Source organism: Acipenser ruthenus, chromosome 47, assembly GCF_902713425.1.
Source record: "Acipenser ruthenus chromosome 47, fAciRut3.2 maternal haplotype, whole genome shotgun sequence".
NCBI lineage: Eukaryota > Metazoa > Chordata > Actinopteri > Acipenseriformes > Acipenseridae > Acipenser > Acipenser ruthenus.
The window spans coordinates 7,539,519-7,600,864 of NC_081235.1; the positions used below are offsets into that span (position 1 = coordinate 7,539,519).

Genomic DNA, 61,346 nt, shown 5'->3' on the forward strand with positions numbered 1-61,346 from the left:
AGAGGGTAGTGGCTGCTCATGTTGGTACCAATGTTGCACAGACAGCTCTCGATCCCAGAAGGTTACAGAACCAGAAATCTGTTTTCATTACCCTATCCCTGCTGATGTAGTCTATCTCTCTCTCTCTCTCTCTCTCTCTCTCTCTCTCTCTCTCTCTCTCTCTCTCTCTCTCTCTCTCTCTCTCTCTCTCTCTCTCTTATCACTCCAGTATGAAACTCCCTGGTCTGAATGAATTCCCCAGCGCTGCGCCTTTACAAGGTCATATTTAACTATACATAAAAAAATAACTATTCAATAATTTACCTAAAAAGGGCATCTAAGTGCTAACCTTTACTTAACTGTAAATGTCTACAAATATTTCTAAAGTCTCTGTGTAGGCATTCTTGCTGGGTACAGTATGTAGGACCTGTGTCAGTGTTTCAGCACGAACTGTTGAAAGTTTCAGGTTTCAGTTGTTTTGTGGAGTCCGGATCCTGATTATCACGCTGTTTTGATGACTGCGAGCAGAGAAATGATTTAGGATTCGTAAACGTTCTTGAAGTGGCGCTCTGAGAGAGCCTTTAAAGGGCTGCCGGGCGATGCATCAACGCCTGGGAAGGGAATCAAACACACCGACTGCCTGTCAGGTGGTGAGATTTGCATTGCTGCTTTTCAGAGCCACTTCAGAGAGGCTGCAGATCACACTGAGCGACGCTGGGGATAGAAAATGCATTACAATTTCCAAGAGATCAGAAAACTTCTAGAAAGCTGTATATGGGAAAACACCATCCATCCTTCTCACTGAAGCATGACCGTCCCTAACCCTATCACAAGGCAATGTGGAGATGATGCTGTCTGTGCAAGGCAATGTGGAGATGATGCTGTCTGTGCAAGGCAATGTGGAGATGATGCTGTCTGTGCAAGGCAATGTGGAGATGATGCTGTCTGTGCAAGGCAATGTGGAGATGATGCTGTCTGTGCAAGGCAATGTGGAGATGATGCTGTCTGTGCAAGGCAATGTGGAGATGATGCTGTCTGTGCAAGGCAATGTGGAGATGATGCTGTCTGTGCAAGGCAATGTGGAGAACAAAGTATTGGAATAGAGGGTAGTGTGTTGACTACTCTCAGTCAAGTGTTGCTAGCAAGGGAGTGAAACTCAATTAGAAGTTTGCAGGAATGGTCGATTGTACAGGTATGGGAATATACTGAATTTCGGGAATGGGTTAGCGTACACCAAGGAATCATAGGATTTTAATTATCAAACTGTTTCACAGCGTGTGTGGGGGGACTGCAGCTCTAATAAATGAGCACTGAAATTGCTGCCTTAGAAAGAACAGTCATTTGTTTCCGTTCCCATAAATATCCAGCTAGTTTGCCGGGGTCCTGCCCTCATTTCAAAGAACATGTTATAAAAGAATTGAATTCTCATTTGCATATTTGTGTATTAGCGTGCAGTAATTAATCTGTGGCCGATGGAGGTACTTGGCATGGAATTAAATCAATCATCTCCCTTTTTTCTACTGCGACACGATCTGCCCCCCCCACCCCGCTTCTCGAACGTACCACAGCAACCCTGCCCTTTGTTACTGAAGGCTTGTTGTGTAATTTAATAAATTCCTGTCACCATCTCCAACAATTACCTCTCAGGGATTAAACAAGAAGCCTTGTTTACATGTGTAAACAGAGATGCCACCCCTCAGCTGCCATTTCCAATGATCCTGTAAACAGACACCAGAACTAGCTGGCTGCTCTGCGCGAGCCCGCTTTGAAAGAGAGTTAGAGAGGCAGGAATCGCACCCACAGGCTCATGAACGGGAGGTTCGGGAGCATCCTCCGATCTCACCGGACGCCCGGCAATCCCAAAGCAAGATCGACAACTCGGCACTACCAGGATGCAAACCTGCGCTTCCCTGACTGCATGACTCACCCTGCACACCCCACGGTCGTGTTTTTACCACTTCCCTTCTGATTCAGTAACTGTGGACAATATCAACTACCCATAAACAACTTTGAATACCCCTTTAAAGGGTTCACGAGAACCACAGTGGACACGGGTTCACAGGTGCTAAGCAGTGGGTGGGTCGTGGCATGTAAGGGGTTAACCTGCCCGCGGCGGAGTCTGATTGGCTGTTTGAAGTGGAGAAATTGTGAGGAAAGTGATCCGGTTTCATCTGCTGACGCGCTGAAATGGGCGAGTCGAGTGGATGCACTTATTGATTTGTACTCTCGGCCGTCCAAGCAGGCTTCGAAGAGTCGCATCACATACCTGGCACACAATCAAGCAACTGAAAAAAGGGCAACGGGCTTTGTGTTTTTGTGTTTCGTTTTTGTCTTTCTTTCTCTTGAATTATTGATGGGAGGCGATACTGAATTAACCCTCTCATTCCCAATCCTTCGTTGCCAATGGAACATCAGCCTGCTTGGTTAGGTAGATGGGTAACGCTCAATAATTCTACTTTATCCTTGAACTGGAGTCTGTATACTATTGGAAATTGAATTGCTCAAAATTTTATGCTGTTGTATTTTCAGAAATCATTAATCCTCTGGGTTGCTGTCCGCACTGCCTGTATCAAAATCTGTGCTGATTTGATCTAATTCTTTAGCAAACACGTTACTGTCGTTGTCAGATAATACCTGCTTGACTTCCACAAAGGGTGCATTTCTTGTTTTTAAACACTTTTTGTGATGTATTTTTTCTCAAAACCAAAAATATTTAATACGACATAAAATAACATGCTCCGAACGATCACTTCACCTGCACCAACCCAGTGATCATATAGCGATAGTTCTGCAATGCTGCTAAAGAGTAATTCTCAGCGATGTACATCACCCCTCCAAGGTCATTAAGGTTTATAATATACCAGGGTTTGCAACATGCCTGGAAGAATCCCTTTGGAAATATGTCCTTTTGGTTTCCTATAAGTGCTTTATTGATCGCTGAATGTTTAAAAGTACTGACAAATTGTTATACTGTCCAAATCCTTTTTTTTTTTTTTTTTTTTTTAAATCCTAATATTGTCTAGCCCGGGATAGATGATAAGGAAATGAAAAGGTTTCCTCTCTCTGTGTCTCTGCAGAGGGAACAGCCAGCGCAGGCTCGCTGGGGGTCCCCTTTCTTGTCTGTAAATGTTAGGCTTCAAAGATGTCTTGGGGGATCAAAAGCCAGTGGTTCTAGCGAGGCAGAAAAACCTTTTGGTGGAGCGGCAGGCCCCTGACAGCCTTGTCAGGAAAACAACTTTAGTATTTAACCAAAAAACAAACAAACAGCACCATCAAACTGGCACAGGGTACTGCAAAGCGTGGCCAGACAGTGCAGAAACCTTCCACTTCTACTGTAGCTGCACCGTCAAGCACATACTTAGAACTAGCAGTGTCATCACAAATTGCATGTCGATACCTTTACTGGAATTTAACATGGCTAGGGCTGAAATCTATCGAAATTAAAATTAAACTGCAATTTACAAATACGCAAAAAGGGTGCATAAGTAGCTTAATTTAAAACCCACTGATTGCATCATGCAGAACTAGAGTCTCTGTCTGAATGTCTGCAGTGCAGGTGCAGCAAAGGGAAGGGGTGAGGGCTGGCAACTGGTACAGCACAGGGCTTAGAGTCGTAGCAGCTAACACAAGTGTATAGCTACAACCACTTCAATGGGCTTTTCTGCTGCAGTACGAGCTGCAACAGAGCTACAGAGCTGCGCAGAAGGGACTCGCTTTCTGCTGTGTTAGGTTCAATGCTAATTCATTCAAATTACTCATGAGCAGAGCTATGCGTGGGTGGATTTATCTCAGCCAGGCTCACCATTTCAAAAAAGCCCATCGCCCATGGCTCCAGTTACACCTAGCCTGGCGCACCAAAACACCCATGAATCTCTCAGCAGCTCCAGTGCCGATCGCTGGTCTTGACTGGAGCGTTAATTCCCTTGCACGATTGTGGGTCAGCTTGGATATATTACAGCAGAGTGTGTGTTTTAAAGCAATCCCCAAACAAGGGAAAGTTTAGCTGGATTTTAGGAGGAAAACAAAATAAAATGAAACTTGAAGTGTGCTTCTCTCCAGCAGTGGAACTGGAAAAGGTTTGGAATGGATCGCCCTTCACTGCATAATTAAAAACAATATAGAGCCTGAATTTATTTCCTGAAAGAGAAGAAAGATTTATTGGTCTCATAAACACTGACACTTTACAAGTTTAGGATCAAAGGGGATTGAGATGACTGTTCTGTTTATAAGTCCTACATCAGTTAGCTGTTACATAGTTGGCCACAAAATCCAGGAAATCTGTATCCCAGACTGCACCTGCAACGTGGAACTCAAGAACCATCACGTCAAGCGTTCTTTAAGGAATGGCGGCCAAGAAAACAATTACTGTTCGTTCTAACAGCCGTTGAAAACGTGACTGATCAGGCAGAAGGATTGTAATCTAGTACTGAGGTTCAATAAGGGAATCTCAAATATTATCAGTGTTTGAAAATGTTGTTTTATGACATTTTTCAAGGGGAAAAAAAACCATTTTATAAGTTTCCTCTATACTGCGGTGTAAGAGGGTTTAGCGCGGTCTGTTTGTATGTTTGGTAATATCAGACAAGGATGCTGAACAGCCCCCTAATCCTACAGCTTGTGCTGGCAGCAGAAACCAGGGGATTGGAGACATAGAGAGAAGCCAAGCTCTATGACACTTTGATCTTTAGTGTTGACATCTCATCGCTGTCTGTACTTGAGCATCTGCTGGAACAACAATCAGAACTAAAAACTGCTTTAAAGAGGGTCCGATTCCAGTAAACCTTTTTAAAAGGAAAATTCCCGTTTTGTTTTTTCTTCCCTGTTTTGTAATATGAACAAAACTGTGTTATAAAGCAAAAAATTTTTAAAAAAAACCCCAAACAAACAACAAAACTGTCGTACCGGTACTGCAGTGGGTATGCTTTTGAACATCATTTCTTTATGCAGCCATTTCAAAAAGAATGCGAAAGTGAAGCAATATTTATGTGGGTTGAATTAAAGCATCATCGGTGACTGCTTGCTTAGCCCTCCCACTGGGAAATCGTTGACTGTCTGAAAAGCAAACAGAGAAGAGGAAGCAGTCAGGTACTGTAGTCGGTGGTGGCATTGATTGGAATAGAACCCCACTCTCTTCACTGATAGACTCCTGAAGTGGCTAATTGGGAGACGTCTGTAATCCCCACCCTGTTTCCACCCCGCAGTCTCTCGGTTTCTTGTCTGGGAGATTGCCTGTTTCCCTGTTTCCCCGCTGTGTGTGTGTGTGTCAGTGTGTGTGTACTATGTGTCAGTGTGTGTGTACTATGTGTCAGTGTGTGTGTACTATGTGTCAGTGTGTGTGCTGTGTGTCAGTGTGTGTGTGTGTGCTGTGTCTCAGTGTGTGTGTGTGTGTGTGTGTGTGTGTTAGTGTGTGTGCTGTGTCTCAGTGTGTGTGTGCGTGTGTGTGTGTGCTGTGTCTCGGTGTGTGTGTGTGTCAGTGTGTGTGCTGTGTCTCAGTGTGTGTGTGTGTGCTGTGTCTCAGTGTGTGTGTGTGTGTGTGTGTGTGTGTGTCAGTGTGTGTGCTGTGTCTCAGTGTGTGTGTGCGTGTGTGTGTGTGCTGTGTCTCGGTGTGTGTGTGTGTCAGTGTGTGTGCTGTGTCTCAGTGTGTGTGTGTGTGCTGTGTCTCAGTGTGTGTGTGTGTGTGTGTGTCAGTGTGTGCGCTGTGTCTCAGTGTGTGTGTGCGTGTGTGTGTGTGCTGTGTCTCGGTGCGTGTGTGCGTGTGTGTGTGTGTGCTGTGTCTCAGTGTGTGTATGTGTGTGTGTGTGTTGTGTCTCAGTATGTGTGTCTCAGTGTGTGCGTGTGTGTGTGTGTGTGCGTGTGTTTCGCTGCATGATTTTCTCAATGCACTGCTTTGTCACGACTCCCTCCACCCCCCTCCCCTCCGCACACACGTGCAGACTGAAGGAGCAGGACACCCCCTCTCTCTCCCTCTCAAACTCTCTATTATTACCATGTCTCTCTCAATTACTCTCATCCCTCTTGTTCTCTATTACTCTGTTTCTCACCTCTATTACCCACTCTCTCTCTCCAGCTCTTTTTTCTCTCCTTTCTTCTCATTCTCCTCTCGATAAATCCCCCCCTCTCCTTTTCTCTCTTTCCCTGTCAGGTATTAGACGGGGGTGTCCTACACAGGGGATTTTCCATTAGTTTCATTCTGGCACACACACAGACTCCCTGCACAGCTCAGAGTAATGATTAAAATAACATTTCTCTCCTCTCTCTCACTGCCTGTCCCCCCTCGTATTGTGTGTGTGGTGCAGTGGGGTACGGATATGGATTCCCCCCTCCTTCTCTCTCTCCCTCTCTGTATCTCACTCTTATTCTCCCTTGCTTTATTTCTTCCTCCCTCTCTCTCTCTCTCTCTCTCTCTCTCTCTCTGTATCTTGCACTATTAGTCTCCCATGCTTTATTTTTCCCTCTCTCTCTCTGTATGAGTGCTGTGGGGCAGGTTGATAGATTCCCCCCTCCTTCTCTCTCTCTCTCTCTGTATGAGTGCTGTGGGGCAGGTTGATAGATTCCCCCCTCCTTCTCTCTCTCTCTCTCTGTATGAGTGCTGTGGGGCAGGTTGATGGATGTGAGCAGTGCAGTTCTGCTGCAGAATGCGTGTACCATCTGCTCGCTCAGCGTGCCATGTGGTTACTGCGCGGTTATTGATGAGATCTGAACGCCTGTGCTGCCAAGGAGACACACTCTATGTGTAAGGGGGGCAGGGGAGTGGAGAAGCTGTGCCAACCGTGTAAGGAAGAAGAGACCAGCGTGTCCATATGAACAATTAAACTGTGAGTCTGCTGACTCTCATGGATTCCCATGTACTTTATGCTGTGTTGATTTTTCATGCTCTCTGAACTCACCGTGCCCAACCGATACATTTTCTATGCTGCATTGAATTTGTTGGCTCTCAGATCCCCCGGCACTGAATTCTCTGTACTGTTTTAAATTGGCTGGCTCCTATATCAACACTGCACTGGCTTGTCAACACTATATTAAATGTAATAGCTCTCTCTTTAATGGCTGGATGACTGGTGGTGTAGCGTCGCAGCTTCCCCCATGCTGCACGAGAACCTCAATGTTAATATTTTCACAAAGCAGTAAACAGCCCAGATACTGAGAAATAAAAGCAAGGCAACTGATCTTCATTCATTACAGTATTTTATTCCAGTGCTACTAGATATGCATAATGTGGCAGTGTATATAAAACAGTGATTATACATTTGATTTTATTTTTTATTTTTTATTTTGTTTAAAAAATTATAAATCATCTGATGTCACTACCGAGAAATAATACGGTCTAATAGATACTTACTTGCTTCTGTTATTTTACATTACTGTGACTTTTGGCTTTTAAAGGTCCCTGGATTCTGGTATCAGAATCCGAATGCAGGGGGCAATGCTGGGGAAGGGGCTTGTGGGGGGGCTGGGTTATTGGAGGTGGTGGAAGGGGCTCCTTCTGTTGGGCTGGATAGCTGGTGTTAGCGGGCGTTCGTTGTTGGTCTCTGCGTTTCCGAGCACTCCGCATCAGGGTCGTTCTCTAATCCACGAGTGTGTCTGGTGCTAGATAAAGGCTGCCCGTTTCTAGCCTTGAATTCTTGAATTCTGATACCCAGTCTTGTGTATCCACTGTGGCACCCTCATTGAGGGCATACCCACGTACAGTGCGTGCCAACCTTCCTCTCCACTTCGAGGCCCACATGGCGGTGCAGAACCGCTCTATTGCAATCGATGGCTTTGGTATGCCTATACTCTACACGAGTGATACAAATATTGTAATAAAAAAAAAAGTTAAACCAAAATCACGTGGCTTTTTTTAAGAGTGATCCGGAACTGAACATGCAAGAGTTGAGCCAAACTGACCCGATGCTAAACAGCAACAATATCTGCAGCATAAGAGATTATAAACATCTACTGCAGCACCAGTTATTAAGGTAAGCAGGTGATTTTTGCCATGCTCTGAAAGTGGTATACAATCATTGTAGCATGTAAATGAACCAGGCAGCCAACAAAGGCTGTTTCCTGTCTTTCTGAGGAAGTGCACCGCTGAACTATGGGAAGAATATAAGAAGTAATACACAATGGATTCATGTTTCATTAGAAAACAGAATATGACAGCGAGACACTGAAGCATTGAAATGTTTTTAGTTTTCCATGTTAGAAGACTAAATTATGTTAGACTAAATTGTTCTATATTACTGTACAATACATTCAGGTTTCAAATAGTCTATCACAGTTGCCAATCAGGGTGTTTACCTCTTTTCCCTGCTGTTTTGGGTCTGTTGGTGAACTCTTGCATGTTTGCGTGTATCTCTATGGTTAAAAGGTTAAAAATGATGTCGACCCACCAAAACCCAGCATCTTGACTGTTAACAAGGACGCTGACGCTTGAGCTGAAAAGGGATAGCATATTTTTATATTCTTTGGGAGATATTTGAGGAATAGATCAGGATCGCGGCGGTATTAGGAGATGAAATGAAAATGGACAGCTCACCCCTTGTTCTCACGTTAGATTGTATGGTATGGGGTATTATCTCAGAGTACTGATGAAAAACCTCACAGCTGCAGCTTTCCAGTCCCCTTATGCTAACTTAGAATGCATAGCGTATCAGAGTCCTGCACTAACTACTGGCATGGACTTACACAAGGACGATCCAAAGCTTACTGACTTACACATGCCCTATTTGTAGCCTGGTTTATAAGAGTGCTTCCCTTTTTGTAAATATTTTGTTTATTGGGGATAATCAGCGCTCCAGATAAGCTGCGTACTGGGTGTTTTACACGATGTTTAAATTGTGAATATACTGCGTGGGGTAGCTAGATAAGCGACAGACCAGCTTGTAGCCTGCCTGGGAATTGCCAGAAACACAAGACCAATAAGTCAAGAGATTTCACTTGTAGTGCGTGCTTGTGACTGGTGAATAGGCGTCTGGAGCTTTGATCTTCAGGATTTCTCAGCCTGACCGACCAATTTACCTCTCTGTCAACAGAATTTTTGGAAGGTAAATCTATATATATATATATATATAATATTCTCTGTTTGGAGCAGGACTAAAGGAGGAATCAATAAGACCACGTTTTTGTACAGTAGTTGAAATTAACATTACAGTTAAAATGTAAGGCTTTAGTTAATGGTAATGCATACCCCATAAGTTAGGGTTAAATTAGGTACTGTATTTATTGGAAGTACACACCCAAAATACAGTTTACGCACATCGGGTTTAAACTGGAGAATACATTACTCAACGACCCAAAACCTTATCTGGAGCGCTGGGTATTATTATTATTATTATTATTATTATTATTATTATTATTATTATTATTATTATTATCTTTTTGTTACTTATTGAGCACATGTCTGCATAAGGGTTCTTACTAAAATAAGAACACATATTTTGATTTATTTAAAAAAAAGGGACATTTGTGTTTATTTTTTTGCCACTTAGATTGGAAAGAGAAGTTCCTAGCCCCTCCCTTCTTTCTTCGTGTGAATAAGCCACACCCTTTGAACAAGTGGGAGGGGTCTGTTGATAATTTCTGTAAGGAAACTCCTCCCCGTTTGTTATTAGTAAACCCCTCCCACTTCCACTGAAATGCGTGGGGATTGGGCCATTTTTTTGTTCCTGGGCTGGACTTAATATGTATGCCTTATTTAAGGGAGACAGTTTAAAAATAATACTTTACATATCCCCAAAATAAAGATTTCAGTAGGACAGTATACCATGTTCACTAGCTTGGATATCCGTAGCAGCTACTTGTCAATAAACTTTGTCACTCTTTCCTACCAGGTGCTGTGTGTAGTTGGGCTACAGGGCCACCATTGATAATGTTAGTGTTAACTGGTTTTATTCTTATATTAGAGAAGTGTGGGTTTTTTTTATATAGTCACTGCTTTCTGCTGTCGGGACCCTGTTAAAAAAGAGATGTATGTAAATTCTATTTTCTTTTATCCTCGTTAAATGGATACAAAATTGCACTGAAATTCTGTAAATAGAAAAGGCTGCCCGCACCCCCACCCTCTCCCCCCAATGGACAAAGCTTTGTATGGGTAAACCCCGCCCCCAGGTGCACTGAAACATGCAAGGGGGCGGGGTCTGTTTCTCAATTCTGTAGGAAAAGCACGTCCTCCATGGGTGTGGCTTGCTGCCTCCTTCCTGCGTAGAAAGGAACCCTGACAGGGAGGAGCAGGGAGGAAGGAAGTCTGTAGCAGCTGGATCCAGGTTCATATCCCATCTCTGTGCTCTCTGCTTCCTGTGCCAGCCAAGGAGCTCCCCCTATGTGGGGCAGCCTCAGCGCCTAGCCTTGGCATTGTACAGCTTTTCATTTATTTTAGGGTTCATCCGGTGTGATAGCCAGCTCCACCCCAGCACCCTGAACTCAGTCAGTAACTATACAAGGGCTTTACAAAAAAGCTAACTTGAACAGCCATACAATGGCTAAACATAAACCATATTCTTCACTGTTTTTTTTTTCTTCCTGTTTTTCGGTCGCCGCTGTCATTCCGGTGGTGGTTACCCGCTGTCGGAGGAGGTGTGTGGCGCGGTGGAGGGCGAGCGCCGGTGCCTAGTGGGAGTCCAGGACCGCTCGGACCCCAGCGAAGCCGGCCTGAAGCGCTGCGCAAAGCCGTCTAGGAAGTCCCGCTGCTGCTGTGTTATGGCTTGGCTGAGGAGGCCAGGCAGGGCCTGGAGGCTGCCCGTGATGGAGTCCAGCTTGTCCTCCATCGTCCCGATGCGCTTGTCCAGGTCCTCGCTGCGCTCCTGCAGCTCCGACACCAGGTCGTACATCACGTTCTGCGTCTGCACGGAGAAAACAAGCGCCACGTCACCCAGCGCTAGCAGTACAGGAATCACAGCTCATTTTTTAAAACGAGGGCTATATGTCTACTAAGGTTTTGCTCAGGTGTTTGTACATTCATTTGAAAAGTACAACTTTTTACAAAGCTAGAAAATAAACTATTTAGGCGCATGTACCTTAAAATTCTAACCTGTTGACGGCTAGGTTTGAAATCTTGACCAATTTGCATTCCTTTTAGAAAGCAATTACTTTGCTGGGGAGCAAAACTGTTCATCAGCATTTTAGAGCTTGCAACTTTTTGTTTTCTCTCTAAGGACGTTTGATTGACGCATTCACAAATGTCTGAGTGGTTTGTATAGACTGTGTTTGCAACTCTTGCTACTGAAAAAAAAACACAAGATGAGTGTTAAGAGCCATCAGGGGCTACCTTTTTAGAAACACCTTGGAAAGTAAATAAGAGAATATCCCATTGACCTCCCTGGCTCCCCTTCTGAAAGATAAGGAATCTACATGCCTCAAACCATGTCTATCCACAGACTAAGTATCTGAAAAAACAAATCACACCAGCCTGACATTATTGAGACGGGGGAATATGGAGAAAAAGTCACCCTTGCATTATCATCACACCTCTCCAAACTCGCTTTATTAAAAGATGAACATCTTGCATACCCACCTTCGCCAAGTCCACCAAACTGTTTGCCTGGTCGTTCAGCTTCCTCTGTTCCATTTTCACACTGCGCAGTCTAAGGGGAGGGGTTGGGGGGTGGGGATAGGGAGGGGAGAGTAACACACCACTGTCAGGAGAGCCTTGGCCAGACACTCATGCATTAGTCCACATGCAAACATTCCCAGTCCAGATTTGCCATACCAAGCATGCAACTGCAACAAGAGGCAAACCTTTTCAGAGCATTCAAACATCTTGTTGCTTCCATCCATTCCCATTCCCACACAGCCTCACTCGTGGGCATTGTGTTAAGCCATGGCATCGGGCATGCCCACAGTTCAATCAGAATGATGTCAGAGGGTGCAATGACACACAAGCGCTGGCGAGCTGGAGGGTAGGCACGTGGCACTGGAGTGATAGCTTGGGGTGTGGTGGCGCGGGCTCAGGTTTGAAGAGCAAAGCAGGGCCAAAATGCTTTTAGCCTCTTTCTACACCCTTTGAAAAGTTGACCAGTGTAACTGTGCGCCCTATACTATGCAGTTAATCATAGTTTGCCATCATTTTCAGACTGCTTTGCCATACTTCTCTTTTGTTTACCATGCTTGCCTATGCTTTACCACGATTCTACCATGCTCTACACCTGAAGTTCAATTCAAATAATCAAGTTCTAAGGGTGGTCATGTTAAAAATAAACACCAGGGACTTGGCCCCATCTGCACTGCTTCTGTGTCAGTCTAAGAATTTTTAGGAACACCCCTTGATATACTGCAGTGCTGACGTTACTACAGGGGTTTTGAGGAATCAGCAATGGGCTGGACCCCATAGGATTTGAACTAAGCTTCTGTAAGGTGACCTCGGACTCTGTGCCTTGGTTTAACTGGGGAGTCCAGCCACCAGTGTGCCAGCCCACCTCTCTCAGACTCAGGGATAGCAATGGAAAAGACAACAGCATATAGGCAGAGGAGATGTCTGATGATCTTTTGAAGTCATTATGTTTTTACAGTTGCGTTAAAAGGGAGCAAAGAAACAGAACCTGGACAACACTTTGCAAAGACATTATTCTAGTATAACAGTGATTATTACGTTTACTGCACTATTTCTATACATGTGCATGTCTGTACAGTACTATACTGTATAAACACCTACAGAATTACAACTGTCAGGCTTACTAGATCTTCACTTCTTTATACTGTAGCATCTAAAGTCTTGTTATATACATATCAGTATATATTACTATCTCCAATCCTGTATCATGGAAATACATTAAAATGTTTTTAATACATTATATTTGAACTGCATGCACAGCTTCTGATTGAATGCATAATCATCATTACCTTCAAGCACATACAGATGTTCTTGATAATCACATACTGTACTTCTGTGACTTTTCATTATGACTGTGGCCATGCAAAAAAAGGAGGAATCAGCTAAGCATTGCAATCACATTGAACGGATGCTGAATGAAGTGGGGTATTGTTACTGAGTAATTAACAAACCCACAGCTTCACCCTCGATGAAGTACATAATTACCATGCAGTTCTTTCTCAACAGTGCTAAATTGCCTGTTCATTTACTGTGGAATGAGCTCAAGAAAGTGTTGCCCATAAAGGTCCCCAATGCAAGCCATTACTCCCCAGTAGCACTAGGCTGTGATGATGAACACCCCAAGCCCCTGTGCTGAGTTTGGAAGGGTCCCTGCTGGACTGCATCTTCTCCATCCAGAACTCCATAACATCTCACACCCAGCCCAGGCTCTTCATAGCTCCATGGATCTGGGCAGTATATCTTACAAATAGGTACTCAGTACCGCTAAGTTACATTACTACTTAGTAGTAGCACGGTACTTCTAAGTACAGCTGCATTTACTGCTGTACTTGAAGTTGTCTAACAATCTGGAGCCAAGTAATACATCACTTATAAGCAGTATTAGACCAGTGGTCATTGAGTAGTAGTTAATGATTTTGTAATTGGAATAGTATGCGATTCACTACAATTGCAGGGTACGGCTACGTACGTACTTCTGAATGGCAAGGTGACAAAGAAGCAATTTAGTTGTACTCTTTCATATGGTAGAAAACTGCGTGGACATGTGGAGGTTGAGTACGGTATGTGATTGTGTTGATTGGGGGCTTTGTATAAATGTGGGGAGATGAAGCTGATTGATTATTTAGTGATTATAAGATTGAGTATTGCATGGATCGGAGGAGGTGATTGCGGAATGTATTTGAGTAGTAGATTATCTGGATCTGGGCAGGTTGAGGGCTCTATGCATCAGGGCAGGCTTATTGATGTATGGATCTGGTCAGGCTGGGTATTTTGAGCCTGAAAGATGCTGAACGCAGGCTCTGCAACCAAAACCTCATTCTTTTCTTTTTTTATTTAAAAAAAAAAGATCAGCGTTCCCAAGTTTCACAGCTCCAAACCTCATGCATGTCAACCATGCTCAGAAACAGCAAAAGACAAAACACGGAAGACGCGACTTACTTCTGAGCTCTGCAGTGATTGAGCAAAACAAAGACAAAAACACAACACAAGTTTAAAAAACACAACTTACACAAACAGATTAACTGTTAGAGCTCTCTCACTCTCAGCAGGGGGTGTGGAGGGGAGGGGGGCCTTAACATTAGGGTTTGGGTGGAAGATGAGTTTTCAGGGGGAGGGGGTGGGTTATAAAAGATTTGGATAAAACAAAACAAAACAACAACAACAACAAAAAAAAAACATCCAGAACAAAAGGGTTACTGTGAAACTCCAAATAAAGAACAAATTCATTAAATGCAGCAGAGTGAAACCTGACTGCACTGTAACTGCAGTCTGATTGAACTATTGTAACATGGCAATTCTTCTGATTTTATTGATCAATGTAACAGATGATCCGCAGTTAAAATGCACTCATTAACAATTGTCTGTGATTTCACTGCAGTCTATGCGCAACATATTGGGGCAACTGCACTAGGATTCCTAATCGCTGAGCACAAGCCAATTCTTTCTGGGCTGTAGGCTTGTGTGGTCTGTGAGAGGGATCAACAGCACATATCACTATGGCAAAAAAAAGCAAGGCACCTCCACACATGAACTAAACCCTCGTTTTATGTCAAACTGAACTTGACCCCCCCCCCCTCCCCCCTCGTGGAGACAGCCTGCATGGGGGGGTGTTTGGGGTTTCAGAAGCAGAATCAACATTATCTAGGGTCATGTAACATTCTGCAAAGGGAGTTCTTTCAAAGGACGTGATTGGAGCCCCTTCTCTAAACTACAGATGACACAAGACTTATTTTAAATGTGGAAGACTGGGATTGGTGATTTCCCAAGACAAATTAACATTTTCTTCTTGCACTCAGCTCATTGCTGTCTGGAAGGAGCACATTCTCTGCAACCCAGAAACGGAACCGAGTGAAGTGGTCCAAGTACTTTTTTTTTTTAAGGATTTTTTTAAACACATATCCACCAAACAAAATTAAAAAAAAAATCTGCCACATTAACTAAAGGCTGTGCTCCAGTAAAATTTTTATTTTCTAAAATGGAAAAAAATACCTGTTATTTTGTTTCATAAAAAGAAATAAGCAAACATTTAAAAATGGTCTAACCCACTTTCTCCCTGAACCCTCCACTTTCTTAATCCTGTCTGTCTGTTTGACATATCTGACATAAAGTATTATGGATTTTCTTGTTGTTACTGCATCTTGTAAAGCGCTTTGTGATGGTGCTCCACTATGAAAGGCGCTATATAAAATAAAGATTGATTGAAAGATTGATATCTCTCATCGTTTCCACTGCCTGGCGCTCCCGGCTACAGCTGCCCACGTCAACAAAACCGAGTGTTTCCACGGCTCGCCCGAGTGGCTGAGCGGCTCTCTGGTCAGGTTGTGTATGTCATACTCAATGGAGCCAAACTGGCTACAAAGGAAGTGTGTCATCACGTATCCAGGAGGTGTTCAAGCTCTTTGTTGATTGATTAAACATGTGAGCAGGTTGTCCAGGACTGGAAAAAAGCTCTGAACTCTTCTGATTTCGGTGGCTAGCCGTGGGCAGCTGGACCCTGTAGCGCCAGGCAGTTGAAACGAGGCATTAGTCCACTATTTGTGTCTTTCTGTCTCGGCAATCTGTTCATTCTCTGCCCACCTTCAATTAAGTGGACCATATTTAGGTTTGTAATCTTCACAAATAATATGCAAACCATCTCTACTATAAGCCAAAATGTGTTATTGGAGTTTATTCGTAATGACCCTGTGTATGAGAGTGTGAGGGTTAGCACTAGCCAATCTAATTCAATTCTGGTTGTCAATCTAATTCAACAGCTCTCCTTCAATTTACAAGATTAACAATTTCATGTTAGCTGCAAGGAACATTTTGCACTTGTCATTATTTTCACACTGTGCTGCAATAAATGGTCCTAACTGCCAAAACGTTTCTCCTGCAGTGCTTAGTTTTTTTTCTGCTGATCTTTTGAGACTCATTAGCTGGCTGTGGTTGCTCTTCCCTTTGACCCTCCACCCCCCCCTGCGCTGCTCTTTCCCTCTGCTCCCCCCCACCGTGCTGCTCAGCCCGGCACACTTACTGGTGGATTGCTTGTAGGAACTTGCGCTGGTGTTTGCGCACCCTGGCGTGGTCAATCTTCTTCACCAGTTTTGTGTATTTGTAGATGAGCCACGTTTCCCTGAGTACATTTGCAGCCGTGTTTTTTACCTTTTAAAGAAAAAAAAAAAAGAAAAAAACGTAACGCGTGGCATGTGAGTTATACAGCGGTAATAGTAGAATAGTGTAGACATCGTATTTCAGCATTGCTGTAGTTAACACGTTGCTATGCTTTTACAATAAGGCAGGGGTTCATTTGTGCCGGACCGCACCGGACCCCAGATCTGGGACCTTTTTGTCTGACAGGCGAGAATTTGATTTAATGATAAACCATATATAAAAAAAAAAGGGTTATTGTGTTTGCAAAAAAGAACGGTGTACATAACATATACATTAAAAAAAACAGCTTTCCTCTTCATTAATTATACCTTTTTGTTCCCAAATTAACCCCTTCAATAAGGTATAGCAAACTATATGAAAGCATTGTAAAACACTGTGTAGGCCTGGCCAAGCACCGGATATTACAGAGAAGAAAGGTGTCAACATGGTAAAAACATAGTCGAGTACAGTGCAAAGCCATGGCTGCCAATCATTACAGTGTTAAAGCAAGGCATGGTGAAGCTGTCAGGGGTGAGCACTCACCCGCTTGCAGAGCTGCGTGTCCATCATGAAGTTGTGGACGTGTTTCTCGGCCTTGGTCAACTCCAGCTTCCTGGCAACCACGGCAACCACGAGCGCTGTGCAGCCGGCCCCCTGGGGAGACAGCCATGGCTTGTAGAGTCTCTTATTCACCTCAGCATCATGAACAACACAGCCCCAGCGCAAGGTCAGTTCAGAAGGAATGCTACTTGAGATAAACTAATATAGAGGAAGGACCTGCTCTGATTCAACAGCGTGCCATGCCTGAGGCAACTATTTATAAGCAGTTTGACTTGAGAAACACAGCAATCCATTCCTGCCGAGTTGCACGGTAGCAATATGCCTACGTTGTGTATTTTAAAGTGTGAGTTTCCTGAAATATGAGACTTATTAAGTCTAGAATACACACAATGAGGAATGAAAGACCGCAAATGGCTTTTCACAGGAGGTTATAATACATTACTATTGTGTGTTGTTGGTTTCTTTTTTTTTTTTTGTTACTTCACACAAGGTATGAGACTAAACAGGTTACGATAAAAATCATTTGAATTGAACTGAGCATAAAAATATTTGAAAGGCCTGACAGATGAGAAGCGGGTATTGCTTTTCTTTGTACTGGCACTTTTCTTCCAGCCTGTCTGTCACCCTCTCACTCCCTGGGAGTTTCCTTCAGGGCACTTTCTCAATTAGCTCCCTTTCCTCTCCCTAATTCCTGCACAGCCTAGATGCCATCTGGATTACACTGCTTTTAATTATTCATAGCGTCTTATCAGATTTTAAAAAGGGGGGTATATAACATGCCTTTAGATCACTTTACAGGAGAAGACAAAAAACAAGCCATTGCTTTTATTTCTTTTTAATTATTTTGAAGCATCTATCAAGCGCTGATTACTGTAATTCCAAATGCCTCCGATCAAGAGTTTGGGATCCTGCACATTTGTAAGTAAAACATTACCGCATAGCAAATATGTTGAGCCAAACGCAGTTCACAAATTATACGGATCAAAAAAAAAAAAAAGGTTTTAAAACAAAGACAAACAACCCTGAAGAAATAAAACTGTGTGCGCGTAATGAATAAGGAGGACGCTGAATCAAAAGGGTTACGATCTAGAAGAAGGTCAAGCTCTCAGCTGTCTGTGGATCTAACTGCACTGTAACTAAAGATGTTTGTCCCATGCAAATACCATATTTTGTATTTCTGCCACTAAAGACACACCTGTTCAGACAGCATCTGTAGACATCAAACTATACTGGACTATATGGCACCCAACTGTACCAGTACTTGCATCAGCTTGTACTTGCACTGAACTGCTCCATAGCTTACCGCATTCAACTACTGCTCCTAACTATAATGACTTACTGCATCTTGTATTTGATTTTACTCTTATAGGTAACCGTACTCATGTTTTTTGTAATTGCTCTTATTTGAAATCATTCTCATCCATTTATCATACTATGTGTTCTTACTGGACTTTACTCATATAGGCAAATATTTACTAATATGTTTGAACTGCTTTTAGTCAAACTCGCTCTTATAATTTATTTTGCTCTTTGCTCTTATTGTGCTTTCATGACTGCTCTTATCTGTACTATGCCATTCTGTAATGTGATATTTTATAATGTGATAACTTGTAGTGTGATATTTTACAAGAAGCTTTACCTACCATGATCCCTGTCAGCAGACACACACCCTTCCCACAGTAAGTGTGAGGCACCATGTCTCCGTAGCCAATCGAGAGGAAGGTTATTGAAATTAGCCACATGGCTCCCAGGAAGTTACTAGTCACTTCCTGTTTGTCATGATACCTGGGCAATGAAGGACAAAAACACTCAGTCAGTAAAACTAAACATTTATTTAAATTTCTATCTATCTATCTATCTATCTATCTATCTATCTATCTATCTATCTATCTATCTAACCCCCCACCCCCACCCCACAACCCCCCCCCCCCCCCCCGAAACTTTGCATGTAATGCTTTTGGGATCAGGACTGAGACCCTGTTGAGCACATTGGATAATTGGGCTTAATGAAGGATTTATTTACGGGAGGAGATTATGTCGAACAGCCACAGTGAAAATGCAAAGTTGATATTTCTTTTCTTGCCTGGTTAACATCCAAATGTTTTCAGTTGATTTAATTTCAAGAACCAATAATTTCTCACAATATTTCCCTCCTACAGTGAACTGAAACCTTAAATGTGTTCTGAATAATTATCTGTCTACTATTATTCGTGATGCAACCCTTAACTTTTCGTTATTAAAAACTGCTGCACAGTCCTGTAATCATGCGCTTCAAAGGAGACCAAGCGATCACAACAGGAGATACGTTTCCTAAAACTCTCCTCCATCAGCACAACCAGGAATTTAAAGCTATCTACTAATATAAAAGGAAAACTGTTCCTCAAAAACAAATGTCCCTATCTTAAACAAGAATCAACTAGAGACGAGCTAAATCCATGAGCGCTATTAGCGTTTCTTAGTGTACAGAAGTTCCCATCTGAACATGGATCTCAATTCATGCAACTCTAGATGTTAAGATGAAGAGTTTGATTGGTTGTGCTGATAACCTTTTCTTATACTTGATTGTGCCTCATGAGGACTCAGAATACACAGCAGGATGCTAACCAGGCTGCATGTGTACTGTTTTCTGAATCATTGTGCAGCTGAATTGGATTGTATTATTAAAATCTCTGTCCTGGGTTACACTGTCTCTCGCTCAAGGAGACGGTACAGTAAAAGATCCTCTCAACGCTACTCCAGTTGCAGCAGCATGCTTCCTCAGTAAGAAACAATAGACTGCCTAACCATCAGAATCTTCAACCACACGGCCGGAAAATGGAACTAAATGAAGAAGGTAATCAAAGGAAATAGGAATGAATGAAAAGGCGAAATGATCAAATGCATAACTAAACAAGCGCAATGAAGGAAAATAAAAAAAGGAAATAAGGTTGCTGTTTTACAAAAGTTTTCAGCATTGTTTTCTTTCTCAAGGAACATTTAAAAGGTGTGCAGGGGAAGAGTGTGATTGAAACATTGAACATTTGAAAAGCTCACATCTAAAAGCAAAACCACTCTTGTTTAAGGAGTTTCCAGTGTCCTGTGGTCACCTCACTGTCTGCTTGATTGAAGGATGTCCATTAGGGACTCTTAATATACCGTTCTAGAAGCCCAGACATTTCCATCTCGCCCACTAGGCACATCCAAGATACGATCCGAAAATGTCAGAATTTGCAAAGTTCATGAATAATGGCAATGAAACCGCAAATATGATGAAGAGCATTTAGTTACTGACTGGAGTACAGCTGACTCAGCTTTGCTCTAAATTGTCAAACAAACCTGAGCAATAATGGGGCTGAAATCTGTAAAATGTGCAAATGCTGGCATTTTACGCATCTCTGGTCTGCCCAGTGAAAGAAACAAAAAGCTTCCAGAACAGAAACCACAGCATCCTTTATGAGCATCTGTCAATCAGGCAGACAAAGAGGAACTGTTTGCATACATGTAAAAAAAACCCTATCAAGACTAGGGAATACACTCCTGCAGGCATTGAGAAAGACTGCTCGTCAAATTGTCATTAAATTTATCAGCTGCTTTTAGTCTTCCAAAAAAACAAAAAGGCAATTGATAACAAACTTATAAAGCGACTCCCTTTTCAGCACCAAAGAAAACTTGCTGAAAATGTGTTTCTAACAGTAATATCTAAATTAAAAAAAAAAAATCTGCAAAGACATTGATGATGGTGATGGATTGACCCAATATTAATGCAGTGCTGCTCTCGTTCTCTCCAGTCGAGCACTAAAGTTGGCCCAGTTAAAGGGAATCTGCTGCTTGACTAATTAAGCCCAGCTAGAAGGAGGCAGAGATGAAGATGAATTTGAACAGGCATCCTTGCACAGTGGGCCCTCACATCTACAATCGAGCCTCTGAATGGACACCATTTAGCAGGACACTGGTTTTGACATTAATTATAGCATCAGCAATACTTCATTGTAGCAGCTGTGAGGGCAGGCAAGCCCAGGCCGGGACAGTCAGCCTAAACGAAAAAACAAACAAACATCTGGAGCCTTGAGGGCCCGTCTGTCTGTCTGTGTGTCTGCCTGTCTGTCTGTCTGTGTGTCTGCCTGTCTGTCTGCCTGATTCTTTCCTTCATTTGGATAATTTTTTTTCATGAGCGATAACGGGAAAAGGAAAATGCCGGACGGAGGTGGACAAAGGTATGTATTTTTTTTTTTCCATACTGCGTGAATTTCAAAAGCTGCTTCAAAAATGTATTTCAATATGTGTTTTGCAGGTGTGCAGTATGAAGTGTTTCTGAAAGAAAATTATCGAAAATGAAAATGATATACAGTAAGTATAGTCTAGCTTTTTGTTCAGTTTAATTTTCAATATATTTTAGTAGTCAACTAGGGATGTGGTAAAAAAAAAAAAAAAAAAAAATATATATATATATATATATATATATATATATATATAGACTGTATATATATATAGTTGAACTCCCTTCCCCTTTATATCGCTAAGCTTGTAGTTAACTTCTAATGGATAGCAACATACAGAGGATGAATTTAGCAACTCTGGTTTCTTTGAATCGGATTTTCAGTGACTTGGTGGGTGAATGTCAGAAAGTCCAAGTGGACTTTTCTTATTTACCTGTAAGTGATGTGATTCAGTGTGAACGCATGTATTTGCCATCACTGTGTGTCAAGATGCCTACGTGAGAATGATGTGTGCGCCGCTTGGTTTTGTACCATTTTGTATGCCCAGCTTAGAAATATAGACATAGGCTTGCATTTTATTGACTGTAAGTTTACACTTGCTTAGACTGCCTGAATGCACATCAACCTGCATAGCTCTAGAACTCAGCTGTTAATTCATCCTTTAGACCCCATGCTCCTAGGCAGAGCCAGTCTCATATCTGTGCCCCGCCCCTCCACAGTGTCGCCCTCCCAAGGTTGTGGATCCAGACAGGTAGAGGGAGCTAGGCTGTCCATTGACTTTGAAACGGTCTGATTCTCAGCTTTTGCATTCATGCTCAGTTCTCAACAAATCAGTGCTTGCAAGTTATTTAAGTGTTAATGACACATCCCTTACATGCAGAAGTAGCAGGTATCATGCTTGCATAAAAAACACACATTCTGCATGCTAAGAAAGACAGTATATTGAGAGCCAGGAGGGAAAGAATAATAGAAAGGGAATAGAGCAAGTTTTCAGTAGCTGGTAGTTATATTCAAAAAGCTTCAGCCAGTGTTTTATGAACTGCATGACTGAATTATTAAGAAAGACCTTGACTTGCTCGGTGGCAGGTGTTGGTAACGTGCTGGCTGGAACTATCTGTGGAATTGCTCCCAGGAGGTGGCCCATACAGATTTAAAAAACCATCAAGCACGTTTGAAGATATTTATAAACCAGCCCTTAGAACTAAATGTTTTTTTTTGTTTTTACCAAAGAAGTGCTGTCCCCATTCTGGGCGTCTGAATGTGACACAGAGCAGTCTAGTTCTTTCAAGTCTTAAACGCCCAGTTTAGATGATCTAAATAATCTGCACAGTCGCGTCTGATCAAACTATATAAACTGACAATGACAATGCAGAATAAACCATCTCTATCCCCATATTTAAACTTCAGAACAGTTGCATTTTAGAGGTACATGTTAAGTTTTATCTCACAATGCAAACTAATTTGAAAGATAAGTCTATGCCCTGATGAGTGAATTAACCAAACTTGTCCAAACCCTGATAAATGTAGCCTGAAGAAAGCTCTTCTATGTATATACCTACCCCCCCCCCCCCCAAACATTCATAGGTCTTCCAGGTTATCCCTAAACAGTATAGCGCACCACACATGGTGCTACCTATGGAGCACTGAGATTTCTCTATGAATTGGTCCATCGCAGTTGTATGTTAATATCAGTCAGTAACTGCCTCAATACTGAACTACATGGAGTGCTCTGGGGTGACAAAGAGCAGATGTATTAAAAGCTCTCAATATACTGAGCACAGGCATGGAATGTGATAGAGCTGGCACCACCTTCAACTAGAAGCAACCACTAGGGGTGTGTGACGTTAAAAACTCTCCAAATGCATTCAGTTGCAGAGGACTAATATGGTTCAAATCCTTTAGTCCACTCTGCGTTTTTGGAACAAACTCCCATAAGCACATTAAAATATATATATTTTTGATGGGTTCACCTTTCTCCATATTTCTTTTCTCAGCCGATGCCCTCCAGGCAACAATACCTCATATTTTGCCAACAAAATGTGCAAGTTTATGAAAAAAATGAAAAAAGTCTTAAACTCACGCTTCTCGTTTTAAAAACAAACTGAATGAATTATTAACGGTGCTAGCCTCAGGAGAAAGCTTGTTTTTAATTTGGTATCAAGTATCTATTTCATGTTGTATCTGAAAAAAAAGGCAAAATATGATATAGTCTTACCTAGAGGGTTTTAATGGTTTCACTGATCCACTGGCTGGGTTTCCTATGCCTGCCCCCGCCCCTAGAGGCGGAGTCTCCCAGCCCAGCCCCGCCCAGCCCTGGCCGTTCCCCCAAGCAGCCTGTACTGAAGCAGTGACTGCCCCCACACTCCCCTGCTGTGTCATATAAATGAAGCAATTAGACCCCAATCAGTTACTAACCTACCTGACTTGTGGGTCTCACTATTTTGGGTGGAGGAAGATGCAAAACGTATTTCTCTCCCGTTTAAATGGCTGTACTGAGACATTACTAATGGGGTTTCGGGCCAATTGACTTATATTGTAACACTTGAATGTATTTGTATTTGCTTGCGATTGTAAGTCGCCCTGGATAAGGGCGTCTGCTAAGAAATAAATAATAATAATAATAATAATAATAATTGCCTCATCAACGTTTTCCAGATTCAAACAGAATATGCATTGACTCTAAATGGTAAACTGCCTCCCTGAATAGCTTCAGATATTTATGACATCCTGCTTGCCCTTCTGAATGACCTGATCCGTAGCCAGTCACCCGCAGATATTTCTATTCAGTGGGGCTGCTGTTTCTGTTTTCTAACCTGGATGCAATTGACCCCAGGAACCACAAGCTGTGAGATATCGTAGGCTTATGTTTACAAACCGATTTTGAAAATACATGCCAGAGCGTGTGTTTCTTTCTTTCAAATGGCAGATTGTGAACTCTTCATTGTGAATGGCAATGCACTACAGACACGATTAATAGAATTGCTTAATTAGAGTTCGGATTTTGTACGGATTTACTGCGCGGCTGTCCCTTTTTTTTTTTTTTTTACAAAGCTCTCCCTTTTCTTTCTTTATCATCCGCTTCTCTCTTTCCTCTTGTCTTCTCTCCCTGCTGCTGAAAAGCGTTGAACTTCAATGTGCAAGCTAAGTGTTACCCTGTTCAATAGCCATCTCATTTATTCTAGCAAGAAATTCAATCGTAAAACCATAGCTCCAATGCTGCCTTTTAGCTGACAACATTCATTTAAGTTTGATTGCAGATTCCACTTATTCTACATAGCGTAGCAGGATTAATGAAATCTACATGCAATACAACCCCTACGCGTTGCAATAGGGTATATCTTTAATAGGATTCCTATACACTGCAGTATATATATATATATATATATATATATATATATATATATATATATATATATATATATTCAATATATCCCTGCTATAGCTGAACCTTGCAGCTTTTTCATGTAGTGCTGTCTTCATGGTATGCCTTCATCAAGTGCACATTCTTAACAGTAAAGCAATGCGCAAGGCCATATCAATGCAATTAGGATATAGGGATGTGCCAAAAACCGAAATACTGGAGGGCTAGATTTCTCTTGCTTGCTTGAGCGACTGGCTCTTAACCAAACTATATATATATATCCGTTTTTATATAGGGAAAGTCCATTTGGAAATGTCACTATTTTAACATGATAAAAAAAAATAGCTATTGCATGATTTCCACATATAAATCTATGAGTGCTTTTACAACATGTATCTGTTCAATGTAGTTTAAAGGCAGTGCAGGCTTTCCCCAGGGTACCACAGCTCTAAACTTACAAGAGGGAAATGTATGATAAGAGGCATTTTTGTAGCATGTCAGCATTGTGCAGTGTATAAGATAGGATATATCGTGAGTTCTTTTATATATATATATATATATATATATATATATATATATATATATATATATATATACTACAGGGTGCTGCTTCAATGACGTTGACCTTTGAGATACCTGAAGGCCATACAGGTGGATTGACTTTCAATTCTAAATCATCGATCCGATTCTTTCGAACCTAATGTGCCCCAGCCAAGTATCCCAAGGGAATGCAGTGTAATTTCAAGTTAGGGTTGTGAGGGAAGCTACAAACGTACAAATCCATTAGAAATTAAATGTTCATAGGGAAATGATTTCAACCATGACTTTTTTTTTTTTTTTTAGCACATCCCTCTCATCAGTGCTCTGCCTGGCTATACTGAAGAGTAAAAAAAAAAGAGAGATCAAGACTCGATAACTTTATAGCAAGAAAACCTCATGTTGTTTTTTTTTTCCAGCAGCTCCAGATGTATCCTGATCTGCTATGTCACAAGTGCATTTGAGAGGAGAATGTTGTGTCCAGAGGATTTAGTCCATCACAGTAAATGTTTTTTTTTTTTTTTTTACAGTTGAAGCAGGGAACATTAGGAAATATGTTAAGGAGTGTGCTGGTATGGTCTATGAACTAGAGTTTGTATATTTCACTTACTGAGGGCAAGAACATTGCAACTACAAAATCCACCCCCCCAACAAAAAGTGTATAATAAAATCTCAAAGGTATGTTTTTTGTTAGTTAACATCAAACATCAAAATAAAAAATAAAAAGTTATCTTGGACTAATTGTTATTTTTCTTTTAGACTTTTATCATACGAATGAGCATTTGAAATCATGGATGGTATTTGTGTTAGTGGGTAAGGTATGATAAGTCTTCAGTTGTGTTTAAAAGATCTGAACTTGTTAGTCTTAGGAACGAAATTCACGCAAATATGTGCTGAATAACCAGTGAGAAATTTGCTGGAACACAGGTCCAAGGAGTCTGCAACCTGAGACAGTGCTCATCAGACTTTGCAGCAGTTCCTCTCTGACTCTCTCTAAGCCTTGAGAGTATCTGTTGCCTCCTGTCTGGAGTCTTCTATCAAACCCAGAGCACCTTTTATTTTCCCACCCGCTGGACGAATAGGATTCCAAAGACCCTTTGTTCTCCAAGCTTCTGGATCTTTACATTAAAATCATAATCTTCTGCAAGATATTTGTCACGAGTCCCAAAACTGGATGGCACTTTACTACAAGGGCCTCTTCACTGACTAGCTTTGGAGGTAAACGTGGACGACATGTGCTGTCACAGTGCGTAGCGGGAGTGATCCACAGCAGTCCACAGACAACCCTAAACCTTAACAGTAACTGAGGGAGTGTGCTAGAATGGAGCGTCCCCACTATGGGTACAAAAGATTGGTCCAAATTTCATTGTTAAAGCATGTAATGCTGTTACCCTGATGGTACACAAAGAAGATTTCCTAGCATTTCCTGAATAAAAGTGGTTGTTTCTGTTGGTTGCACCATTTTAGCACAAACTGCCTCAGCTGAAGATAAAGAAATGCTCGTTGTTGTCAAAATTTGGACTCCACAGCCTGCAAAAACCCTTTTCTTACAGAATCAGGGCGATCACTCCTAAATTCACACTGCTTTGGGGGAAGGAGCCCAAGTCCTGAAATTCATTTTAAGACTAGTCTAAACGCATTGTGGTTTTTTGATGGGATAACCCCTTTTTCCTCCTACCCCACCCCACCCCCAGAGCTGCAGTGGCGCCAGCTTGGTGCACAATGATAGCTTTCCACAGCTAAGAACGAGGACTCACATGGTATCCCTATGGAGCAGCATTGTGGGGGAATAAAAAGCACAACAGAGAGTTACAGACACACAGGTTAGTATGAGACGTGGCTGGGTCAGGCCAAAAAGGGGCTACCAGAGGCCTGGCCCAGCATGCACTGCGGTAGAGGAGGGGGGGTGGTAGGTGGCATCTGGCAGACTCAGGAAAGTCTCAACAGTCCTGTCAAGCTTCAAGAGCTTGAAGATGAGATGCAAAGAACCCCCCACTCTGCCCCTCAGGTGCAGTCTTACAATCTAACTGCTAAATTGGGTCCCATGTACCCCCAAGTCTTTCTCCGAGCCATTTTTGCTGTCTGCCCTCTTAGAACTGTGGGTGATCTGAGCTTAGATGAACAACGGTTCCGCCAAACCGAACAGATCTTTTGAAAGATTTTATTAGCTAAATAAAATGACCTAGAACATAGAAAAAGCTGTGCTGTTCTTGGCTGGAAATTCTAATGAGGATAAGTGGTGTTCTACTGCACTAATAAACCCCTGACAAATTCACGCACACACACACAAGTTCTGCAGTTTGGGATCTGTTTGGTTTGACAGATGTGTTCTTGTACAGGCTTGAAGCTCGGCTGTTTCTCACTCCGTCCTGCTCAAAACTACCATTTGTTACCTCTGCTCAGTCTTTGTCCTGGCATACAGTTGGTGGGAGTGTTGGAAAAGGAGGATGAGGGGTGCCAAAAGCACAGAAAAAGCAGAGAGAGCACAGCAGGGGCAAACCAGGCAGGGACTATTTTCCTTTTTAATTTCTGGCACACAGTCCAGCTTCAGGGGTATTTGGGAGGCCCAGAGTCCTGAAATAGAATGCATGAAAAAACTACCACATCTCTCCAACCTGCCTGCTCACCATGGGCCAGACACCTCTAAAGGTCAAATTTACGTAGAGGAGACATATTCTAGCAAAGTGGTTAAATATATAGTTGACAGAACCAAATAGGGGAAAACGTTATAAAAGTAGGATGGCAAAAAATGAGTAGTTTCTAAAAAACTGAAAGTTTAAGAACAGTGGCACCTGGTTAAAATGCAGCAGTGCAAGAGTGAGAAGCACAATCATAAAAGGGGTAATAAACTTTTACTCCAGCGCACAACAGTGATGCAATCAAGACTGACAATCCAAGCCCAAGCCTAATGATTCAAATTTTCTTGACCAGCATAAATCTGGACATGGAGCACCAGGACTCGGACTTGCCTAAAAAAACATGGCAGGTGGAAGTTATTCAACCTTTTATGTACGATATAACTGTTATATACGGTTCTGTAGAAAGCAAAAAAAGGTGAAACAAATGTCTGAGATCTGTTCGGTTTGAGCTCAGAACACCACAAAGGAGAACCAGCCTTGTAACTGCCGAAACCACTGCTTGCCTTTCAAAACTGTGCGTTCATGTGAGGGACCACTGCTGTGTGAGCCTGACCTGGCTACTGGGGAGAGGTGGGGGGTGGGCGTGGGGTGCTGAGGGGGGCACAGGCTGGAAGACCATGCTGCTGCAGAAGCTCTCTTGGACTGATCGCTAACCCTGAGAGAGTGGAAGTTGGGCCCTACCTCTCGCAGACGCGCACCGTCCAGGCAGCGATGATCCAGGAGGAGATGCTGAACACCAGCAGCACGGTCCCGGGGCAGATGGTCATGAGGGTCTTCATGACGAAGCGCGTGTTGAAGTTGATCTTATTGAGCGCGCCGATGCTCCGTGACGAGGCGTCCGTGAAGAGCTTGCTGTGCAGCAGCATGACTCGCCCAATCAGGTAGAGGCGCATGAACATGGGGATGGAGAGAATAATGTCCACGTCAGCGTCCGCCACCGAGGGCGTGTAGGTGAAGGCCAGGCGCGCCGTCCACGTGAAAACGTACTGCCCCGGGATTGGGTGGATGGCGCACACCAGAAGCTCCAGAACGATGAAAAATATCCGCTCGTACGTCATGGCTATTCTCCAGTCGTCCGCCCCATTGTCCACCATGAAGAGCTAGGACACAAAGAAGAGGAGATATATTTTTTATACTGACAAACTACACATTTATTTTTCAAGCATCAAGGCAAGTTGGTTAGTCTTGAAAATGATCTCTTTTCGTGTAAATAAATAAGCCACTAGGGGGTGGTGCTGATACTCATCATTGTAATTGCCTTTAAGAAGTGGTTATCGGCAGTTATTAAATAAATCCATTCATTAATGTGTAACTTAGTTTCATGACCTTGGTATGGCAGTACGCCGCAGAAATGCCAGCGCCCCGGATGAGAGGGAAAATGAGCTTCCAAGCGGTTTTTAAAACACTCAATGTGAAAGTTAATTGCCATTGATTGGAACTCGTTTGTAAAGGCGACGGAAGGATAGCTGTTCTTGTGTTGAAAGCAATACATTAATGAATGGATTTATTTAATACCTGCTGATAAATACTTCTTAAAGGCAATTATGAGTATGAGTGCGAGTATCAGCACACCCCTAGTAGCCATGTGGCCACAATACTAATGAAAGGATTGCACTGTCGGGAGTCAACAAGGCAGCAGCATTTGTATGCTCAGCAACATCCTGTCCTTTAATGACTTTGTGAGGTTTGCTTTTGTATCTCGCTGCCAGTGATTATGTTTTTAGGGGGGCACAGTCTATTCAGAGACAAAAAAATCTGTTTGCTTTCGATGCTTTCCAGAGAAAACACTAGAGGAGTGTTTTAATCGACGAGTGCAGTGCTTTCCTATCCCCCTGAAGCTTTTAAGGAGTGTGAAACCGTGCAGGGACTCTGATCTCATAGCCCGACACACTGTCAGAGAAGGTCATGTTATTCACTGCAGCAAGTCATGGTTGACGTGATGGAAAGTCATCTAAGTCACATTTTAGCATTGGATTTGTGACAGCCCTTAAGTGGCACATCAGTTTTATTGCAATGCATTATTGGGATTGATTATCCAAAAACGCTCTACAGCGCTGGCCAAAGGCTTGGCATCACCCTATAGAATGAACTCATTTTGCTTCAGAAAGTCGAATGAAACCTGCTGAATAATGTTACGTTAACTTATTGAATTACATACCGCTTTGTAGTTTTCCAGAGTACTTAAAAATGTAACATTTTGAAATCCAACATGAAATACTGTACTACTATCATGGCTTCCGGTGGACTTTTGCGATATCATTTTGTTTCTTTGATTACATGATGTTAAATAAAAGATCCAAATTATGTTCATATAGAATCCAGAATCCTACAATTCTAGGCGATGCCAAACTTTTGGCCATAGCTGTACATGCGAAAGCAGAACCAGTTCTCAAGCCAAGCGCCATGGGTGAAGACCAGGTTGGACATTTGCACTACCCCACCCTGGCACAGTTCCAGTGCCCCAGATCCCCCTCCTCTACATTGATAACGATGGCATAGTCCTTACCTGGATCTCTCGAGTGTGGTACATTATAATGAGACCAAGCAATATAACAGTGGAAAGGCTGATAAGGCATTTCAGTGCAAATGAATATGAGGATTCCTGTGGGGAGAAAGAACAAGAGTTAGAGCTGAGGGAGAAGGGAGGCAATGCCAGCACAGAAGCTTGTGATCCTGCACTTTCCAATGAGACCGATCGTAGTCAGGATGGGCACCTTTTGAATACAGACTCAGATATTATGTGAATTCCAATGACGTAGCCATTTATTTATCATTGCATGATCAGCCCTATTCCCTTCCATTCTCATTTGACATCAAAGGGACCTACAATATATGAACGGAAAAATACTGTGAATGAGGTACTGCAGATTTTGAATTTATAGCAAAAAACGAAACTTTCAGTAAACAGGTGTCCTGCGTTTGACTGCAGTTCTCTTTTTTCACAGGACAGGACAGCACAGCACAGCTGCTCTTACTGCAGCCTGTAAAACACATACTGTTAATGCCTTAAAGACCCACATTTATCTTCTACACACCTCGCCTCTTGGGACCTGTTTCAGCTCTCATTTCCATTACGAGGAGCCTACTGTTCTCAGGCATGATAAAGTGGCACACAGGACGCCAGCCCTGAAGTGTGAACCCCAGTTATGTATCATCTTAAATCTGCAGCCCAGACAGTAATGGGGTGCACAGCAGTACATAGGGATGCTGGGGGAGACACATAAGAGGCTGTTTTTACACATACTAAGCCGTGTGCCTTTTGATGTGCTTGTATGCACTGTGTGCTGTATATTATTCCCAAGAAAACAAACCGTTTACAGCTGAAGTAAATCCCAAAACTTTTTACTGTCTTATCGTTTTGCAAAAAAAGAGACCTTGATAAACCTGGATTATGGTGTACCGCCAGGAGGTTAATTTGTTAATTTGTGCCAGTCTAATTAATTTGTGCCAGGGGTTAATTTGTGGGGTATTTTTGCCATCCTTACATTGTAGCAGAAAAGTAGATCCCCAACTTCAACAAAAATAAACTTAAAAGAAAGTTTTAAAAATGATATTTCGATCTGCTGGTGGGCAGGGGTTCACTTTTCAAAGTCCCAGTGCTAGTAAGGGCACCCAGGTCTGTGGCATGACCCGGACTGGCCCAGTTCTGGTCCTTAATGTTCAAAAATCAGAATCCAGTGGAAGAAACCAAACACGTTCCCCTCCAGAAAACAGCAACAACAGACCCCTCACCCCCCGTACATCTCCGGCTGTTTATTATTTGAGCAGCGCGGCCAGTAATTCATTTCTCATCTGGCTGTACAATTACAGCAACAGCGTTCGGTAGGCTGTGACATGTCCCAGACAAAGCTGTAATTGCCTTTGCAGTGTTCCAGCTGCAGAGATCCTAATGGGGGATGGAAAGTGTGTACATGGGCTGGTTGTTGGGCTGAGAATGTTATTATGAGGAGGCTATTAAATTAACCCTAAGCCTGGTCTCTTGTGTGGGGGTTGCAGCATCAAGCAGAACAAAATATCTCTTCTCTGTTCAAGTAACAAATAACTTGTTTTTAATGAACTGTCTGTGCATCATCGCCGTTCTATTTATATACAACAGTACAGGCGATTTATTAGGGGTTTGGCAAAACGTCACATTTTGAAGGGCGAATCTGTCTTCATCTGACAAACAATACGCAGGGATTGCGTTGTAGTGAAAGGGGCAATATTGGGATTGGTATTGAGCTACAGCTGCGATGCACCAAATTAAGATGTGTACACTAATGGAAAAATAATTCTCTCATGAGCGAATACTTACAGTATTTAAAAGCAGCAGCTGTGTATGTGAAAACATACAAAGTGAGCAAGTGATACTTTACAGTGCATATATTGTAGGCGGGCCGATGGTTAATATTTTCATTGTACTTACAGGGTGTCAGGTTCTGCAGACTCTTTCAAGTAGCACAATGTGAAGAATTAAAACTATCACAGATGGTAAGGTGGGAGCCATCGATTCATTTGCTGTTAACTGAAACTAGACATTAGACTGCATCAGTAAATAAAGTCCGGTATTGTTTTGAAATGTAATGCATTCACTGGTGGTGCTCTTCATGAGACCAATGCCCTTCCATTGACATTTTATTAGATGAATGCAAGCCGTAATCACACAAGATCAGCTGAACGCAGACTTACAAGAACCTTATCAAGAACAGTATATTCAGCCTTTTTTTTTTTTTGCAAAACCAATTTAAGGATGTACTATAGAATATTGATTTCTAAAGATAAAACATGCATTTTTAATAAGGATTGTGGTTAATCAGTTCAGGAGTTTGACAGGTATATTGAATTCAACGATTACATGCAGATTTGCACATTGAAATTCCAATAACAAAATACATAGTGATATTGCTAGGTTTCTTCATAAGAAAAGATTCATTTGAATACAATAATACTTTGAAGAGCCTCAAGGACAAAAGGAACATTTATTTAAGAACAGCCTTTTACTGTTTTTTGAAACAATGACATATTGCATTAAATAGAAACATTTTAAGAAATTGCTCGGTCAGAATTGCCCTAACAACATCTTATTATCTGTTTGTTTTTTTTTTAACAATGAGCAAATAACAAAATCAATGTACCTCTGATGGACGTCCTCCTATCAGTACTGCAATGATAGTGATCAGTGAGATAGGATATAGTCAAGGCCATAGCCAGCTATGACGCACGAGGCATGTGCCTCGGTTAAAATCATACTAATCATTATTTATTTAGCCCCTTGTACACGTTGCTTTGCCGCAGATAAAAATGCATTTCATTCCTTTTTGCATTTGAAGTAAGTGGGAGACTTGAAGGTTTATTTCAGACAGTGAGTGATTGACACTGCTAGTTGTGGGGTTGTGTCGAGTTCATAGGGCTGCGGTTTGCAAGATGACTCGCAGCCAATCACATTAATAGAAGTCTAATGCATATTCATGAGTATAAATTAAAACACAGCCAAACAGCCAATCAAATCGACTGGTCAGCCGAAAAACCCGAGCTGCAAGCCTCATTGGTTATGATGTGCTCTCTCTGTCTTGTCAACCCGCTTAAGCTAATTTTATTGCTGAATGTGATATTATACTTAATATCACACAAATGCAAGCACTCTTGTCTTCTCGGTATTTGGATAATGATATCACTGAACCCTCATAAAAAGCAGCAATGCACACACTGTTTGACACGCAATGTATCCCTGCATTTACAGACTCTACAGAGCCCTTACCTTGGTGTAAACCCCCCAGGAAAGTTCCGTCTCGGTCACCATGACGACGATCCCAAACATCCCGAAGATCAAAGCGTAGTCGCTGAGCCGTTTGCGCTTCTCGAACAGCGCCCTGCGGTGGCCCAGCTTTTGCCCGATGTCCTTGTTCTTCTTCTGCGGCGCGCCCCCTCCGTCGCGGGACAGGCTGTCACTGGACACCTTGCCGGGGTCCTCGCCATTGCCCTTGGAGACCACCACCTCCAGGCCGGAGCTGTGTAGCGTCTGCAGGGGCTGCGTCTCCGAGTCCAGCTCGGCGAGGTTGCGCCGTGACGAGCCCAGGCTGCCCAGGGGTCTCACCACGCCCCCATTGTACTTGCAGCTGTTCATGGCTATCTCGGGGAATGGGTTACTACTGTCGCAGACGGAGGGCTTGGATCCAGCATGGCTTAGCTTCTTGGGCTCAGCATTTACCTGCAACAGGAATCTGGATTAAAATGATATGCAATAATGATGAAACAGAGAAATGGATTAAATAAAACTGGAGCAAAAAAGGGGTGGCGGAGATTTTAAACTGATTTTACAGTAAAATGTGGGATGAAATAAGAATAAAGGGAACTTCTTCTCAAGCTGAAGCTGCAACATCAAAATTCAGATTGACATGTTGGAGATATCTGTGGATGCGTTCAATTGATCCCAACAGAAGCAGATCTAAATACTGCCACTTTTTTAGACCATACTTTATACTAACAACATATGCAATACGAGACTCAATTGCGAATGCAGGGACGGCAAAACAGTGCTTGCTTGTGTGCAATTCTGTGCATCAGCTCAGAAGAAGTGCACTTACACAAAACAAGCAGGATGTTTTCTTGCTTGGTCTCAGCTTTGTGAAGTGCGAAACTCATAAAGGTAATACTAAAGGCAGCAGCTGCTGGAATGGAAAGAAGCCTTCATTTCCTTGCCTGCTGAAACACTCGCTTTATCTTTTAACAGATCAACAACACACGTGCTGCTGGAATTATCAGCCGAGACAGAACCAACCTTAACCCTCATAGATCACAGTAGTGATTTAGGAGAATGGGGAAGTAGATGCATGGGTGACGGAATTTCATTAATTTTCTATTTAAATTTCCTTTGATGCCATTAGAGCGTCCCCGTTTATTTAGGGTTGTGGGCGTCAAGTCGTTTTATGTAAGAACTGAAAAAGCAAGGAGCAGGAAAAATGTGGAAGTAGTTGCACATTTGCCTCACCACATTTCAAACATAATCCACCTAGCGTTGTCCAAAATGAGCAGGGCAGGCAGACAGAAGACTGAACAGTAGTAAAGGATGACGATAACCACAGTGCAGGTATGCAACAGAGAATGATACAGATATACATGCATACCATACAGCAAAAGATTTCACAGCACAGTAGTTCTTTATACCATTACAGGAAAACAGTTCCATTCGATCTGAAGCAACAGCTATTACTATTACTGATCAAATGAGCTGCACTGTTTGGACTAGCACCAGGTGTTACGTCATCAGAACACAGTGCAGGCAACATCATGAAATCAAACCAGCCCCATGGCTGTTAGCCCCTGCACCAGTTTCACTTTTAACACTGCACCACCACCACCACACCTCACTACAGGTAACAAGCAAGCTCTGATTTGAAGGCAATTCCGCAGCTACCTGCTATATTAACCCCACCCCCCCCCGTGATTGAATTCAACGCTTATAACAGGCTAAGCCTGTCCTCCTGCCAGCCGCTGCTTTGATTCTGAATGAAACGCTGCATCTAACTGCCAAGAGCAAAACCCCTTGCTCAAACTGAAAAGCCACGGTGCAGAACAGTTTGTTTAGATGAAGCACTGCAGCACGGTTGGTTGTCTGATAGTTTGCTAGACTGCAGCATGCCTTAACGTACAGAAACTTCATAATAAACTTACTGTGATGGCAGCTCCGGCCAGCATTTATCCTGATCGAGAGAGAGGAGATAGGAAGGGCATCCGGCTCCCAATTCTTTGAACCCCAAAAGCAGGAGAGAAGAGCGCAGAAAGGCTACCGGTAGGATCACTAAGGGGCAACCAAAGCTGAGCACAAGCTTTCTTCCCACCTCTTTTCGTAAAGACCCCCACCCCCCCCCCACACACAGAAAATGCCAGGATCTTTAAAGAGCTGAAGGTTTGACTTGGCTTCTGCTTGTGGTTCTCCCTCCCAAGTAAATCTTTTTTTTTTCTGAATAAACCTTGTGTCTGCCGCCTGCAGCAGACTGCACTAACAGAGAGAGAGAGAGAGAGAGAGAGCGAGAGAGAGAGAGCGAGAGAGAGAGAGCGAGAGCGTGAGAGAGAGACCCTGAAGGCAGAGAAACAGGCAGCCACTGCAGAGAGAGCTGCAAGCTGTACCACTTTGTCACACTGCAGCGACGCTGCCAGCTTCTAGGGGCAGCCCATACAGCTCAGGAGTCCAGCAGCCAAAAAAACCCCAACTATATCAGCGATGGGAGAACATATAAAGAATAATATATAAAGAGCAAATATTAAAACGTAGCAGCGAACGACTCTCGAGTCTCAAACAGTATGCTGTTCATTTTCAACAGGCCTACCCAGAATGAATCTGCAGCCCTGCTCTCGTATACCTGTTCTTATACTGTGCATCACACACACTGCACGCTGCACCCGAGAGAAAAAAAAGAAGACTTTATTATGAGATAAAAGGACATTGATTTCACCAAATAGAAAACTGGGAACCTCCTGTGCAGTCGAGGAAACACAGCATTTTAAAGAAATTAAAATTGTTCGAAATACAAGAGCAGTCCTATGTCAAGTGTAGAAAAATACAAAATACATGGAATTAATTTTGTGAGGCACTGTTGTTGTATGCATGAAAAATATGATAAATGCATATATATATATAGAGAGAGAGAGAGTGAGAGAGAGAGAGAGGTTTGAAAGACGGTACAACTGCAGTGTACAAAAATGAAAAATAAATGTTTTTTTGGGATGTTCACAAAATGTTTAAATGACCATTTTTTTTTGTTTTGGGACGTTTCTGACAAAAGCCCTTCTTCAGCTGTGTAGAAAGCAAAGTAAACGCAATAAACGTGTTATTTTTCAACAATTTGTCTTTCTACACAAAGAATGGCTTTTGTCAGAAACGTCCTGAAATCAATGATTTTGTAATCGCTTAAACCTTTTGTGTACATCCAAAAGAACATACATTTCATACATAGACAATAAAGCCTAGATCTCTTTCAGATTTTTGATTAAGTGAACAATGGGAATTAACATTGTGTTCATATTTGTGTTGTAAACTAGCCAAATCCACAGTTAGAAATTGTACATGGACATATTAAACCATGCTACTTATAGATATATTCTGAAGCATAATCTGCTGTTGTATAATTACCTATTTTTCATTCTTTTTAATTATGGCTGCAGGCCAAGGGTGAAATAGTTTCATTAATGGTGTTATTGTCACAGGCTATTTTTGCAGTTGTATTTTTAGTTAGTTACTTGATAATGAATCGTTTTAATGTTATAGTTGTCATATTTTACGTGATGCTCAACATTGGTGGTTCGTTTACAGTTTTAATTTGTGTGAATCTGCTTCTAAGCTAACTGCAGTGGCTCTGATAATGTGGTGTACTGTTTTCAATGTGTTTTAAAAGGATTATTTGAAGCATTATTGAAAGTGTAATGCAATTGCAGTCTGATACAGGGTGCCACAAAATCCTGCTTGTTAGTCCTTATCCTATATCCTGTTACAAAATAAATCCTTTTCAGTAAGCTCTAATAACAGGCTATAACATGTGCTACACGTTACTGTGTCTTAAAGGTACATTTACATTTTTTCTTTGATTGGAGAAAAAATACAATAAAAACATATACGATCGTGTCAGGTTTATAAGGATGCTCAGCCCATAATAATAATAATAATAATAATAATAATAATAATAATAATAATAATAATAATAATTCTAAATATTGATCCAACTGTTGGTGTTTTTTTTTTTTTACATATTACTGAATATTTTTTGTTATAGATAGTTATTCCATAGCTGTTTTAAATATTCAAACTGATATCTTTCAATGGATTTCGTTCAGCTAGTAATTATTCAGTACTTCAAGCCGCAAGAATTAAATAACCAACCATAAGAACGGCAAGCTATCCACACAGGAAGATTTGGAAATCACGTGTGATAAGATCATAGTGTAGCTTTCCAGACTTGTTAAATGTACCGTCCCCAGGTTCTCCTGTTTGACTTTCTATCTGTCTGTGTGTCTGCCTTCAAGACTGCTTTCATAGTCGTTCATCACGCTACACAATGCAAATCCAGTTCATGCAATCCATTCAGAAATACATTGCACTAATTGTCATATCGTCTGTGACAATTTCCTTTCTTTCTTTCTTTCTTTCTTTCTTTCTTTCTTTCTTTCTTTCATCCTTCCTTCCTTCCTTCCATTCTCATTTCCAGAAGTTATATAAAAAATGGTGACTTGAAAAACAGGATAGAGATTATTTCAGGAATTTGACTGAGAAACATTGAGGACCCTGTTAAATGCATTTCACAGATATATTAAGAGTTGTAAACCTCAGGAGTTTACAGCCTCATTATTTACAGTTGTACGATATTAAGACTGCACGTGCCACCTAGCAGCTGATAAAAACAAACACACTCACTGCCTTCTCCTGAGACCAGCAATACAAACCAGCCAGCAACATCAGATCAACATGACATCCAGATTCATGAAAAAAAAATCAAATTCAAGAAAATGCTGCAGCAATGAAAAAACATACAACAATATACACTAACGAAAATCATCAAATCATTTACAACTAATTAGAACAAATAGTTCGTCCTACTGTACAAACCATATGGCACCAAAAAACCATCACAGGAATTCCAGCCCTGCTATGCACAGTTGAGTCCTTATGTAATCTGTAATATATACACTCCCCCATCCCCAAAACATGCTTACTCCTGCTGTATGCCCTTCTGTGCACTACCTGCATGACAATGCGTTTAGCAGGCTTTGTTATAAAACATTTCGAAAAAATGTAATGCAGATTCCCCCCATCTGCTCTCACTTGATAATGTTCTACAAAGGAATACCAACACCTATGACATTTTCACCTTGGACTCATAACTTAAACAACTGTCTGAAATAAGTGCAATCTATTTTTAAAACCACCTTCCATGGCAGTTTCGTGCAAGGACGCTGTCAGGTGGGTTTTTGGGATGGTCCCTTTTCCAAACTGCTGAATGCAGGACTTATTCGTTTGTAGGAGCGTTGCACAATGAACTTTTCTTTTAAAGAATTGGATTTCTTGACACAGTGTTATGGCCAAAAGTTTTTAGAAAAAAAATGACATGAACATAATTTAGATCTTTTATTTAACATTGTGTAATAAAAGAAACTACAAAATGATATCGCAAAAGTTTACCGAAAGCCATAAAGAGTAGTACAGTATTTCATGTTAGATTTCAAAATGCCACAGTTTTTTCTAAGTATACGTAATTCAATATGTTAACGTAACATTATTTAGCAGGTTTCAATCGACTTTATGAAGCACAATTAATTCATTTTACAGGGTGGTGCAAAACTATGGGTCAGGGCTGCATATCAGCCAAAGGATTTCATTCAAGAGATAGGCCTTACAATGCAAAATGCAATTATTTTGAATAATATAATGGGCTAATGCCTTTACTCTCTGTATAAGCATTTCATTTAAAAAACAATACAATATTTTATTCACAAAAAACGATGCTCACTCCACAATGCATTTTAAATAGTAATATAGTTTATTCATTTTTCTAAAATGAAATTTGATATCATCAGCATGAACTGATTTGGTTCACCTAGCAATCAATTCAATTATCTCATTAGAGCACTTCAACCCACCAGCATGAAATAAGCTCTGATACAAACCACAGTCTATTCAATCAGTATCTACCAATGCACCACTAAGAGACAGACAAGCAGTCGTGAAATGTGCAAGATGATACAATGTCATAACATGGTCATTTCTGTTTCCTTGCATGGGTTCCCTCTCACAGAGCTGTATTATAGACAGCTAAAACCTGATCTGTTTAAAATCTGCAAGCTGTGTATGCCATCCCCAGTGGAAAATGTCTGCGGCGACCGCAAACAAAAGTGTTTTCTCATTTTTATGGTATGCTGACACTTAATCCCTTTTACAGAATGCAGGGGGTGTTTTACTCAACTTTGCCATCTGTACTCAAGTCTAGGCAAACCCTTCTGGATATTGAACCTTAGGTTTTTGGTAACACTTTAGCATAGGTATATCAGGGTTAAGGTTAGTGTAATGGGCTGCACTGTGTGACACATTGCAGATACGGATTCGGTCCCCTGTCGTTGAGATGAAGGTTAAAAGCTCTGGAACCACGAATGCCGACGAGCCCGGCTCTTTTCCATTGCGGTTAAGATGCTAGCTTGTGGTGCGCAGGGTTACAGGCAGAAAAGCATAAGCTGAGCATGATATTCAAGTTAGACTACAGACACATAGTGTTATCCTGTGCCGGCCAATTCCCATCTCAACCCATGTGAGACCCAATGGGATGAACTTCACTCATGCCTAAGTGTGTCCGAGCTGCATAGGGTGGTCACTAATAATCAACGTGATGACCGGCACGCACTGCTGGCATCTCATGGGCTTTCATCTAACTAAGAAAAAGAATTGCATGCCACTAAACAACCTGCAACCAAAATGACTGAGCAATACATAAGAGCAAGTTGCTTAACCTCCTTGTGCTCCGTCCTGCGGATGAGATGTTAAATCAACGTCCTATAGTAAGTGACTCTGCATATAATGCACAGTTCACAGTTCACCTCTGTAAAATGCTTTGTGATGGTGGTCCACCATATAAATATATTATTATTATTATTATAACCAACAGTTTAGCATGTGAATTAATCAATGTTTGAAAAAGCCTGGTTATATAATCCATTGATGATTTGGGTACGCAACACTACATTTAGGAATCAGGACACAGATGGTACCTGTTATTTTCCACAATGAATGAAAGCAGCTACCGTATGTTGCCTTCCAGTTATTCCATTACAGTTATAGCAGGATTTCCAAGAACTGCACCAAAGATCACATGGCATGCCACACATCACACATATTCCTCAGTCAAAACTCCTGCTCTGTTTCTCTCTCTGCACACCCATGGCAACGTGTTCTTATCATTTATCTAAGACCCTCCTGGCACAAGGGAGATCTCAAATGCAGTTCAGTGAAGAAACAGGATAAATAATTAGTCTGGGAGCACATAACCAAAATAGCATTTGAATAAGTGCCCCAATACTTTGGAGGGTAGTGTTGATAGTCTTAATCAAAAAACTAAATCATAACAGTTAACAATAAATAAATAGATGTGCAATACAGGTGCTTGTGTATCTACTGTTAGACTGCTCTGGCAATGCTATGCTACTAGTCCATATGTACAAGCATGTTGCATGTTATAAGACAAATGCAAAATAAAGCGTTACCAGAAATGTTTGTGTGTTTTTTATGCATTCAATATTTGTGTAAATGCATTAAGCCCAATGCACCACGATGTTGTCGCTGATCATCATGAAAATGCTTTGCAGGTGGAAATGTGTCGCCCCGTGGGGGGGGGACTTTAGTTCATTAAGAATATCAGGTCTGGTATACAAACCTGTTGCATGTAAGGACCAATCATACTTTGTAAACCAGCATGTAACTCCCAGCGCAGCATTAACAGCATCTTAAGCTGGGTATCTGAGGGATTATTACACTTTAGGTAGATAAATGGATAGATAAAGAACAGAAGTGACTAAAAACATAATGCTAATACTGATATAATGCATATAATGCAGCACTCACACCTGGCCAGCTGTTTGCTGCAATAATTGCTTAGAGCTTAGCTGGCAGGTCTCCTTGTGCTTGCCTCAGTCCATATAAATTAAATATTTAAATAAGCATTGTTGTGCCTGACTAGAAGGGAAAACCAGGACACATTTTACCTCTTTGAATGATGAAAAGAAGAAAACAGTCAACCCAAATATTTTTTTTTAGATTTATTTTTTATCATGCTCTTCCTGGAGGCTAGCACTGCACCCTGGCAATGCAAATAAAGCTATTTTAAACTGGGAGACTGGAGACTGATTCCTATTGATTCAAAGAGCAGGTATAGCATGAACAGCGACAAAGTCAGCCCCCCCCCCCCAAACTGCTCCCCCAACATGCACCAACTGCCCTGCCCTGGTGATAGTCACCTTCGCAGAGGGCACTCTCCATTGCTTCTCAAAGGATTGCAGAAGGGCCATTAATTTTTGTAAATAACTTTAAAGAGAGACAGAGAGAAACAAGGGCAAGCTTGATCACTCTAGACTGGATTAGAAAGAAGGCTGGCAAGACTTTCCACTGGAACCTTGTGTTTTCCAGTTTAAGGAAATAAATAAGATCCTTGATGCAGTGAACACATGAAGACGGGACAGCCTGATTGACCATTAAGCGTATGGCTAATATCGCTGCAAATGCTAGAGTGCCTGGCTGCCGGTTAGACGAAGCAATGCCACTGAGAGTCAATCAATCCATGTAAGACATGCTATGAATATAAATAATAATAATATATTAAAATTAAAACTGTGGAATGTGCTTGGAATAGATATTTGCGTCCTACCGTATGAATTCAATAGTTTTGTCACACACAATTACATTTGAATTACTCGCTCGTGTTATAAAGCTCTCCTGGTACCTGAACATTTAACAGATCCCTGCAATGGGCTGGAGTTCATTTTAAAACAAATTAGGAGCAGGTGGGTCTGTGTTCAGGCCCAATTTACCATCTTGACCGTCAGCAGAAATTACATCTGAAGAAAATCTTAATAATCCCATCTATCTCGGTGGATTGCTGAGAATATATATATATATATATATATATATATATATATATATATATATATATATATATATATATATATATATATATATTAAATGTTACCAGTCCACACGCAATCATAATTCATAAAAAAATATAGAAACTGGTTAACCAACTAGATGCAACCAGCCCTGGCTACAACTGTGCTGGTAGGAAAGGGGTTCATTTTAATAGTCTTTGATGCCAATCCATTCTTAATTCAGTCCTGCGTGAGGGGTTCCTAACTGCAGTGGCACTGGCTGGCAGAGTCCTCATACCATCCCATCAGCAGCCATGAGAGATGGGCTAGTGCACCTGCAGCCTGCTACACAATCTCCACCCCGATACAGCACTTGTAATGCAATCCTCTCTGTGAAGAGGCTTTGGTAACAGGCAGTGGTATAAATTTAAAAAGTAATTACATTTCAACTGAAATATTGCTTCCTGCTGGTCTCAAGTGAAGTCATCATCAATTCATGATGATTCCACACTTATTCATCACAGCAACCCCCCAATAAATACAGGTCTTGTTTCTATTGTGAGAATCATATTCTGACAGTTTAAATGCTGTCACCCTGAAATTTATACAACTTATTTTTTTGTTTTTTCCCTGCTCATTCTACTGTGTATTATTGTTACCACATGGTTCAATACATCACCTCAGGGGGAAAGACTCCAGCAGCATTAATACAAGAGCAGCACTATTAATATCAGCCAGCCTTTAGATCATTATAATTCCCATCTTTTCTTTTAAACTTATTATAGTTTTTAGGCACTACTAAAATAGCCAAGGCTTATAGGAAACCCATTATAAAATATGATCTAACATAACATTAAAAAATAAATAGTAATAAATAAATAAATAAATAAATAAATAAAATAGTCACTAGTTGTGCAACTAAAGTTTGAAAGAAATAAGGAATGCATTAATTAACATTAAGGACAATTTAAAAACGGTACATTATATGTGAGTAATAGGTAAATACAAGTCTGTGAACTTACCCAGAGTGCAGACTACTGAAATTCTACCGCAAGCTGAATAACACTTTATTATTTTGACTGTTAAAGTTATTGTTATGGGTCAATATTTTCATTTTAAGTCTTAATTGCATTTTATTTCTGCCCCAGTACGTTTCTCACTTAAAAACTTAATCATTGTATATCTACTTAGGAAATAAACATCTTAATAAATCTCTGATTACTGGCATTGGAATGACATTATAATGCCTACATAATCTTGGCAGATTCACAGAATCTTAAACTTTCCATTGCGCCTTGAAAGTGAAGCAATTTGATTAACATTATATATATATATATATATATATATATATATATATATATATATATATATATATATATATATATATATATATATATATATATATATTTCTCAGCAATCCACCGAGATAGATGGATTGTAGATATATATATATGGGTCTCGTTGAGAGTATTTTGACTAGCTTGTGAACGCAGAGGCCCACATGGATGGCATAAAGTCCCTGGCAGTGGTGCAGTGCACTTCGTCAGCAAAAGAGAATGTGTAACCGTGCCCTTGAGCCACAGCTCCAAGAACACACAAAGCGAACCCGACATCAACAGCATGCCATCGCCTCAAATCATCTCGATCATGCTGTGCTTCAACAATGCGAAGCGCAACAATAAAAACGAAAGGTCCTGTCACGGTGACTGCAGTTTAAATGCCCAAAGTACAATATTTTCAAACTTCTTAGTCTAGTAAAAAGCCTTTTTTTTGTTTGCTTTGGGGCACTGAATTAAAATTGAGCACTGAATTAAAATTGAGCAATGAACTGAACTATCAAGGATAAAGGGGTTGGAATGCAGGCAACCGTTTATAATATATTGTGTAAAATGGAAGTATGGAACCACGATCGATCATGATTTCCATATACAAAGCGGCAGCTACTGGATCCATATTAGGTTAATTGTCAGATTTTTTTTTAATAAAGATGTTTATATCAGAGAAAGCTGTTCGGTTTTCTTTTACATGAACGCCAAACTTGTGGACAAGACAATTCAAAGGTAAAAGACACGCCACAATGCACAACATATAAACAAGCAACACCACCATGCAACAAATACTCCACAATATCTTTACAAGTACAATACGTGTGCATTGCTGAGCTGGTGCAAACGGACATACATGAACATGGCAAAAATAATTGCACAGCAACAAAACAGACACAAATAAAGTCCGCGAATGTTCTCTTTCGTTTTGGTTTCTTTGTATTTCTTTGTAAAAATTATCTCCAGGTAATCTCTGTACACCCAACGAAGCCTAATCTTTCAAGACAAGAAAACACCAAGATGGCACAGAATACTGCCCTCAAGTTTTGATCACAAACAAAAGCACGTACCTGCTATAATCCCTTCAGACAACTTGCTCGTGCACCGCTACCACTGAGCGCGAGAACAGTGGAGCTGCAGAGGAGGAGGTGCACGGGGGTCTAACAGCATGCAGCTCTCTCCTTGGGAGTAGTAGCGAGTAGTGTTTAAATATAAATGTACCTGCTGTTGCTCAGTTCGGATCTGGTTTCCTTCTTGGTGCTGCTGCCGCCACAGGCAGGTGTTTGAGGAGTATGACAGGCTGCGATCGTTGTCGCTGCCGCCGCCGCTGCTGCTGCTGCTGCAGCCGGACAAGTTTCCAAAGAGCGGGCGGCTCGGTTCTTGGTGGTGGCTGTTCTGCTGTTTGTCTTGTTGGGGGTACTGGCAGCAGTGCCACTCCAATTGATTTTTCTCCCCTGGCTTCTTGCAGTAGTTGTCACAGTGCTGCGGAGGCTGCTGTTGCTGCTGCTGCAGTTGGTAGAACAAGTGTGTCTGTTCTTGCCCTTGCAGTTGTAGTAGTTGATTTCTATTCTCCCGCCCTGATCCGTTGGTGCAGTAGTTGTTACTAGGCTGGCTGCTCCCTAGCCGCTGTTGTTGTTGCTGCTGCAGTAAAGGTTGCGGTAGCAAATCTCGGGGCTGCTGCTGAAATAAACAGGACTGCTGCTTTACCTTCAACGGACCGCTATCATTGCTATGCTGCTCTAGATTCTGCTCTTGTGGTGCTGCTAGGCAAGAGGAGGGGTGCTGATGTAGGTTGGACTGATTATGATGCTGAGGTTGCTGCTGCAAACGGTTCTGCTCCCCTAACCCTCCTTCTCCTCTGCGGCAGAAGCTGCTGCTCGGGTTCTGCTGCTGGTAATTGCTAGCGTTCTGCAAATGGTCCCCCCGATTCGAATTCTGATGCTGTAGAAACGGCGGTGTTGTTGTTGCTGGTGTAGACAGCTGCGGGCGGTGGTTCTGGTGTTGGTTCGGGCTCGCTTGACTGGAATAACCGCAGTTGCTGTAATAGTGGCTCTGATAGAAGTGCTGCTTCTGCAGTGAAGTGACACCGGCTGCGGCAGCGGTGGTAGCGGCCCCTCGATTTTGTTGCAGAGGAAGGGGTTGGACAGAAAAGCAGCAGGCTTGTTTTTGAATTTGCGCTCGCTGCCCGGTTATGTGGTTTCTTGTTGTTGCTGGTGGTGGTGGCGGTGGCAGCCTGTAATAAGGAGGGATGGTACCTGGCTGGGTGAAAAGGTTCGGGCTGGGAGATTCTTGATGGTTTTGTTGCAAGAAGGCGGCGGAACCCTGCCCGAACAGCGGCGGAGGAGGAGAGTTGCTGAGAGGGATGAAGTGCTGCACCGAAGCGCCTGAGCCCTCTTGGCTCGGCGGTTTCTGGAGATGACTAGCGCTGCTGTTGATGCTGCACGGCTGCTGGCTGAGAGGGTGGTGCTGAAAGACAGCTCCCGGGTGCCGATGCTGCATCCCCTCTACAGCTCCGTCCTGCTGGTGCTGCTGCTCGCCTGCGTTGTATTGCTCCAGAACCCTTTCATCGTGAAAAGCCTCTGTAGAATCGAGCCGGCCCGTCTCATTGGCTGGTTTCACCAATACCAGCCTCATGACGTCACGGTTGGGCTATGAAAACACCGCCTGCATCAGTTAATTGAATGAATCCCCAACAACTGCAGTTGAGAAGAGCACATCTGAAATGTGGTGTACAATTACCTCGATCACAGCCCAGGCATTTTGTAACACATTGGTTTAGAGGTGTCTCTCTCTGTTCTATGCGTTTCAGTTTAAATTGAACATAACGTTGGTGTCGGTGGTACATTGGGAGGTTTTGGCATTTGTTTATGACAAGCCTCTTCATGCATAAAATTCGCATCAGAATAATAACACGACCTTGTGGAACGTGCTCTCCGAATCTTGTCTTCTGTTCCAGTTTTCTGTGTAATTTCTCATTATGGCTCATTGTGAATCAGCATTGCATGTTCAAACACATTTTGGGCAATTTAACAAAACTGCTTGCTGGACCTACTGCTGCCGCGCTCGCAGTATTGCTGTGCAGTATGCGATCTTGTCAATCTAAACTTCCAAGATTGCTTTATTTTCCATCGCTTTGTAAAATGCACAAGTATCAATTTGTTATGGTGCTCTGCAGTCGTGTGCCGATTGTTCAAGGCGTCCTATATCGGGCCCCTTCCAAGTTGAGCATTCGCAGGAAAATGTTAACCCCTGTAAAAAAAATAAATAGAAAAAAAAATATTTAATACAAAAATCAGATAGACCCACACGGGATAGCGTAAGTCAAAACGGGACACAAAGGGGTTTCAAATGCTAAGTGATATTTAGCCCACTGAGTAGTTTTATAATGAAAAATATCATAATTAAATATCCCCCAGGAAACAATGTTATCCTCATTATACACTGAACGTCTGTCTAATTTAAAAAAAAAACGAATTGTCACTGAATTAAATACTGTACTAATATGCTGTTCCAACAGCTTATTTTTGGTTTTTATTTTAACCTCAGCTGTCTCTCCGTTTTCTCCGCTTTCGGTTGTATAATATTATTAATTATTTTAAAATTATTTATTTTAATAACCTATAGAAAACGTTCCGCTGACAGTATTCTATCATGTAAACACAGGCTCGTGCTCGTTTATTACTTTTCAAACTTGAACTGTATTTTTTTTCCTCTCTCGCGCTGAAGATTAACGGCTCGACGGTGACTTTGTTGGGTCTCTTTCTTCTTTTAATCTAGCTGTTACATACTGTGATATTATTACATCGAGAATTACGCTGTTTCCAGAAGTCCCCGGACTATAATACTGAACATTATCCTTCACGCCAAGGTGAAGATATTTTTAAAACAGCAGACGCGCCATGTGACCCAGATTCACGCAGCTAAATTAAAGTTTGAAGAGTCAAAGGAACTCAAGTTCAGTGCTGGTTCGAGCCTACCTCAGTATGGAGGTGCTGAAGTGAAAATAAAGCGGTGAGATTTAGCCCTATTTTAACTTTAGCTAACTGGACCATGTACTGGAACTAAGCTACTCAAGAAAGACTGGGCTCATTGAAAGACGTGGGTTAAGATTGATTTGAACAAGCAGGTTTCCAGTTTAAATTCTGTCCAAGCAGTAGCGGACAGAGGCTCCCATTGACGTTTGGTTTGACGTGGAACAACCAAGAACGGCCAGTCCAGTTTACAGCTGAGGACAGTGTTTTTTTTTTCTATATACACTGCCTGTGTTAGGACATGTACCTAATATCATGTTGGGCTACCATTTGCCCTGATCACAGCCTTTACACAACGTGGCATAGACTCAAGGTATGTTAAAGCCATTCCGTCATTATTATCTAATGCAATTGGAGAGAAGCGAGAGTGAGTTGGGGTGAGAGGAAAGACAGGGAGTGGGATGTAAGAGAGGGGGAGATCAAATGAGACAAGATGAAGGAGGGAGGAGAGAGAGAGAAGGAGAGAGGGAGAGAGAGGGAGAGAGGGAGGGAGAGAGAGGGAGAGAGAGAGGGAGGGAGAGAGAGGGAGGGGGAGAGAGAGAGAGAGAGGGAGAGGGAGAGAGAGAGGGAGGGAGAGAGAGGAGGGTAGAGAGTAGAGATAAAGGAGTATTAGAGAAAGACAGAGAGGATTCTCTGCAGCCTAAGCACATACATTCAGTAGAGCAGATATATTTTACCTTCTGAAATATTCAAACCTTTCCATTTCTATTTCAGACCCATGTGTGGGATTACATAATGGAGCGTCAATCAGAGTTTTTCTTTTCTACACAGAGGCCAGGCTTTCTAACAGGGGAGGTTTTGATTAGACGTCCTGAAGCTGCGGATACATTAGAGACGCATTAACAAGTACCAACACATTTATATCACATTCATAGACGTTCAGTGCTAGAAAGCCTACGTTTGGGAAAAGATTTCAATCTTATTTAAACGCACCATTTCAAAGTAGGTTTGGTAGCTGGCTGGTGCGTTTCAGAATAGAGCTATATTAAATTCCAGGTGACTCACAGGTTTTACTCTGCAAGGGTAATCCGATTTCCCATCGCAAAGTGTAATAAAGTTACAGCCACACTTTTAACCCACTAGGAAATTGAGAAGACAAGTTTCGACTATCCCAGACATGGGTTTAAGACAGAATGCAGGCCTTGTAGACAGTGTGCTTTGTTTTCATTTTAGCTGAAGACACTACAGCAGAAGGAGCTGATGAATGTCATCTGCAAGCATCACTGCAGAAATTCACCAAGGAGCAAATAAAGGACGTTTAAGTGCACAATAACGTCACAAGAAATTACCCAGATACATTTATGATACAATTCAATAAGGACAACTTGACTCTAAACAAAATCTATTTGCTTAATAAAACACATACTGTATTCGCATGTGTTACAACAAATAAATAAAAAAAAATTAAATTAAAAAAAAACATCATAGGGGACTGGTGTGAGCTGAGCTCTCGAGGTTTACCACTTCACCAGAGCACATCAATAGAATTACAGCCTTATTAGGTACAGTTAGATCTGGAATTATATGATAGTTAAAGGAACATAATCAGGTCAGCTGTAGTGCATGCAATGCCTATTGTAGGAGCAGTTCATTTAGATCATGCAGACTCTTTTAACTGCTCTGTACTCAGAATAAACCGCAGAGCCATTTGAATGAATCGCTAAGCGATCCTTTTTTATTAATCTCTGGTATTGATGTTGACATAAACAGCTCTTATTAAGGTTGCCCTCCTGTCAGGATGTCAATGGGAATATCAGTGTAAGCTGAGATTTATGGCCTTGTGGTGTAGTAGCTGCTGATTAAATAGCCCTCACAGGCCTGTAAAAGCTCAGCCTCAGAGGTTTTTAAAAGGGCTGCACTTCCACTAGCCGTCACTATCGACTGGTGGGGCAGTGTGGAGCAAACAGGAGCCCACCTCGCTTCTGCACCAACACTCCATAGAGCTGGTCTATGGTTGGTGGGAGAAGATAATGCCTTGTAAATGTCTACGTGTTTGCATCAGTTTACAGCTGGATAAACAGTGAATAATCATGTCTGTCTGCATCATACTTCAAACTTGACCAATTTACATGCAGGGACAGGGCATCATAAGCCTCTATCTACACTACATTTATATACAGTATAGAGAGAGTGTGGGCAGGCTGCCAGTTGAAACATCATACTGTCACATGAATTGAAAGCAATGAGCAATGTGCAGGTGCTCTCTGGTGAGGGTCCAAGCCATGTGAACAGAGAATTAGAGAAAAATTATCATTTAATATTGGTGGAACAACACAACTCAGAACCACTCAGAGCGATTGCAAACACCATTAAATATTCAGGGAAATGGAAACAAATCTGTTCAAATGGAAACTTGCTCTATAAGCAAAATGAGCTCAATTGGCAAGGAATATATATATATATATATATTTACACAGAAGGGATAGAATACCAGTGCCCCTCATACAGACTCACTCACGTGCACATGCACTCTTTGATTGAGGGTCCAGAGGTCTGGCCTCTGTAACCTGATCGCCTTCATTAAGTAATTAATCTCTGGCTGACCTGCGTGGGGTTCCTGGGCAGGGTGAGGTATCACTTGCTTATTGGATTGGGAATCAGCACAGCCAGCGGCCGCGTTAATAATTCACCCCCTCCTCCTTCCCCTTATTGGAATGACCCAACTAGATCAGGGACAACACTTTACACAACTAGCCAGAGTCCAGAGACAAAAGACACACAGATCACTAGTTTCTCCATTCATTGTCAGAATGATAAGTCCAGACTATTGATCACTGGTTACTATTACTCACACCAACACTGACAACTACTTAAGAGAGGAGAAAAAGGGAGACAGACAGACAGGCCACGTCAACCATATGAGACTGCCTGGACAAGAACTCTTAGATTGAACACATGTACAATCTTGTAATTCAACCTCACACTGTCCATATAGGCACCCAGGCAGGAGGAGATAAGGTTAGATCAATGTGGATGTATTCACATTCATGTGCAAGTAAGGATTCACTATTAGTCATGTATTAGGCATTTAAGAAGTACTAACTAATTATGCAATAGCTCGTGAATAAGTTCTTAAAGACAATTACTCAGACATTATGAGTGTCAGCTCTCCCCTAATACCCAGCTATGAAAATGAAATATGTAACATGATCTCATTGTAAACACAGCACTGTAGAGGGAGTTGAAACGGAGCTGTTGAGTGGTGTTGAAACTGTTAACTTATACAGGAATCGTTGAATTTTCAGAGCTCAGCCCTGAACAGCTTGCTGTTATATAATGGCATGGGTGATGAATTATTGATGGAAGCAAGAGGTGAGTTTCCTCTTGGCTTTCCCACCTGTTCAGACGGCTGCCTGCTGTCCCCCAGCCATCCACTAGGGGGCCACTGTGAGCACAAAGCTGCACATGACAAGAGCTCCACTTGTCAGCTGAATGAGCTTCCGTTTACCAGCCCGAATAAACAGAGATTAAAAAACAAAAATGAGAGCAGAAGAGAGAGAGAGAGAGAGAGAGAGAGAGAGAGAGAGAGAGAGAGAGAGAGAGAGAGAGAAGCCGGGGCCTGTCTGTGCTGTCAGTCAGTCACCCGCTGAAGTCATGATTACCCAAAAGGTAACATCATATTATCGGTGTGGAGAACTCAAGATTCAAAATGTAATTACATTGGAAATAAAATGTTATCAAGTCATCTACCTCGTACAGAGAAAGGAGCGCATTTGCAGATTGGATTGGCTATTAACTATTTGCTGTAGAGCATTCGGATTGGAGCCAGATTCGTGTTCCAAAGTTATGAAAAGCGCATGGGTGTCTCTTTGATTTATTTTAGCTTTAAAAGCACGTGAAAACCCAGAGGAACATTTTGTTTTTGTCAGCCTTCTTTTATGACTATTAAATATACAAAATATGGCAGGGTGGACTAGTGGCAAAGACACAACCACATGGTGTGCAGGGTGACCCTACTGGCCAGGCACCTGGTGAGCTCAAGCGGACACCTGCAGGGCTTATCCTCCTGGGGCTGACATCCAGCTGGCATGCGCTGTGAAGCTCCTGGGTCCCAAGAGGTACTGGGCTCGGTGTTGGGATTGGAGGACACCTACTGACCTTCAGTTCTCCTGAGCTGTTGTGAGGAGTTGCTGCAGTCAGGAAACATAATTGGGGAGAAAAACACCCACCCACACACAAACCAAGAAGCTGCCAGACGAAGATAGTTATCAGAAAAGCAATTCTAAAATCTTAGTTACTACACCTTTAAAAGAGGTAAAGTGGGGGAGGGGGAGAGAGAGAGAGAGAGAGAGAGAGAGAGAGAGAGAGAGAGAGAGAGAGAGAGAGAGATCGTGCCCTCTCTGAGTGAGCAGTAACATTCTAATGACAATCTGTACCTCATTTATCAATCCTGAAAAACATACATCATCAGCTTTTTATGACAGACTATTTGTCCCGGGGCACTAGGCTGCTGTGTATTAGATATTTAAAAGTAATATATTCACATCTTCTTCTTTTTTTTAATATCAAAGACTTTAAATGGATACGTGGTCTTGTCATTTTAATGTGGCGTTTGCCTTTTGGGATCACAAATGAAGTGTATTAATTTTATAGATAGGTGTTGGGGAGGGATTTAAAAAAAGAAACAGCAGTTTTTCTATTTTTCATTGAGCTTGAAGGTATATATTATAACTAGGGGTTTTAATTTTGACATATTCTATTGATCGATTAATCATCCGATCTCTGGTCAATTAATCGATTAATCACACCTGTTTGCTAGGCATATCAAATTGTATTGAAAGACAGCTACAAGTAATCACATTTAGTGATGCAATCTGACATAGCCTTTTGAGCTGTACTGCCCGTTTGCATTTGCTGCAGCCAAATTCAAGAAAAAGATTTAAATAAAATACATCAAGAAGGTATATATTACTGTAAATGACTGGCTGCACTACAATACTGCAATGAACAGATCCGATGTTGGTACACTGTGATCTTTTACCTTTCAGACTAACAAAGGTAACTTACTGTCTGAGTGCTATTTAATTTAGGATAGCTGAAGAGAAATGCCATTTATTGCGTTCTATTTTATTTTAGTTAGCTGAAGAAAGAGTACGATATAGCTGTTAATTTTATGATACCATTTGAAAGAAACACGTGTAAGAGAGAGAGAGAGAGTATGTGCGTAGGAGAGAGTGTGTGTGCGTACGAGAGTGAGTGTGTGTGTGTGTGTGTGTGTGTGTGCGTGCGTGCGTGCGTGCGTGTGTTCGGGCCCCTGCTGGGATCTCTTGTCATCCTGTCTGAACCACCTGTCTGAGAGCCTCCCAGCCTCCCAGCAGGATCTCAAAGAGCTGAGCAGGATTCTCTCTCCGTCTCTACTGCTCCTCATCCAGCGCAGTTCGCTAATCGACCACAGTCTCTGTGCTCTACCCTGCATCCATAACCAGCCTGATCAAGATGAAACTATATGTTTTAAAAGCAGTAAAGAGAACGTTACTGCTTTCAAAACACAGGCATTCAATTACAGACTAGTGGAAAACATTTTGAGAACAACCACAAAACCCAATCAAAAACCCCAAACAATTTCTTCCAGCTCATAAGTCACTCAGACGAGGCCTGATTATCTTGGTACGACAGCACAGGCCCTAAAGTAAAGGGAAATATCCCAAGAGGGGAGACAGTACACTAACTCTCAGAAAAGTTGCCTTGGCCTTCGATGGAACATGCTGTTCTGTTCTGTTCTGTCCCGCAGCTCACTTCCTATGGGTTCCTCGCAGCTGGTTTCACAGATCTTGTTTTTCCTAAGGCAGCACCAATTAAGTCCAATATTAGTGCTAATCGGGGTCTGTGAAACTGACTGGATGTGTTTCAGCACATCAATGCAATCGCCACTGTTTTTCCATCACCTTAAATTCACTAACAAAAGAAAGATGTGAAGGAACACTCAGTAATCCAGAGAGTCTTACCCTGTTCCTGGTCTGCCTCTTCTCTAAACTCCAATCACTGTCTGGGGCCAGCAAGCGAACACAGACACAGCCAGCGAGCAACAGGAGCAAAGATCCAGACTGAAGCCAAGCTCCCCTCCCTCCCTCTCTCCCTCTCTCCCTCGCTCGCTCTCATCCTGACACTTGCTGGTCCGGGGGAGGCTGGCGTTTGCTCATTTTTCAGCACGAGTGTTAATTAAGATTCAGCCAGGCTGGCACCAGGATACCGGCTCTAATCAAGAGCTGCCATGGAGACTGGCGAACATGTGACAGCCTTCATCTAAACAACAGAGCTTGAAATAAGGAATCTGGGACATTCGGGGGGGCGTCGGCGGACCCCAAAAATGGAAAACGGGTTGTTTATCCATCTGTTGCTTCTGGTTTGCAGCTCTCTGGTTTATACAGGGTGACCCTAATTTAGGCATCATTGCCATAATTGTTAAAATCGGTTGTCTCTCTCCGTTTCTTTCAGGTATGGAGATGTCTCAAGGCAAAGAGGAACAAAATCAGACCATTTTGATGAGAGGTGCACATGTTAAAATATCTCCTTAGTAACACTTTTTTCATGGATAAAGATGTCTAGTCTTTTGGCTACCATTTGTGCTTCGCTTAAAAGAAGCATGACTGTTTTAATGTATTGAGAGTCACGGTGATCCTAAATGTTCAAGTGTTGTGTGCAGTGGTCAGGCCAGGCTGTCGCAGTAACAGCAGCTGATTTCAAAGCCAAGGTATATTTAGCCTGTCCTCGGGTTATACTGGCTGTATGATGTATAGTTCTGATTACAGCGCCGCTTCGGGAAGGGAACAGGCAAGCAGGAATCAGATTTATGAGGAGGCTGGGACATTGTGAAAGTGCACAGCTCCCCCCGTCACCGCTGTGCGTGGGCAACGAGAAACACAGCCAGGACTTTAGAGGATCACCTCTCTTTATCAGTGTATTAGAAAGGTACAGAGCTTCAAATTAACCAGACCCTCTAATGTTTTCAATAGTTCACATACATTATTAACATCAATCTGCTCCATGAATCGGGCTGATTATCATTCCTACTGAGCTATGAGGTTCTCGTACTGATAATGCATGAAATAAAATGCGAGACGTGACACATATTCAGATAAGCAGCGCAAAACCGGAAACTAAAGACTGATTCAGAACCAAACTGATCCTCCCTCCCCCCCATGTTTCACAGAATTTAGTTTTCTTGTGTTTATGTGAAATAGAGAGGAGAGAAAGAGAGAAAAAAAACATATATACATAGAGAATGAGAGAGGAAGAAACAGAGGGAAGAGAGAGACCAGTGCAGCAGAGTAAAAGGCTGATGACAGCGTGACCTTGGAAAGCTAGTCAGAGTCATTGATGTGGGGATTCCTGTTCTATTTATAGCTTCTGCTCTCTCAGGATCAGCGGGAGGCTTCCTGAGCGAGTCTGTCTTCACAGCAGCACAGGACAGCCAATCAGACCCGGGCTCGTTGCCAGGCGACCGGACTGAAAATAACTCAGGAGCTCGAAATAACTCAAACACACCCAGTGCGGGTACTCTCCGGCCCTGCTAGACCTCAGAGTCCCACCGCGACGCAGCGCTCAGCCTCAGCACTGCTGGGGAAGACAGCTGGCTCGCTGGACTGAGATACGGTTCCGGGGTTGGCTCGAACCCAGGTCCACGCTGGGCTGAACAGAAACAAATCGCGGCTTTAACTAATGGACACCATGACTTTGCAGTTTAGCGCGTGCATAGTATACATTTATCATGCTGAACTACACTCTGTGCTATCACTATGGCTATGGTTCTATGGTATTGTATGCAGCAAGAGTTCCATTCATAGTATTTTACAATCCTGTAAGAGAGTCACAAGAGAGTTGGGGGGTGCTGCACATAGAGGAGTATACAAATTCGCAGGGTGAGGAGAGAGGTCCAGGTATTTTTTAGCATAGCAATTCTATCATTCTCAGACAAAAACCTCAAAAAAAACGTCTTTTAAAAGCTTCCCCCGACACAGATACAAGCTGTCTAGCTAGAGAGCTTGCCCTGTTTTGTTCAGGCAGTCAGCGGTTTGTATCAGTGCTTGAACAGCTGTCTACCAAAACTGTTCCTACATCCAACTGTCCTGAAAAGTCAGGTCCCGCACTATTGACAGCAATGCATTAATTTCTGCTAATTGCCTATTTTTTGGAATTCTCTCAGAAGGACTGTCCCCTTAATACTGCTGCATACAGAGTTGGCCTCATTAGTACGTCTTTATAAAACAGCGATGGGAATTAATAAATCTGAACAATGCTGTTTTGTAGTATTGATTCATGCACATTTCTGATACCATACACCTGGACATATTACTTCATACAGCGTCTACAACACCTAGCATCCTTTCTGCAAGTTCTTAATGAGTTTCTTGGCAATCGTCAGTGAGAAGCAACTAATCACTGTATGATCGCCAATGGTATATCCAAGTGCTTGGTAATTGTGGGCTCAACGCATGATAAGTGCACATTAGTACCATACAATGGTACTGCAACAGATTACCAGGGGTATTATTCATGCCATTGGTATGTTGGTAAATCTAAGGTAAGAAAATGTAATCTCAATCTCTCTCTCTCAGGTACAGATTGTCATTAGAATGTTACTGCACACTCAGAGAGGACACGATCTCTCTCTCTCTCTCTCTCTCTCTCTCTCTCTCTCTCTCTCTCTCTCTCTCTCTCTCTCTCTCTCTCTCTCTGCCCTGCAGGATATTATGGCCCTGATTCCATCTGTTATCTTTTTTTTAATATACAAAACACTGCATGACAAAAATCAAGAGCTGGATTTATCTGGTACAAAAAAAAATGAGATTTTCAGACTGCAGGCAGCTGTAGTGCCTTTGTAGATTTGTTTAAGGACGATAAACAATGTTGAATCTGAAAGCTGACCACACTAAATAGATTTGAACCTTTCCCCTGCCTGCTGCTCATGAAAGCGTTCCTTTCTGAATCGCTGTCTCATATCCTGTCCTCTTCTTCATTGATAACACATCATCAGAAGCAATAAGGCCAGACCGTCAATGTTTCTGTCAAAACTTCAGGTTCCCATACTTGTCAATGGCTTGTAGGGCCCGTCTGATTGTGCCAGATTAGACAGGGTGCTGGATTACAGAGATGATGCAAAATCTACAGCTATGGCCAAACGTTTTGCATCACCAAGACTCATCAATATCAACATCAAAATGTCACTTGATAAAACAGCGGCAAGGGCGCTAATCGTACAAAGTTTAATTTCAGTGGTACTGACTTTGAACAAACAATGCAGAACATTGATCTTTATACCAAGGCATATCAGGTTCAATCTTATTGTAGATGATGATTTAAGACTTAACTCTGTTGCAGGTAAACATTTCTAAAGGATTTCATCAGGGATAAACTCCACGAATCTTATCAGCCGGGTTCATTTAGCAAGCAGAGGACGCACGCAGTCTGACACTCTTCCCTCGCTTCTCTCTTTGTTCCCTGCCTATTTCCAGCCTGATGTTAATCTAGCGTGTTTTTGTTCAAAGTCTTGCCCTGCAGATGCAAGCCCCCATTTATCCCCTGGCACATCCTCACCTGCGCCTCCCCTTTCCCTAAACAAGAGTAACGATGGCGATTAGCTTCAGATTTGCCTATTCAATCACAGCAGGAGGGCGGGCAGACTGGTGGTTAAACCGAGGCGGAAACGTGGCTTGAAACGTTGCCTGTGCTTGAACAATCAACCCTGTATTGAAGGCCATCTGTGTGGGAGGATCACCCGTCTGCACGGCTTCAGTTGTCAGAGATCCAGTGATCAGGAATGCCAAGGACACATGGTCCCTTTGCAGCACCTCACAGTAGCAGACTGACTGAGATTGCTGTGCTTATACAGTGCTTGATGTATTATAGGACATCCAACATCGAAACGTGCAATCTGATTGGCTGAAAGATCTTGAGCCACCTACAATATAGTTTTCATACAGCGGTTATAAACTTAGACTAACATGACAACGAGCGTACCAGTTAAAGATGAACATATTTCATCATGTCTTACCACTGAACTGTAACAGAGTCTTGCATTACCTGCCTAATGAAGGGAATTCTTTTTGTTTCTTGGTTTGCAGACAGCAAGGTGATGTCACACCTCCCTCTAGGTCGTTCTGTCGGTTTTGATGATCCTGCCGATTGAGTAACAAAAAAAAAACCTGAAGCAGGGTTCGAACAAAGGTTGTCCCTTTGCTCTGACAGAGGTGGCAGGGGCTAGGAGAATGAGGAGGGAGAAAGACAGGAAGAGACAGTGATGTGCAAGACACAATGAGGGTACGGTAACATGTGTGTGTGTGAGAGAGAGAGAGAGTGAAGCGGAGAATGGGAGAGAAGGATAGAGGGCGAGAGAGCGAGAGAGAGAGAGACTGGCAGCAGTGAATTTGTCTCAAGAGGGTTTCCCCTCGCTGGTACTGATTAAATACACTGTCAGGATTGATATAGAAACGCATTAATAACGCCTGTCTGTGACTCGGGCCCTGTCTCACTCACTTTGTTACTGCTTTGCTTGTTTTTCTCTCTGCCTGTATCCCTCTCTGTGTCATCTTCTCTTTTACTTTCAGAATCAGTCTGAGAACCTCCCCGTACCAGAAGGAGCCTACGGGCTAGTGGACTAGGTCTACAAGGCAGCAGCTTGCCTCTGCTGGCGTTCGGGCTCCGACAGGCAGCTGTTTCCAGCCGATGCAGAGCCGCTTGGCTGTTCTGTTTGCTCTGTGTTGCAGAAGAGTTTTTAACACTTGGGGGCTTTTTAAGGTCAGTAAGGGTGCAGTGGGATTGCAGCCTGTCTTAGCTTTTGTCTCTTCTTATGAATGCCCGGGATGAGTTTCTGTTTTTATCAGGGCACGGATGACAGAGGTGCAGGACTTAAGTCTATTTTAAAAATGTGATCACGGATCACTGTACACAATGTGCTCTCAGATATATTTCACGATGCATATTTCCCACTAGAGCAGACATTTTGAAAAAAAAAAAGCTTTGAAACAAACTTTAAAGTTCTAAGTGTAAAAGGTTGTCTGGATGTTAACAATTAAAAGAACAATCACAGCTACGCTATTTAAACAGTTGTAGCAACACGTGGGGACGGGTAACGCTATATTTTTCAGAATCCTTTAAGCTCTGGGTGTTTTAGGGGCAGGAGGCGCTGAAGATATCAGGGCTGTAATTTTACAGCTATTGACCTCTGTCTGTCTCCTCACATGCAGAGACAGCGACGGTCACAATCAGAGATGAATGGGAAAGAGAGAGAGAGAGCGAGAGCCTGATGGGCGCCGTGATAAGACAGACCTTTCTCCTGATAGAACCCGTTCAGATCATATCTGAGAAGATTGCTTTTCTTAGTTTGATTGCAGTGCGCTTGTCCTTCCACAGACTGACGGAGAGGTCACACGCGAAGACGTCTCTGACTCAGTGGTGTCTCGAAACCAGACCCATACCGGATGTCTCATTTTTAAAATGTGTTTTATTTATTCATTCCTAACTGTGTATTTTAAATTCCATATTCAATCTGAGACCACAGGAAGCAAAACGGAATTCAAATGTATCGACAGGAAACCCCAACAAACCCTATTTTTTTTCCCCCAATATGGGCTTATAAGAAAACAATTGTATTAAAAAGTATTAAAGTGGAAATATTCAGTACTGACAAGGTTAGCCATTCCCCAGCAGCCAGGGGTGTTCAGCTCCCCGTCCCTGATGGCAACTCCATTACCAGAGACATGATTACAGTATAGGCTCCACATCGTTAGCCAGTTATTTTACGTAGCAGGAATTATGAGGATTTTAATTGGAGAAGACTAGAGCAGGATGATCTTTCCCACTAATTAATTTAATTGCACATTGACTTTGAAAAGAAGCGTGTGGGGGACGGATTTGTAAGGAACACAAACCTTTTCCCTTACCTTCCACCTCGCCCCTTTCTAAACCTTCACTCCCCTGAAGTTATTTACCATGGTAAAAACATACCGAACTGTAGTGAAGCACATCGAATCCATGGTAAAGCTTCGAAGCACTAAATGTCCTGCAAAGATAAAGCACGACAAACTTCCATTTAAAACGTCGCGCCCGCTTTGAAAGCATGAGTGGCGTGTCGAAGGTTATTAAAGAGGACCTACAAGCTCTGGTACAGCTCAAGAAACTAAACCCCTTGTCCCTGAATGGTGTGTTTGCTATACTACCTGCACACACGCGCCCAGCAACAACTCTTCTGAACTTATCATGCAACGTAAAGTTATGTTTCAAAGGCACGCATACAAACACAAAGGTTACGTCCTTGCCTGAGGCATGGCTCTGTCTTTACGGAGTCCCCCAAAGTGAGCAAGAAGAACGGGTTCATTAAGTGGAAGTAGAACTTGGCTCTGGTTTATTAAGCGTGATTAACAACCGCAAGTGGAACGGTGTGTGCCGCGACAGGTGAGGAGGAGGAGAGAGAGAGAGAGAGGGGGGGGGGGGGGGGTCAGGGTGTCAGCCAATTATTTCCACCCCATCGCCTTCGTCCCTAGAATTTACCGAGGTTAATAAGCAGCCTTTCTCCCTCTTCTGTCTCTCAAGGTGGATCTGCTCATTGACCATGCTGCTTTAGGGACCTTTCCTAACTCCAGCGCGAACCACTAATAGTCTGGGAAATAAAGCCTGTAAAACAATCAAAATCAGAAGCAAATGGAATTCTTCATGGCTGCAAACGCTTGCGTTTCTGGACCGTCTCTTAAGGACGTTGCAGAATAAAAAGGCAGGTGGTTGGAGAGGCTCGAAGTTACTGACAAATTCTAAATCATTTTCCTCGGTCATGTATCAGGGTTCGATCACGGCTTCACTTTCCAGCTGTTCCTTACAGCAGCATCCAATGGGTGAATACCCTGACTTTAGCTGATGAGTAGTTGTAATTAGATTTCATAATCGTTGTACGTTTCTGCACCGTGTACAAACTTTCCGCATGGTTGGCAAAGCTACATTAAGTGGGTGATGGAGTATGTAATGAACTGTCTTGGGTATCTGAGGAATATGCCTGCAAAAAAAAAACACTGGATACTGGTTTTGACCCTCAGCCGCTACCTCTAAATAATGCTAGCATCTCCTAACAATATGCAGGCAGCCACAGACAGAAATGGAAAAATAAAACACAATCAGAACCATGAATCAGCAGCACACACCACCCAAGCGCGACAGATTGATGTACCACACACCTTGAAGACACTTAGAAAAAAAAAAAAACGAACAAAACATTTGAAGGGTAAACACTCCTGTACCATACTAATGACACCCCCCCTCCATTGAGAGAAAGCTCTCCTTTTTTGAGCTATTAATACCCCTGCCAGCCTCCCTGTAAAAACATTCGCTCATCTCTCCGAAACAATGCCAGCTGCAGGAACTCTGGGATAGGTTCCTAGCGTTCCGCTGCACTTCACTTGTTCCAGCACAAAAATCAGCTTTGCGTCTCTCTCCTCTCCACTCTACCCAGTTATATTTAGCTCACCCTGGGGCTCTACGCTGACACAGATATGGTAAGGTGGCTGTCTCTGGAGGCTGTTAGGGACAGCTAAATACATTCTGCTGTTCTAATTGGTACAGGTTCTCAAAAAAGCCAAAGATTGGATAAGAATGGAGAATGAACTACACCAGCTGGCACTCACCAAAAAAAATAAAAGAAACTTCAGAGACCTTTGAAGAGGTAAAAAAAAACCTCAAAACCTTTATTTCAAGTTCCATTTCCATTGCCCACAATCCTCTGGGTTACTCGAGCCAAAAGTATTATAAGCAAAAGTGAACACAAAAATAATAATTACAAAAAAAAAAAAAAAAAAAAAAAAAAATGCTCATCTTAGTTTAAAAGAAAATTGCAAATCTCTGAAAAAGTAGGACCTTCCCAACCCAACTCTGGCCTCGATTAAATAAACTTGATTCAGACCTCAGTGTTGAAGGCGTGGTTAATTTCGTGGTTGTTTTGGGATTGCCTACCTCCATGGCAGTACAGTACATCAAATGGGCTTTGAAA

At 42.2% G+C, this 61,346-nt stretch overlaps 2 protein-coding genes across 9 annotated transcripts in view; both read right to left on the minus strand.

The window, feature by feature from the left end:
* Positions 1–7,153: 7,153 nt before the first annotated feature.
* On the minus strand, positions 7,154–45,988 carry LOC117966353 (small conductance calcium-activated potassium channel protein 2-like). 6 transcript variants are annotated; one of them, XR_009319832.1, is made up of 10 exons: positions 44,568–45,988; positions 33,167–33,616; positions 29,936–30,031; positions 28,111–28,529; positions 18,340–18,481; positions 16,679–16,789; positions 16,020–16,147; positions 11,471–11,540; positions 7,719–10,799; positions 7,154–7,683 (listed from the first exon to the last, which is right to left on the minus strand). XR_009319832.1 is itself a non-coding variant. In XM_059014149.1 (9 exons), exons 1-9 carry the CDS (start codon positions 45,978–45,980, stop codon positions 10,515–10,517), a joined length of 3,114 nt encoding a protein of 1,037 aa, XP_058870132.1. In that variant the 5' UTR covers positions 45,981–45,988; the 3' UTR covers positions 7,154–10,514. The 6 variants fall into 6 exon arrangements, 4 of the variants coding, with proteins under 4 accessions (XP_058870132.1, XP_058870135.1, XP_058870134.1 ...); XR_009319833.1 differs by lacking the exon at positions 7,154–7,683 and adding an exon at positions 13,946–14,077 and having other exon boundaries at positions 10,743–10,799; XM_059014149.1 differs by having other exon boundaries at positions 7,154–10,799.
* Positions 45,989–61,009: 15,021 nt separating this feature from the next.
* LOC117966260 (coiled-coil domain-containing protein 124-like) overlaps positions 61,010–61,346 on the minus strand; it is a 5,995-nt gene continuing 5,658 nt past the window's right edge. For all 3 annotated transcript variants that reach the window (XM_059013860.1, XM_059013859.1, XM_034912014.2), the window contains exon 5: positions 61,010–61,346. This exon is cut by the window's right edge and continues 825 nt beyond it. The gene's annotated coding sequence lies outside the window, so the exon portion shown is untranslated.

Coding starts and splice junctions, on each gene's coding strand:
- LOC117966353 (XM_059014149.1), bottom strand. CDS start 45,980: ATGAGGCTGGTATTGGTGAAACCAGCCAATGAGACGGGCCGGCTCGAT. Junction 28,530..29,935: donor ACCACACTCGAGAGATCCAG/GTAAGGACTATG, acceptor TTTGTGTCCTAG/CTCTTCATGGTGGACAATGG. Junction 16,148..16,678: donor ACACGCAGCTCTGCAAGCGG/GTGAGTGCTCAC, acceptor TTTCTTTAAAAG/GTAAAAAACACGGCTGCAAA.